Genomic DNA, 72089 nt, shown 5'->3' with positions numbered 1-72089 from the left:
ATTTTCAAGGCACTAGACGCAAACGTTGAAAACCGTGTGCTTCTTATCGTTATCTTGATAAAAACAAAGTTGTTTCCAATAACCAAATTTTTGGCTAAGAGTTCAAAATCTGTTTTTAAAATATTTAAAGGAACAGCATGATTCATTATTTCATCAAAAAATTACAAACTACCAAGTCCTGGTGCTGATATGCACCCTCACACTAGAACACCTCCACCGTCCTGATTAACTGATCCAAATAAGTTCCTAAGATTAAGTTCCTAAATTTTTCTTCTACTCATAGTTCTACAACAATTTAACCAAAAATGTTGAATTAATTTTTATCTGTAAGTAAGACGTGATTCTAAAACGTTTTTAGCTTATTTATCATTGAATTTGCGACGAAAAGCGTAAGTTTTCTGTTTTTCGCACGACTAAGAACATTTCTGCGGGAAGAAGTCCCATTTAATCCAGCTAATCAGAGAACTTGGCGAACAATTTTAGGTGAAAATTAAGTGTAAAATGTTTCATTTACCTCTTTAGAAACTTTTACAGCACTCAAATGTTTTTTTTTTTTCATAAACTTTTTAACTTTAAATCTCCGATCACATTTTGTCAACTTTGCCGGTTGACCTTTTCTTACCTTGTTTTCGGTCCGATTCCTTTTTTTAAAGCATTTTATCAAGCACTTTACTATAGAAACAAATAAATTAACTAATTTAGGGACATTTCAAACCAATTTACCACTACTGTGGGAAAAATTTTAAATTTTGAATGGTGTTTGCGGTTTTTTACGAATACCAGCAATTTTACAGTAATAAGCACAATATTAAGGAATAAATAAACAAAACATTAAAGCCAAATGACTTATAAGGGTTAACACAATGCAAAAATATTAATAAAACGGCATATGATAATTTTAATCATGAATTTATTCGAAAATATTTGAGTGTACGATGACTTTTGATGGCGTGTTATTTCTCTGTCTTTTCGTTTTCTAACCCATTTCAAAAAAAAAAAAAAAGATCCTTCAATATTTTGAAAAACCAATTGGTTGTATTTAAAATGACATAGGAATGATGTGAAAAAATATTGGACTTCATATTCGGATTCAGTTTTGAGTAATTTTGATTTTACTAAAAAATTTCAAAGTGTACGAACACTTTTGGGAGCCACTGTATAATGTTCAAAAACTAGTCTCCTGTACATGCCCGAAAACTCGGTGTTCTTCGAAGAGATGTAGTACATGCAAGACGTAAAATTGTTCATGCACATAATTTTCCTCTAGTGACTGTAAGCTGTATAAACTCTCAGGAGGAAAATAACTCCATACGCAAAAACAGGATAAATGAATTCAGTGATTCTGACGATGATACTTCAGAATGAAGAGTTTGCTTCTTGAAAAAAACTATTTTCTGATGTACATACATATTGTTTTTAACGTACATGCATAATATTTTAAATGTACATGTATAATATTTTTTATGTATTTAAAATTTGTCTGCCTCTTGCTTGACAGTTTCACTCCTTTTCATGTATCTTTAATGGTTTGTAAAAAAATTATGAGACACTATTTTTTTGTGAACATTAGGTTTTTTTCATCTGTAAACACTAAGGATTCAGAAAAATATCACTTTTCGTTGTTCCCGAAGTTGGCAAACGAAACCATGTTTTTAAGCATCTTTTATGCCTTCGTCCCACAGCCTAGTATTAGGAAGCAACCATGTTACTGTATTCAGCCAAGGATCAATTAAAGTGTAAAATAATTCGCCAGATAAATGTATTAATTAATTAAAAAACAATAAAAGTTCCATCAAAGTATCAAAAGAACAAACATTGGCTACAGCAATTTTAGCAATAGAAAAAGTTTTCGCCAATTTCGCATGTTCCGCGACTCAATAATTCCCCCATGATTTTAATGTGAATATTAAATGGCAAGAAATATAATGCTGTTAAATTTTGTGACGCCAAAGAATTACATATATGTGCGTCACGATGCATTTCAACTCTTGGCGATTATTTTTCATTTTATTTGTTGTCCCCGTATTCGGTTTTTTGGTTTCAATAAAATGAAGTTTTTATTGTTGTGAAATATAGTTTGTTCAGCGGATTTTTTTAATATTTTACTGAAACTTTTAGTGTCGTTACGTGAGTGGTTTCACTTACTGAGAGGATTATTGAAACTTTTAATAAATATATAGGTAATAAAATTATATGTAATAAAAGTTTAAATGCTTTCGATTATCGAATTTATTTATTTTTCGAAGTAGTATGTTATTTTGTTTTGTTTTTTTTCGCGGATTTTTAATCAAAACAAAGTAAAATAATTCGCCAAATAAAAAACGAGATGTTAAAATAATATGAGAAATCTCGTTAAAATATTTCGCTAAATCAATTTCAATTCTCCATTATTATGTGACATAATCAGCAGAATAAATTAACCTTGTCATAAGTAAAAATTGAAATTGTGTAAATTTTGTAAAATTAGAAAGAGAAGCAAACATACGACAATGTAAGCCTTATTTTTTAATTTTCGACGACGATGATGTAAGTGCAATTTTTCAGTTTTCGCCAAATAAAGGTAGAGAAAATTCATCAAACTGAGCCACGTACCTGTAACTAAATAATATCAAAAGAGCAAATATGTATTACAGTCTTACCGATATTTTGAAAATAAAACAATTATTGTTGAAATCTTGACGATTGTGCCATTAAATACCACCTTTAAATATGCAGTAAAATACTATATAATTTATAAACAACAAGGTTTCCTTCTCAGAGGGTTTTTTTTTTTAATTTAGAGGAAGAGTAATGTTCGAACCCTTCTCAATATCAACTCACATTAAATGTCACAAAAAATTTATACGTAATCCCTGGGGCCGACTTATTAAAAGTGAGACCAAGGCTCAAAATGCTTTGGAGTTCCCTGTGCTTCAGGGATGCATTTTACCAGAAGTGAACGCCAATGAGAAATAGTTGAATACTGAGTTGGGACCAGCTTTACCTGAAAAGGGAATTTATTTTCCTTGAAAAACAGACCGGGTACGCCGTTCCGGCATCAATTTACCTGTACTACACATCGGTTAACCATATCAATGAAATTTTACGTTAAAGATTGAAAAAACATCACTTTTTGCAGCAGAAATAATACGTTAACTAATGTAAACAAATGATTTCCCCCGGTTATACTACAGCGTCATCTTACGGGCAAGGCGGAGCCTTTGATCTTTTGACAAACGACTGAGCCTGATAAGACACGCATCGAGTGAAGCCTTGAGTAAGTTCGTCTCACCAGCGAGTGTCCGCAGCATATGGTGCGGTTCAATTCGTGAATTGAAGGCAAAGCTGGAGTATAGACTGAGGCATACTCAATTGTTGTCACAATTCTATTTGTACTAATAGTGGACGGTAACTTACTAATTCTGAGCTGTGAATGATTCTTAAAGCAGAATTCCATTTTCAAAAGTCTCTAATGTCTTTAAAACGAAAATCGTTGATAAGTGTAATCACTAAGGAAACACAAGAAAACTGGTGTGGTTCTTCTTCTGGTGTTTTGAAAGATTTTACGGGGAAAAGTGCCTCAATCCAGTAAATGAACACCCCTAACCGGATTTACCATGGATACTTTTGCGATAGGGCCCCACGAGCATAAGACACAAAAATGGGTATGATGAATGTTAATCATAATTCTGTGATAAACAAAGCGGGAGGGGGGGTTATTTATTTATTTATAAATAAATAAATAAATAAACTTTTTTCTGTTACACGAAGAAAAATACCCGATCTTAGCGTAAAATGATGCGCTGAATTCAATTATGTAAATAGTTTTTCTCCATTAGGTGGCTTGCCAGACGTCCCGGTTTGACCGGGACAGTCCTGGATTTCGTGCAAAATTCCGGAGTCACGGCCGGTTTACTTCATGTCCCGGAAAACGATAAATTTGATTGGGTGACCAAAAAAGTCAAAAAATACTTAACTGTGAAGGATTATTTTGGATAATTACTATGTCATTTGAAAATAAATAAATAAACTTTTTTCTGTTACACGAAGAAAAATACCCGATCTTGGCAAAAAATGATGCGCTGAATTCAATTATGTAAATAGTTTTTCTCCATCACTTAGGCTTGCCAGACGTCCCGGTTTGACCGGGACAGTCCCGGATTTCGTGCAAAATCCCGGAGTCCCGGCCGGTTTACTTCATATCCCGGAAAACGACAAATTTGATTGGGTGACCAAAAAAGTCAAAGAATACTTAACTGTGAAGGATTATTTTGGATAGTTACTATGTCATTTGAAACATTGACTTGTAAAATTAACATCAAGTCAGCTTGTGAGGATTTTTTCATTAAAACAAAAAAAGAGTTTCTAAAAAAAGCTCTAGCGAATGAAAAATGCATGTAAATATTGTTCAAGTTTTTATTCCTCATTCAAAGTTTTTCTTCTAACTCAAGTAACTAACCAGTATTAACATGTAAGAAATAAAATGTTTGAATTTATCTGCTTGTGTCATTCATTTTTTCCCCTAGTTAAGGCTCATAATTACTATTTATTCATAGCATTGAGAATGAACTACTCTCTAAAACACGCTGAAATCCAGCAAGGGGTGTGTTCACTTCAGGGGTGTTTGTGATCCGAAGTTTCCAAAACATTTGGGCTGACAACACATTCTAAAGTTGAAAAATTAAAAAAAAAAAAAACTTTTAAAATGTTTATTTTTAATAATTTTGTTAGCATATTTCAAAAGTTTTTGCAAGGGGGGGGGGAGGGGAACCAAACTTCCTCAAAGTTTCTAAAAAGTTCACACGTCCCGGTTGAACATTTCAGAAATCTGGCAAGCCTATCTATCACCCACAGATTTTTTTGTAACTCTGGACCGAGTTTGAAAGAAATGCGCATATTCACATGCGTGATTAATACCAACATAATGATGAAAAACTTGTTCAACTGCAACTGTTCAATTCTTTATATTTGGGATCAGGAACATCGTTATTAAGTGTCTAGCATTAATCAACAAGAATTTATTCACTTGGACAATGGGGGGGGGGCTACAAAAATGCATATTTTAGCTTTATATGTATCAATTATGCTAAGAAATTCTGGTTTTAAGCATTCAAATTCAGCACCAAGTTTTAGAAAAGACCTAATTTAATATGAAAGGCCAGTAGAATAACATGTCCAGTCTTTTTGCTTTAATTTTTCTTGCCATTTCTATTCGCAGAGGGGAAAACAGTATTGTGTGAAACCCAAGCAGTTAATGAAATTTGTTTAATTTTGGTCCAGAAATAATTGTTCCATGATATGTGTTTTACTAAATTTTATCTTAAAAAAAAACTTACAAATCTAAATGTTTCCTTCATTTTTGACTGAATATACTAGCGATACCAAATATACGGAAGACAACGTGTTTCAATCATGCAATAGTAGGAGAAACTAGGGAGACTTGACCCAATTTTTTATTTTTTATTTCTATTTTTTAGTAGAATAGTTAAAACGAAATAAAAATATACATAAATAACTACTTAACTATTTTGCGCATTATTATGGCTAAAAATAATAGCATAATTAAGTAGAAATGGAACAAAAAATTATATTCATTAAGTCTGCAAATGGGTCAAGTGTCCCCAGAGCTAGGGAGACTTGACCCAACACCTAGGAAGACATAATTCCCTTCATGGATATAAGAAGACTCGTAGATATTTAAATCAAAAACGCAAGTTTGCTGGTGTTTTTTGTTTAAATAAATGATACTTGAAGTGAATATCAGTGAATAACTCTTAAGGTGCAGTGCTACATCATTTTTTTTTTTAAATATATTACTTATCTTACTCCATATCAGCAGGAGAGCTGAAGTCGAATTCAAAACTTTATCAGATCAGACCTAAGCAATATTTCAGTTATTTTACTTAATGACAACTCATTAGGCTCAAAGATTATTAGTATTTCAGTTATTTGTCAAATAAAAACAATTTTTTAGACCAAAATATTATGTAATATTTATTCATAAAAAGAAAAAGTAAAAAAAAAGGGCCTTCATATTTACAATATTAGAGTTTTTGCTTGAATGAAATTAAATCATTAGGCCTAAATCACAATATTTTATCTGTTCATAAATAAAAATTCATTGAAAAAACAACAAATTAGTCTTTTGGTAAAGTCTCCCTAGTTAGCATTCTTTTATGTACCTTAAAATGTTTAACGACTTAGATTAAAGTTATATAAAACTGCTGTATAATCAAAGATAGCTAGAAAAGTGACTAAAACATGCAGACTTTTCAAATTCATTGGAAGTTAAAATCTAAAAAATTCCAAAATCTTCAAACTTTACTTTTTAGGTGCAGTATCATTTAACACTGAATTTCTTGAAAACCACTGATAATTCTGAAATGGCTTGTCCCTGAAAAATACCGTTGTGTGACGGGTCAAGTAATAATATGACTAAAATTTTCCCTAAATATTCTTTTCTTGTAAAATATCCTCATGGGCCAAGTCTTCCTATGGATGAAATCTCCCTAGTTTCCCCTACAGCTTTTAAACTAGTTTCGAAAGAGTTAATACCAAGGCTCATCTGTTTGACATTAAAATACGAACACATTCATTACAAACACAATACTATTACAGTGTACAAAAGCATTTTCCTTAGAGTAAAAATCAATAAATTCTTTTTTTTTTTTTTTTGCATTCAACTATAAAAACACATAAAATGATTCAATTCAGGTAGCGTATATCACGAAAATAGGTTCAATTGAGATTGAGCACAATGTTACCACTGCAGTACCAGCAAACCTGACTATCTGTCTCCACTTTTCTTGTCTTTATGACAGGATTTTAATCGTTAATTATGAGTTTTTATCATTACGTGATATAAGAAAACACGGGAAAAATAAATCACTTAAAAGCTATGATTACACAAAAACTGTTGTTGATGGAAAAACTCTGATTGGATATTTGAAGTCAGCGCCAAAAATAACCCTAGAAACACTATAAATGTTCCATGTCACAAAATCTTAGTTTATCAAGTGTTATTGTACAAAAGTTTTGCGTTTCTTAATTAATTCTTTGGAGGCTATTGAAAATGAAAGAAGAGCGAAAAAAGGCAAAGTGATTCTAAATGCAAGAAACTTTTGAAATCAAAAACCGAGAACAATAAAAAGTCTTTTAAAAAATGTGATATATATTTTAAAAGTGGGCAGTTTTCAAAAGCAGAAACTTTTGTCTCTTTGGAATGTAATTCAGTTACAAATAAAATTCTTCATAGAAAAAATTCAGATAGAAGTTTAAAAATGAATAAATACAATCCAGGATATACTGTCATAAAACAAAAGCTATGATGAAATTTTTAATGCACAAAGCATTGAAGTTCAGCGATCAATACATAACGAAACTAGGGACTCGATTTCAAAACGTGGTTTTGGTGACAAATACATTAATAAAGGAACAACAGATTTTATTTATAGTGTAACTTGCTAAAGGGGTTATTTGTAAGCCCGAAACATGTGCATGCAGTTTTTCTGCAAATTTGGGTCTGATAACGTTGTTTTAAATTCTTTTACTTTTCAACACAAAGGTATTTATGCAATCTTAATCAAGTTTGTAAACTTATTCCGAAAGTAAAGGTGCTGTCTTTCGTGGAACATGTTTAGCATTAGCAAAAATCTCGGTTGCTGCTCATTTTCCCGTTTTTTATCATCATATTTGTCCCATAGGCTGCAGGACGTAATTTGCATGAATACTCACTGGAACTCAGCTCCAGTATTGCTTTTGGATTTTATGTGAATTTTTCCATGTTTGACGGAAATTATTCAGACCTTTTGAATTATGTTATGAAGTGCTTAAGCAATTCATAACCTCAGAAAAATTCAAAAATTCTGTACCTCTGAGCCAGACTAGCGTAAGTCTAAAAATTGGATTTTCCGTCTCTTACTGCATCGTATGTAGAATTTATTGAATCTTAATTTGCATCGAGCGATATGAACGTAGTTCTGAAAAAAAAATCCATTTGTAAGGATTTATCTGTGTTAAAAGAGTGCACGTTCCATCATGTGTACGCACCAGGCAAACGCATTTCGTCTCTCCTGTAAAGTAGTGATTATGTGACATAGTACAGAGATACAGAAATCAAGCCCTTCACACGAAGTCCACTTCATGTTTTTCTGCATATCGCAGAAATGGTAGTGGACTCAAGTACAGTTTTTTGAACACAGTGTGAACTCCACGCCTGCCCCCCCCCCGGTAAAAACCCTTTAAATATGCATACAAAAATCGTTTTAAATCATTGAAAAAAAAAAGCATTTTAAAAATTTTCTATTTTTTAAAATATTTTTCAGTTTTAGAATGTATTGCTAGCCCAAAATTTTCGGAAACAGCAACCCAAAATTTTCGGATCACAAACACCTTTGGCATATTGTTTCACAATAATTCCTCTCCGTTGTCATAAATGAAATGTTTTAGGACTTTAGAAAATGAAAAAAAAAAAAAAAAAAAAAAACACGTTTCAGAAAACGGCGTTAATACTAGAAAATAACATCCACAACTTCTTAATTTACAGTAGACTTGGGCTACAACGCAATTCGACCGTTTCATGAAAAACAAATTTTAGAGCTAACGTGAATTCCGCTCCCATAACACGAAAATTTTCAGAAAGGAATAGCGGGGATAAAATTTCGACTTCGTTATTGGCTACTAAATATTGAATGAACTTTCATTTTATCATCACTGAAGGTGGACTTGATCCACACCGTACTTGTCTAAACATCCCATTTTATTAGTGTAAATAAATAACCACTTCGCATCTTTTTCATTTATTTTTTCATTTGGATGAAAAATTCATTTAAGCACGCTACTGATATTAAAGTTTGAGAAAATAGAAAGAAACAGAATATTTCTGACAATTAAAAAAAAAATGTAAAGAGTTTTGGATATGTTCGAACAATTAAAAAGTACCACGAATTACTTTATCTACTGCATAGTACTGCAGTAGTGCTGCATTGTATTGTTGCTGCACGTTCCGTACTGTTTCGTTTTATTCCTCTCACTCCCGCTGGTTTTTTGCATCGAGCAATAATTTATGTTGAATAACAATTTTTTTTTTTTTTAAATAAAAATTCAGTTATTTACATAAAAAAGGGAAATATAAAGTTATAGAATGGGTTTAAAACATTTTGAGGAGTGTTTAAAATTATCGTAAATAATTGGGCATGTTTTTGTTAAGAAAAATCATGTACATACCCTTTTCCCACAACGCGAAATTTCGACTTATGCGAGGAGTCTTGAAACGCATCCTTCGCGCAGTTTGAGAGTCGACTGTATGTGTAAATATGTACAGCAGGCATTCCCGGATCCAAATTGGCATAGTGGTCATGATGTTTCGCTAAGTACGAAAGTTCATAATTACATTTGTGATGAAACGTATCCCCATTTGATTTCTTTTAATATATTTTAATTTATGCAGTGAATACATGAAATATGGCAATAAAGTTCGTATCTTAATGCTTAATGATTCGCACTTTTGCTATAAATATCGTGGGAACGAAATCAGTTAGAATAATCCCAAGGACAAGTCCATCTTTATTTAAAAGGTGATTGATTAATCGCTCGCTCGAATTCCATAAATACCGGAAATAAATTGTAAAATCTGGGGCGTGATGCTCCTCCCATCAATTACCGAGAGCATCAATAACGGAATGATACGGATCACAGAAAGTTTTCCCCAGAAACGGATCAAAAAGATGTAGATCTTCACATTAAGTCACAGAGCCGAAAATTAACATTTTAAAAATTAGAATACAGGATACTTTACAAAATACAAGTTATGGAATTTGCAATCACGAGTGTGTGTGTGGATTTTTTTTAAAATCAATATATTTATTTACTTGAAATTTACTTTGAGATAAACTAAACACTTTCGTTGTGAATACTATAACACCGTTGAAGTTGCAGACACAAGTCTCGGCGTTACAAGGAATTCTTTTTCACTGCAAAAAAAAAAAAAGAGCTTATAATAAAAGGCTCAAGTCTTTGCGTTGAAAAGAGGTTCCTTGTGGATTTTTAACGTTTTCAAAATATTCTCTACATACTTTTCATATAAACGTAAATTTAATACATTTAGATGTATAAACGTATTGATTTCGTTCAAGTACGTAACCAGGATTTTGTTTCGGAGGCGGGGGGGGGGGACATAAATTTTCGACAAAAAGTCGCCTGTTGCTATTGTTTTTTGAAGCATATCGCGCATCGCAATGGAAGGGGGAGGGGGCAAAACAGGAAAAGGAAAAAAAATGGGAAGCAGACGAGAGGGAGTAGGGCAGGCGATACTATTGGTTGTTTTATTTATTTATTTATTTATTTTTTGAACAATAATTTTACTGAATTAACAAAAGTTAAAGTTATTTTATCAAAATGTGAGCAAATGTTTTCTCAGATAATTTTAATATATTATTATAATATCATTTAATCAACGTTCAATAATGTACTACAAGTTTTGTTGGTTCAGAAAACGATGTGTGGTCTCGTAAATGTCGCAATTGCCAAAGAACCAATGCCATAAAGACCTTTGATTGGCCCTCAAGTTGGACATGAAATAGTAATATTTACCACCAATCACTTTTCATGAGCTCTTAGAACAGAAGCGCCCAAATAATTGTTTGTAAGGGAGAAACAGAACTTTTTAATATTTTGAAATACATGCCAAACTGACACTGATGAGTTTGGTATCTCATTTTTAGATGCAATTTCAAAAAACATTTCTTTATAAAACGCAATTTCAGGCTATATTTGGTTGTAAGACTTGGGAAAGGGTTTGGTTTAGCGCTCACTCCCCTGGAAATTTTTCAAACCTTAAAAACGCATTTGGGACTGTCCCCGGATAATTTTGTTGTTGAAGTTTTAAAAACGCAATTTCGGGATACATGTAGACATGTTAGTGGAGTAAGTGGGTAGCTTTAACTCGGATATTTTTTGAAGTTATAAGGTCTACGCTTGATGACGCTGGGGGAGAAGAGGAGGTTCGGGGGGGGTTCTCAAATTTCTGACAATAAGAGTTTAAAAACGCCATTACAAATTTTCCTTCGGTTAGTTTATAGGAAGGAGATGGAGATTTTGGAGGTTTCCCTTCGTGAAACACATTCTAAAGTTCTCTTCGACAACGTTAGACAAGGGAAAGAGGTACCCTAGAGAAAATTGTTTGGAATCGAAGTCCAAGATGATTTTTGATTATGTTTGGTACTACGACATAAGGAGGCGGATAATCGATAGCTGTCCTCCCATAAATTTTCGAAATCAAAGTTCTGAAAATGAAATGCAATTTTAAGTTACCTTTAGTGATATTAAGGAGGATAGAAGGGATCGGGGGACTCTGACCCAAAAGTCTCCCAAAATTAAGGACCCAAAAACGCAATTTTGGACTTTCTTTGGTCTTGTCAAAGGGGTTAAAACCTTCTTTGGGATCAGCGGTGTTTTTTTATCACACATGGAAATTTCGAGGTGAAAAAAGTAAAATGGTGAGTGAGAAATGTGTATTAAATCAAACACTTCTTTTTTTCCCCCATCACATGTGTCTTAAATACGGTTATCCCTCAGAAAGTTTAAGGATTTGTGGTTTTAAAAATGCGTTTTTGACGATATTTGATAATGTTGGGGGAAGAAGAGGGTTGAGGGAGCTCCCACGAACATTTATCGAAATTGCAATTGTTTAAAACCGCAATTGTTACATCCTCTAATTATGTTAATAGAAGGACGGTTCGGAAGATCACCAACGAAATTTTTTTTTGAAGTTCTAACACTAAAAATGCAGTTTTAGATGATTTTTGGTGATGAGAAGGAGAGAATCAAAAGCCTAACCCCATAAATGTTCATAATTTGTAGTTTTAAAAATGCATTTTAGACAATTTTTAGTAATGAAAAGTGAGGGGGCGTTCAGGGACGTTCCCCTGGTGTTTTTATGAAATTGAATCTTTTAAAATACAATTGTTGATTATCACCTTTTACGCTATGAAGAGGGGAGTTCGGGGGCACTCCCGGAATCTATTCGAAATTATAGTTTCAATAAGGCAGTTTTAGACGATCTTTAGAAATGTTAGAGAGATTAGGGGCTGATCCTCGGGAATTTTTTGAAGTTGAAATCTCCAAAACACGATTGCAAACCACAGCGGTGTCCACACCCCTTAAGGGCAAGGGCGTACCCCCTCAATATCGCGGAGGACCCTCCCCCCAAAATGCAAGAGCCCCTCCTTTAAAAATAAGAAAAATACCCCTCAAAACACCTCCTCCCCTAAAAATCTCAGTGGCGCAGTCTGCACCATGACCCTCCCTAGGTGGGGTCATCTGCAGACCATCTTTGATAACGTTAAATATACCGGCAATCTTTCCCTATTGAAGCTCCAAAAACGTAATTTTGACTAACTTTCAATGATGTAAGGGGAAGGAGTTTTCAGGACATTCCTCCGAAAACTTTTTGAAATTCAAGTCTTGAAAACTGAATTTAAGAGAATATTTAATGATGTTGGCTAGAAGGAAAAGGGGGGTCGGGTGGAGAGACACCCTCCTGAAAAATTCTTGAAGTTAGCTTTTAAAACACAAGTTTTAGAAGATATTCGGTAATGTTAGTGGGAAAAGGGGCTTGGGGGCCACACTTCGGTAATTTTTGGGGAAATCCCAAGAAATTTTTTCAGAATTGAAGCCCTGAAAACGAAATTTTAGACGATATTTGGTGATATGGGGGGGGGGATTGTGAACAACTTGAATTTTGCAGAGTTGAAGTCCGCAAAACGAAATTTTTGGTGATTTTTTTTCTAGCAAGTAAAATTTTCGGGGGGGGGGGGCCTGGCTACGGCCTTGGCTTTGCTTTGAAGTAAAATTGCTTGTGAGCTTGTGTAATATTTGAAAAAAAAAAAAGTTAAACATTCTGCTCCATTAATGATAAAACTAAACGAATTGTGCCTCCTCTTAAGAAACTTAATGTCCCGTTTTCGTAACAACACCGAATTCTATTCTGTGGTACCATCAGGACTGGATAAAATGAAATGGGGGCATTTGCTCCCCCCCCCCCAAGTCGTGTCTTAATAAAGATAGAATCAATAACGAATCGAAACCATGCAAATTTCACACTTGGATCTAATTTTCTGGGAGATTGACGAAGAAACTACTCCTATTTCAGCTAACTCCTGTAACCGCCTCTCCTTACGACCAATATCACCGAAATACGAGGCAAATTAGAAAAATATCCGACCTTCTCTCACTCTCTTTTTCTTTTTTGTGAAAAGCTAATGGATATGAATCAAGCGTGGTTGCAAGAACTGACTTGAAACCTTTGGGCGTATGCATGAACTTTTCCCCGTCTGTCAATAGCATACGTAACTGGCAAACAAAATTCGACTGAGTTAGTGCGTCGGGCTCTCGTCGGATTTTTTTGATTTCAAGAAAACTAACAGAACAACTAGAGCAGTGTTACTGCATCAAATTTTGCTAGAAACTGGAAGACACCCAAGTGGAAACTACACTCCATTCGTAAGGCGCAGGACAATTCGGTGAAGATTTTTCAACACATATCTGGCAAATTGATTTCTATGTTTTTGCTGGAAAACTAGACTCCTGTGTGTAAATAAGTTTCTTCTCCTGATATGGCCCCTTGTGACTTCTATGTCTTTCCTAAACTCAAGAGGTACGAGAGAAAGTTTCGATTTTTCTGGCAAAAAAAGATATTATGGCTTCAATGACAGCCGAGCTACATGCTCCATTCCGAAACGGGTCATCTCGGAATGATTTCAATGATGGCAGTACCACTGGGGAAAGTGTGGAGTGTCCCTGAAGAGACTACTTTTGATTGTGATTAGGTTTCTAACGCTCCAAGTTTTCCAGCTTTTTTTTCCCTTTTCAGCAATAGGTTGGACACTTTCCTAACAGCCCTCCAAGATGTTGGCGATCGAGCGATGATCAGGAATCGGTATTCGCCAACCGCGCCAATACTTCCAAATGGTTGCTTTAGAACTAATTTATATAGTCCAAGTTTGCCATGATTTGTGGTTTTGTTTTCGAAGTTGCTGTGCTCTTAAACATATGAAGGGCTCGGGGCAAGAACGTAATAAGCCACACCTTTGAAAAATTAGTTTTTTGTTCTAAATGTTGCTTTGATAGTTGAAATGAAAATGACAATGGATTATGTCATTGTCAGAAAAACGTATCTGGTTTTAGTATTGCAGAATGTAGAATGCATAATGTCTATAATAAATATTTGTAGAATTTTTCAAAAGTTGGAAATTGGCCTACCGAAAAAAAAAAATGAAGTGGCATATCACATTTTTGCCCCGAGCACTTCATATAGTAGTGGGTATATCCTCAATTTGTTGTCTATAACTAATTCTTGCAATAAATATGTTTTGTAGCTCTTTTTTAGAAAGTCACCATCTCCTTTGCCTTACCATCACACTCCAGGGTTCCCATATCTACCACTATTTGTGGTTTAACCGGTTGGATGGGGCCCTGAAGACAGCTTTTGTTTTTTGATCCAGACCAGAAACCGAGTAGTCTCTGGTCCAGCACCCCCAGAGGTATCGGTTCACTTCCCTAAGCCAAAACAAGTTATTACTATGTTTTTCTTGCAAGCTTAGGGAACTAGCTTAGAACAAAATTTATTCCAGTTTGCAATGGGTATAAAAGACATCCTATGCCAACCGGAATTATTTTACGCTTTAAGTTTCAGTGAAAAATGCAATGCACGAACCCTACAATGGCAGAGGAATGCAAAACGTGTTTACCTTTCGCCTGAACTTTTCAAACTTGCATAAACTGCATAAAGGGGCCCATCCTAACATCAAAGTGAATCTTTTATTCTTCTACAGGATTTTTGTACATCATTTCAATATTGGCTTTTCGCCCCCAGTCACAGACGCTTCTGTAACATGTCCTCGATTGAAAAGTAAACTACAGCGTGGAAAAGAAGAAGATAAACTCAACTAATTATGTAATCAGCTACGAAGTCACAAGTTGAAAGCCAACGCTTTTTATGAGCCAATGAGGGGGCCGTGGTAGCCCGATCGGTAGAGTGTCGGATTCGGGGCCGGAGGGTCCTGAGTTCGAACCTCGATGGTCGAAGACCCACCGTCGTCATTAAAGGGGACTAGGCGACGTTGAATATGCTCGTGGTCTCAATGCCCCTCCGAGTGAAACGATACCTCTGGGGGTGCTAGCACAAGGTAGCTATTAGCTCTTGGACTAGTTCTAAATTCTCATTAACTGTTCTATCCGGTGATGGTGCTGCCATCTATCGGTATAGAAAATAATGGAGGCAAGGCACTTAGTATGCAGTCCTCGACATAAATATAGTTGTAGTCAGTTGTGACTCTGAATAGGAATAGGATGAGCCAATGAAAGAAGCTGCAAAGTCAAGATTTCAGCAGCGTTGATGAGCTTTTTCTCGTCTCGACTGATTTGGGGTGTCTAAACAAAACCTTCCACCATTCACGTTCTCTCCTATTGGCTAAAGAAATTTTCTCCACCCAAAATCAAATCTCTCATAATTATGTTCCTGTTAGAGGCCGCAGGTTTTTGCCAACTGATCGTATGGGTGGAAATTTTTTTGAAGCAACACCTAGAAATCAAAATCCGTTAAGAATACGAGGCTTCATGTAACCGGAATGGAGTGGTAAATAGCGTTGGTGATTAATTAAATGCATATCCCATGGAGCAGTTGGGTTGGCTTTAAAATAAAATATCCGAGACAAGACAATTAAAACGGGCTGATGTGTGCATCACGTGACTTCCTTTTACTCCAATTTAATGTCATTTTCTCATTATTGGCAGTTTTAATGTGATTCAATAGTTTACTCTCTAAATATCCCCAACAGTGGCTAAATTGAAACCAGATTTTAAAATAAAAAAAAAAAAGGAAAAAAATTTTTTTTTTAAAAAATCGCCAAATTGGTCGCCAAGTTGGCGGCAAAACATGGCGACCAAAAGACTGGCGATGTATCGTCAAGTGTCCGCCAAATTATAACACCACCTGAGTTCACATCGAAATTAATAATGATTTCCTCCCAAAAAGGTGTAAAAGATCCCCTCAGGAACATCCGAATGAAACCAAAAGAGAAGGTGCACAACTAGATCCCACTAGGAGTCTACGTACCAACTTTCTAGGACATTCCATTCTTGAGTTATGCGACATACATACACACATACGCACATACATACGTACATACAGACGTCACGGAAAACTCGTTGTAATTAACTCGGGGATCGTCAAAATGGATATTTCGGGTGTCTGTACGTTCCTAGGCATATATCCACGTGTCGTTGGGTTGAAAAAAAAAACTCAACATTCATTCGGGGGTGAGCAAAATGGAAATTAAGGCCGATTTTTTAGTGAAAATTATTTCGCGAATACAATACTTCCTTTTTTGTAAAAGGAAGTAAAAAATGGAATCAAAAACCTTTCCAACCCAACCTAATTTGAGGAACTTTGACCAGAATCAAATGCATGTCCAATGATTGCTTTGAATCTGACTTTTGAAGTATCCCGTTAAATATCAAAAACAGGACAGAATGAGGATGACCTGCAAGAGTTTCCACTGCCACGATTGAGGATTCAGGATTAACCTGGTTCAAACCCATGCTCTTCGGTAGCGGTGAAACTATGGATTCTATTGATGGCTGAGAGGACCGTGAAGTCGATGGAGAATGTGACTGTCTTGATGAAGAAGTTATTGACATTGATATCTAGTCTCACCATCAACCGGTTTTTTACCATTTGGACTCAATTTTATTTCCTAACAAAGTTAGTCTACCTTTATTACTTTGCAGTTTTCAAGAAACAAAATTCCTTCTACTTTGAGAGTTTCGTCACTAAAAAAGAAGTTTTTTCACATTTTTTCTGCACGAATTTCCTAAAATAAAATATTTTAATCAGTCTCAAGGGAAATCGCCTTGCTTTTATTATCTTTTACCTTCGTTCCATTTTACTTTCCCACATTTTATGAAAACGTACAATTATAGGAAACACCTACAAAGTAAAAGGTAGGGACAATTCTTATTTTCTGATCCTTATAAGTGAGTTAAGTTGTGATGATCAAAACTTCAATTATGTTCGGTTGGACTCATGGACACTTGATTCACTAATTTTGAGTTCAAGTATATTTGAAAGAAAGACATGAGTTGTTTATATATTAGGCCGGGTTTTGGTGAAATTAGAGCTGTCAACACGTTTTTGTGAAAAAGGTTCCATTATCTCGTTTTTCCACTCTGAAAGACACAGATCCAAAATTAAAATGGCGACATTGATTCTCTCCTTGATTCTTTATATGAAATTTCTTACTGTGGGACATAAAATGTCACACCTTTGCTCTCAATTATGGACTCAGAAAATATGATGAAGCTACAAGGTTAACATAAGAGAATAACCCGGTTTTAAAAATTTATATTTCATAAACTATTACACTTATCACTATAAATCTTTACTAATAATAAAGCTGAAAGTCTCTCTGTCCGGATCTCTGTCTGTCAAGATCTCTGTGACGCGCATAGCGCCTAGACCGTTCGGCCGATTTTCATGAAATTCGGCACAAAGTTAGTTTGAAGCATGGAGGTGTGCACCTCGAAGCGATTTTTCGAAAATTCGATGTAGTTCTTTTTCTATTCCAATTTTAAGAACAAAATTATCATAAGATGGATGAGTAAATTACGAAATTATCATAACGTGGAACTGTAATATGGGTACAAGCCAATTGGCGAGAAAATTCACCATACATTACTTGTAAATATACAGGCGAACCAAAAGACCTTTTAATTTTTCTATTACGGGCAAAGCCGTGCGGGTACCAGTAGTGATCCGCACGGCTTTGCCCGTAATAGAAAAATTAAAAGGTCTTTTGGTTCGCCTGTATATTTACAAGTAATGAATGGTGAGTTTTCTCGCCAATTGGCTTGTACCCATGTTACAGTTCCACGTTATGATAATTTCTAATTTACTCGTCCATCTTATGATAATTTTGTTAAAAAATTATCATAAGATGATAAATTTGTAAAAAATATCATCTTATAATAATAATAGAAAAAAATAAATGTAAACTGGGAATGTTTTTTTTTTTTTTCCACTCACAAATATTCGATGTGTTCGTCTTTCGTAACGTCCTGAAGACAGCTCTATAACATACATATTGGAGTGTTTCAATGTCAATTTTTCGTAATGCTACTCATATGCCATCTTTTAGTCACAGCAATGTTGCAGGCAATGGTGGTGTATAAACATTGTCTTTGACGAAACCTCATTAAAAAAAATCGCATGAGGTTAGGTTTGGGGATCTGGCTGGCTAACGTATAAAGTGTAAATCATCATCACCTGCACGGAGAATGCAGCGTTGCGGAATGTCAGTGGCGTAGCGAAGTGGGAGCCCCCCCCCCCGCCACCCCCCAGAGATATTGGTTTTTAACATTGTTGCCAATCCTAACGCAGTAGTTAATACAAGTGTAAGGACTGTTGTGAACAAAAAACCCCTCCCGGAAAGAATTTCTGGCGGGAAACGTGCTGTTGTAAGTAGTTACTTACGCTCAAAAAAACTTGGACAGTTTAAGTAGTTACTTACGTTCAAAAAAACTTGAACAGTTTAAGTAGTTACTTACATTCAAAAAAACTTGGGACAGTTTATTTTTATGCATCATTTATATGGTAAGTGTAATAGTTTATGAAATATAAATTTTTAAAACTGGGACATATTTTTTTTCATGTTAACCCTCTGTTTCTCTGATAGTTCGTTTTTTTTTCGCCTCTTATACATTTTTTGAAAACCGCACGTTCCTTTTTGACATGCTCAGTCAGTGCAAAAAAAATCTCAGTCTGTTTGCTCTAGTACTATTTTCAATCAATTACAAAAATAATTTCCTTTTATCAGCCCTTTTACTGCTCGAAATTGTTTAGTCTTTCCATTCTGGTACATCCCATTAAATGGTATTCTTATTTGGCGATTTTTATTTACTTATTATAATTAAATAAATATAGTTTGTTAAAGTTTCTATGTTTTTCAGATTTTTTAAATGTTTTATTATGAAATAAATAAAAACATTTCAATTCGGACAACCAAGCAATATCATCACAGAATAAACAGACTTTTAAAAAAGTTTTATTAAATACAATTTGTGTTTGAACTGAACTTTAAAGCTTTCCTAGCGGCTCATCACATTCATAAAACTCACAGTGAAGATTTTGAAATGTCAGTCATACAAATTATAACTGAACGGAAGAAATGATAAAAGTCTGATACCACAAAAAGAAAAGTTAAGTTTTCAACCTAATCGTCATTTATTAATGCGCTTTCCAATAAATCAGTCTGCAAAGAGGGATTATCCTTTCCAAAATCTCTCCAGGTCTCAGACTCAATTATCGTCTTTGGGTCCTCCTTGAAAACACGTCTTGAAGCCTTAGCAAGTTCCTCATCAGAGTGCAGATCTGCAATCACCGCTACCCTGCATACGTCATCTGACGATATGTGTTCCAGAATAAATTCTTTGCACCATCCCTTCAACTCTTGCAAGTCATATCTATCTGATCCCACGTAAAGGTCGATTGCCGCATCCATAGACAAGTTCCCAATGGTTCCAGCATAGATATACTGCAACATTTCCCTGATGATGGGTGGCTTCATTTCGGCAATTTCCACCACGGTTTCCTGGCTTTCTTTCATGCTACTTTTGAACATCCCATCGAACACTTTGGAACGGCTCGCAAGAATTGCTTTGTGGGCCTGAAATGTTTCTTCTTCAACTTTCAAAGTCACGTCGGAAAAATGTAAATCCTCCAAAATATTTCCTAAATTTTCAGCCAGTGTTTTATGCCCTTGCTTTGAAAATGTTATTTCGTTCCCTGAAAAAAGAGAAGGTACAATGAGTGAAGAAATTACTTTACAGTATCATTACTCTATATACACTGCTCGACATTGAAAATGCAACACCAAGAAGGAGTGTTCAGAAATTTATGCAAATTTTAGAGTAGTTGTACATCACTGAGTTATGTAAATAATGCGAAATGCGCAGCTCTCCGACGCACGTGAAGCAAGTAAAAACTTGCAGAATGGGCAATATTCGTGTCGTTATTTCTGACTGGAGAATTATCGAAGAAATTTTGTTTGTGTCTTGGAGGATACGTGTAATACAAGAGAATGCCAGGCCGCCGTCAACGAAGGCACTTCCAGCAGATAGACGATTTTACGAGGGGTATGGTGATCGGACTGAGAAGGGGAGGTTAGTCCGTACGTCAAATCGCAGCTGATACCCACATTGATGCGAGCACTGTGCTTCGGCTGTGCCGAAGATGGTTGGAACAACGAAATGTGGCAAAATTGAGGGGTGCAGGGGCAGCCAGAATGACATCAGAACGGGTGGATCGACGCATCCACCGACAAGCTGTAGCAGACTCACAAGTCAGTTGTCCCTCGATTCTGCAGCAGGTGCAACATACTCTGAATGTTCCCATGTCAACCAGAACCCTTTCCCGTCGTTTGGTCGCACGTGGTCTGCAATCACGGCTTCCGCTAAGAAGACTGCCATTGACCCCACAACATAGATAGCAACGTTCAGTTTGGTGCCGGACTAGAGCGACGTGGGTGACAGAATGGCGAAATGTCGTGTTCTCAGAAGAATCCTGCATCTGTTTATAAAGTGATAGTCGCCGCATACGTGTGTGGCGTCGACGTGGAGACAGCTCTAATCCGGCAGTAACTGTGGAATGTCCCACCGCACGACAACGTGGCATAATGGTTTGGGTCACAATTGTGTACAATTCCATATCACCTCTAGTTCGTATTCAGGGCACTATGACGGCTCAACGATACTTGGATAATGTGATGCGGCCGGTGGCAATCCCTTACCTTCAAGGGCTACCTAATGCAATTTTTCAGCAGGATAACGCCCGACCACACAGTGCTCTCATCTGCCAACATTCTCTCCAAGGCACACAGATGCTTCCCTGGCCACCATACTCTCCTGACCTGTCACCAATCGAACATGTGTGGGATGTGATTGGACGCGGTTTGAAGACTCTGTCCCTGCCTCGTTCAGAAGACGAACTGTGGCAAATGGTTGGAAAGGAATGGAGAGCCATCCCTCTGGACACCATCCGCACTCTTATTGACTCTATGCCTAGACGTGTCTCTTCGTGTATCGCTGTCCGCGGTGGTCTTTTTTATATCTTATTGAGCCGACGCCGTTCTCGCTCTGTATTGCTCCTATCATTTTAAAATTAAGATCATTTATTATTCTTTGCTGTCTCTGTCCTTTTTCCAAATTTCATCACTTTCTGACCACTCATTCTTGGTGTTGCATTTTCAATGTCGAGCAGTGTATATCCATACTATTAAAATCTGTTCGCGTCTGTCTGAAAGTCTGAAGCTCGAGCTTCTCGAGAACCGCTGCGAATCAAGAGCCGAAACGGGGTACCGATCGATTCGAAAATTTTCAGAGAAAATGATAGGACCAATCTCGTAATCAGGGCCATATTTGGAAGTGTGGAGGCCCCGGGGCAACGAAGGAGTGGAGGCCCCTAATCAGGGTTTGAAAAGATCATCATATTTTCGAAAATATCCGATACTTTGATGCATATCAGAATATTTACATATATATATATATATATATATATATATATATATATATATATATATATATATATATCCGATATTTTCGACCCGTGAAAGTTAGAATATTTTGTAAAACTTTTACTGTGGGGGCCCCTTTGTTGTGGAGGCTCCGGGGCAGTAGCCCCGCCTGTCCTCCCTTAAATCCGGCCCTGCTCGTAATTGTACGATTTTAATTAGCGGATACATTAATTAAAAAGTTAATTAACATTACGTAATTCAGGAATTTTTATTTCTTTCCTGTTGCGATTTTGCATATGGGTGAGCAAATAAAATTCTGATAATTGTTTTCAAAGGGATTTTTTTGGCTGCTGTCCAAATCTTAAAACAACGTTTCCATCTAGAATTTTATTTTAAATTAGTTTAGTTTCTCTTTTATTCCCACACGTAAATCCTAAAACTACTCTTTAAAGCATTTTTTTCGTTTGGAAATTTATTGCAAATTAGCTTCGTTTCTCTTTTATTCAAAGTAATGATTTATATTTCTTTCTGTTGCCATTTTACATTTCTGTTAACAAATATTTTAACAATGGGGTTGTTTCCTTCAGTCAAAAGTAGTAGTTTTTGTCACTAAAATTGATAGAATAAGCAAAAAAATAAAAAATAAATAAAAATAAATAAATAAATAAATAACATGAACTCAGAAAATACTTTCATTTTCTCAACAGTTATTTTTTAATTAATTTTCGCCAATTGAAACTTTAATGTAGAAAATGCAATGTCCAGTTAACTATAATATAACAGGTAACACAGAATCACAATTTTTTCTCATCATTATGTACTTTACTTGAGGTAAAACATCAATAAGATGAGACAGATTACTTATGTGCATCTCACTCGGCAATTCATCATAAAAATAATTATTCACAATGCTACAAAACTCATATGGAGCCATAAGACTCATTTACAGTCTGCTGCAATCACATTTATGAATCGGATTCAAAATTATCTTATGTTAATATGATCCAACTAATTCGCAATATTTCCCAAGTTTAGCATGAAATGGATCATAGGCAAAAATTACGTTTTTTGCTCTCCTTTGGTAACGAAAAAGTGATTTCCTTTGCGAAGTTAGACAACACATTTATGGAACAAAAAGATTTTCGTTGGACTAAAGAAAAATTTCAAAGGTAAACTGGTCGATCTGCGCTTACATCATCAAATATATCGATTATGACGTCGACAATCATTTGTGGCGTCGCTACGATTTTGGATTTTCAAAAGTTGGCAACTCTGATTGTAGGGTAAGTTTATCGTTACCAGCCTCATTGTTCGGTCAAGGCTTCACTTGATACGCGTCTTATCAGGCTCAGTCATTTCAATAAAAGTTGTAGTATGAAACCAATCAATCAAACAAAAAACCTGGTCAGACTCCAGTGACATCTGGTGGATTTTGTGGCAACTTTTAACTATATAAACAACAGATAAGATTATTCTTAAAGAGAATAGTTATTCAAAATTGAGTTCAAAAGTATTTGAGTTAATTTAAAAGCGGTTTTTTTCTTCCTGAGGAAAAGTGTTTAAAAAGATATTTTAGGCAAAAAGTGAAAAAATATGAAACTTTGTTTTCAAGAAAAATTAAGTTTGGAAACAAAATCAGATGAATATAAGCGGAGGAAGACAAATCAATGTAAATTCCGTGTATGAAAAAATGTTGTGATTAATTATTCCAACTTTTCGCAATAAGCATTTTCAAAATTATTTGAGTAATGTAACTGCAAACCTTCAATAAATATATATAGGAGTGAGCATTTATTGCAATTTATACATTGAATAACAATTTGAAACGAGCTTAAAAAGAAGTTTTCTGTTCGAAAACGTATGTGAATAAATGTTTTGGAAATACTGTTATTTTTTCTTTTTTGGGGGGGGGGGAGCGGGGGTAATTTCTGCTTCCGATTAATAAAAAACAAACATTGGAAATTTGGCTCTGAATGAAATAATACGTAATATTATATAATTAAACATTACATCTTATGGACGAAACCATACTGTCTATTAAACGTATGAACAATCTTTAATAATTTGTATCAAGAAAAGTATATTTTTGGTTTTATTATGCAAAAATTAATTACATATGCTTCATCAAGCACAGCTGATAAATATATTTATCAGTTAAAACAGAAAACAAATGAAAGTAGCGATTATTACTCATAATTATTACTAACCCAGGCAACGCCGGATATTTTTATTAGTTGATAAATATATTTATGGAAACATTCAAAGAGCTTTTAGTATTTTTTTTCTTATACTTTAAAGTTTAATTCAAAATTAGTTATTTTTTAAAAACATATTCTGAAAATGGTGAATAGCGCAATTTGATATCTTTAGTTTTTTTACAATAAGAACTATTAAAATGCACAAAAAATGCATAGAGATACAATTTTTCTAAAGAAAAGTAAGTAGAAAACATATCAAATACAAATTTTGCCATAAAACTGATCGTTAGTATTGATCATTATAAATTACAATTTATATCACAAAGGGGTACGTTGTATGTTAAAAAACAAGAAATTTAAATCATTTAAAAGTACATTGAAAAGTACATGAATTCACCCGGAAAAACATGCCAATAAAAATTTCAAAAAAGGAAAACATGGCAGCTTTTCATTCAAAGATTTTAAAAACCTATACATTCCAGCATTTAAAAAAATATTAAAAATTCTTTTTTTTTTCTTGAACAAAACTTTTGCTTGTTGAAAAAATAAAAAAATAAAAATAATAATAACAGTTAAAAAAATAAAAACAAGCCTGTTAAAAAGGTAAACGGTATTCCAATGTTTACGCATTGTGAGGAAATTTAAAGGGGAGAAACTTCGCCACATAAATACATTATTGCACAAAAAAACATAAAAAGTTCCACAAATTTTTAAATTATTTTTTAAAAATCAAATTAAAAAAAAGCCATTAAGTAGCATAAAAAGTTACATTAAAATGAACAAAAAAAATTAAATAAATTGAAAATTAAGTTATTTCGTAATTCGCCAAATCAAAACTAAACAGTATTAGGAAGCAACCATGTTACTGTTTTCAGCCAAGGATCAATTAAAGTGTAAAATAATTCGCCAGATAAATGGATTAATTAATTAAAAAACAATAAAAGTTCCATCAAAGTATCAAAAGAACAAACATTGGCGACAGCAATTTTAGCAATAGAAAAATTTTTCGCCAATTTCACATGTTCCGCGAGTCGATAATTCCCCCATGATTTTAATGTGAATATTAAATGGCAAGAAATATAATGCTGTCAAATTTTGTGACGCCAAAGAATTACATATATATGTGCGTCACGATGCATTTCAACTCTTGGAGATTATTTTTCATTTTATTTGTTGTCCCCGTATTCGGTTTTTTGGTTTCAATAAAATGAAGCTTTTATTGTTGTCAAATATAGTTGGTTCAGCGGATTTTTTTTTATATTTTACTGAAACTTTTAGTGTCGTTTCGTGGGTTGTTTCAGTTACTGAGAGTATTATTGAAACTTTTAATAAATATATGAGTAATAAAATTATATGTAATAAAACTTTAAATGCTTTCGATTATCAAATTTATTTATTTTTCGAAGTGGTATGTAATTTTGTTTTTTTCGCGGACTTTTAATCAAAACTAAGTAAAATAATTCGCCAAATAAAAAACGAGATGTTAAAATAATATGAGAAATCTCGTTAAAATATTTCGCTAAATCAATTTCAATTCTCCATTATTATTTGACATAATCAGCAGAATAAATTAACCTTGTCATAAGTAAAAATTGAAAGTGTAAATTTTGTAAAATTAGAAAAAGAAGCAAACGACAATGTAAGCCTTATTTTTTAATTTTCGCCGACGATGATGTAAGTGTAATTTTTCAGTTTTCGCCAAATAAAGGTAAAGGGAAAATTCAGCAAGCTGAGCGACGTACCTGTAACTAAATATCAAAAGATCAAATATGTATTACAGTCTTACCGATATTGTGAAAATAAAACAAATATTGTCGAAATCTTGACGATTGTGCCATTAAATACCACCTTTAAATATGCAGTAAAATACTATATAATTTATAAACAACAAGGTTCCCTTCTCAGACATTTTTTTTTATTTAAAGGAAGAGTAATGTTCGAACCCTTCTCGATATCAAATCACATTAAATGTCTCAAAAAATTTATACGTAATCCCTGGAGCCGACTTACTAAAAGTGAGACCAAGGCTCAAAATGCTTTGGAGTTCCCTGTGCTTCAGGGATGCATTTTACCAGAAGTGAACCAAAATGAGAAATAGTTGAATACTGAGTTGGGACCAGCTTTACCTGAAAAGGGGAATTTATTTTCCTTGAAAAACAGACCTGGTACGCCGTTCCTGCATCAATTCACCTGAATCAATGAAATTTTACGTTAAAGATCGAAAAAACATTACTTTTACAGCAAAAAATAATGCGTTAACTGATGTAAACAAATGATTTCCCCCGGTTATACTACAGCGACATCTTACGGGCAAGGCGGTGCCTTTGATCTTTTGAGAAATGACTGAGCCTGATAAGACACGCATCGAGTGAAGCCTTGGTTCGGTAATTTTAAGATGTGTGACTAGTCCTATTCCTATTCAAGAGTCACAACTGACTACAACTGTATTTATGTCGAGGACTGCATACTAGTGCCTTGCCTCCATTATTTTATATACCGATAGATGGCAGCACCATCACCGGATCGAACAGTTAATGAGAATTTAGAACTAGTCCAAGAGCTAATAGCTACCTGGTACTAGCACCCCCAGAGGTATCGTTTCACTTGGAGGACATTGAGACCACGAGCATATTTAACGTCGCCCAGTCCCCTTTAATGACGACGGTGGGTCTTCGACCAGCGGGGATCGAACCCGAGCCCCTCCGGCCCCGAGTCCAATGCCCTACCGATCAGGCTACCACGGCCCCATGTGTGACTAATTATGTATATTTTGTTGGACTTTTCTCTTCACATAAGTTTTTGAATTACAATAACTCTCTTTTTCCTTCCTGTTTAGTTAAAAGAACACGTTAAAATAAAATTGTTTGGATTTCTTAATTGGAAAGTTGAGCAAAAATATTGCTTTTAATGATTTTAACTAAGTTTAATTGGAATCTGATGACTTGGTATTAAATTAATGCTTAATTGTATTTATTAAGTCTTAATGCTTTACTTTCGTAATCAATCTTAACGCGTTTGAAGCTGATGTCAGAGTCTTACAAAAACATCAACTACTGGACATCTCTTTCATTTTTTAGGTAGCCCGTGCTACGCCGGGCACGCAGCTAGTATTCTATAAAAACCTGTGAGAATTTGTTTGTGTGTCTGTAACACTATCTCCTCCAGACTGATAAGGTCTGCGGGGTCAATACTGGTACTGTTAGATACAGAACGCGTGCAGAAGCAGCTATTCCGCATTATCTCACCCCTCTAAACCTTAAGGTGTTGTAGATCAGCGGTCGGCAAACAGTCGATCGCGATCGACCTCGAGCTCATTTTCAGTCGATGGCAATATTTTGGAGTTTGCTCTGAGTCAGAGTAGCATTAATTACCATTGTTTTCTGGGACAAAAATTAAAATCAGGCCGTCGGAGTCGGAGTTGAATGATCTAACATTTCCGGAGAGACTCGTTTTTCTGACTCTGCAGTCTTGGGATTAACGTCAAAATCTATAGTTATTTGAAAATTTTCCTAACTTTTTATACTCGCTGGAATTTTTAGTCTTTATTTTGTAAATTCTAAAACAAATAATAAAGCTGCTTAAAAAATTTTGGTGTGAGTTAACAGTGTTCACATAGAATCATTTTAGCAATTTATAGCAACTCTTTAACATCAAAGTCTGTTTTGATAAAAGTTTACCAACAAATTGTAATCAGCAGTCTCTACTTAACCGTGCGTGCAACACAGCCTTTTAAGTCTAGTGTATGCCCCCCCCCCCCTCCCAACCAGTCGATCTTTGTGTTAACCAAACTCAGAAAGTCGATCTTCTGTCAATTTAGATTGCCGACCGCTGGTGTAGATGCGCTTCTAATCTTGAGAATTACCTGTGTACATCCAGGGGAAAAGCATTAAAAATTATCGATTCTCACACTCCGCAGGCGAATTGAGCAGCCGCAGGAGGCGAACTGGGGTTTCCGAGTTAAACGAGCAAGGGATGGAGCGCCCAAGTAATGTAATTAAAATATAGAAAAAGCCGCGATTAATGAAGAGTTAAAAAACAAAACAAATATTGAAGTCCCTGAAAATATTGAAAACCTGACAAGCCTGATTAAGGATACCGAAAATGGTAAACAAGTTACTTTAGCGTTTTATTTACATTTTTTACTCTTCGTTTATAACAACAATTCTTGGAAACTCGATGAGGGTAAATTCCTCATTTTTATACATCTCTTAGCCCCCTGACAATCCTGATTAGGGACCCGAAAAGGATGAAGATTCTTACTTTTGCGTTTTGTTTACAACTTTTACTTCTTATTTTTGGGAACAATTTTTGGAAGCTCGATGAGGATAGGTCAAGCCAAGTGGGATCTTAAACTATGACTTGAATCAAAGAAATCTTCGGAAACCATTACTTGAAATTTATTGAAAAGTTTAAAATGCTCAAAATCCACAAATATACGCTTGCTTAAGTTCAGACTTGAAATCAATTTGTTAAATTTACTAACAAACGTTAATCATATATCACTATTAATTTTCATAGTTTCCGGCAACAAATAAAATGCAGAAGTGTTATAACTTCACAATTACTATTATTACTTTCTTCTATATCTAATATATAGAAGAAAGTATTGGATTCGTGCAAATTTTCGAATTTCGAATTTTGACGGATTCGAACGTTTTGAGGTGTGCTGAGTCCATTTCGACCATTTTTGGAAAATGTCTGTCTGTCTGTGTGTGTGTGTGTGTGTGTGTGTGTATGTATGTGTGTGTGTGTGTATGTATGTGTGTCACGTCTGTGTGTGACCAGTTTTTTGTGGCCGCTCTACAACAAAAACTACCGCATGAAATCGAACGAAATTTAGTACACATATGTGCCCTTATGTGAACTTGTGCCCATTAGTTTTTGGCGCGAATTCCTCCAAGGGGGGTGGAGCAATGGGACGTTTTTCGAGTTACGCGTGCTTGCTACTCCTCGGGAAGTAACTGGCGGAATCAAACAAAATTTGGTCCATATGTTGGTATTAATAGGAACAGGTGCTGATTCAATTTGGGTGTCAATAACTCAAACGGGGGTTGAGTTATAGAACGTTTTTTGTCGTCAATTGTGACTGCTGTATCTCAAGAAATAATGAACGGAATGAAAGAAAAATTTATCAGCAAGTAGCCCTTAGTGGGTATAAGAACTGATTTTATTTTTGTGTCAACAGCTAAAAAGGGGGTAGCGCAATCACCCGTTCTTTTTTTCCATTTTGAGTGCCCTATCTCAAGAAGTAATGCTACGTTCTGGTTGAAATTTGGAATATATGTGAATCCATATGTAAACAGGCTTTGGTTCTATTTTGACGCCGATCGCTCCATGAGGTGTTGATTTTTTTTTTTTTTTTTTTTTTTTTTTTTTTTTTTTTGCGAATAAAAATATTTTTATTAATGCAACAATAAGAAAGATAAATCGTAATAGATTGTCGTCTGCGTATTTCTCGTGATTTTAATTGTATGGAAATGATAGGAAATATTATCTCAATGATTTAAAATTTTTAACTGTTGCCATCTTATGTTTGTTAACAAATAAAATATTTGTAATTCATTCAAGCAAGGCTTTTAAAATAACTTTCAATTTTCGCTCTTTGCTTTGCTTTTGCAATAATTCAGACATTGGGTCAAGTTTTTGCATGTGTAATTTTGTTTTTGTTGGGAATATTGCTTCCTCGTCAAGCATGGGGAGGGATCAGAAAAAAAAGAAGAAAAAGAAAAATATAGAAGAAAGTTTCGTGATGGCCACAACATACTAGTTTTTCTTTGATTTTGGTAACAATTAAAAAATTTATGTCATACAAAAAGGTTGCGGATCGGAAGACCTCCCATAAAAAGTTTCGCTTCAAAACATAAGAAAAACTCTTTTAGAATCATGGTTTAGTAACTTAGGTATCCAATAGCTGAGCTTGAACCAATGCTTCGACAGTTCACTGATATGTTTTGACTTTTCTTTAAAAATGCAGAGATACATTCATAGAAATAAAAAATGTGAAAGGGCGTACGGAAAAAGTCGAAATACTTACCAGCAGTTGGCGCCACAGGATTAGTTGCCAGAATGTGCTTCAACTTGGTGATCGTGAGATAGCAGCCAACCCTCAATACTTCGTCAGCAAGACATTCTTTCTTCAATGTTTCGACAGAGAGGGTAAAAGAAATGTCGGCCAGTTTAATTGGTACGTTGAATGTTTTACTGTTCCACCTTATCGAAGGAGGCGCCAAATAGAACCCAATACTGCACTCGGAAATCAAAGGAGGATTATCAGAATAACTATGATTCAGTCGCAGGTGGATCTCCCTTGAATTGCGAGATACCTGCAGATGAAAGTCTCGGCCGAAACTTTTGAATCCGGGGCTTTTCAAGACTCCTTCTAGCAGGTTCTCAACAGAAAAATGGCTGATGGTCCATTTGAAGGTCACACTATCCGAATCCATTTTAGAAATTCTTGCAATGTGCCTCTTCATGTCCTATATACAAACGAAAAGGATTAGAGAATTTGAGTCTTACTAAATATCTTCAAAAATTGCTATATTTGTAGCATAAAAGAAAACCTCAAAATCGTGCCTATGTATATATTGTTACGAGTTCCGTGCAGCTTCAAACTTTCTTTAAATGACGACACAGTTCTTGAGAAAAGCACTGGAGATTTATTTACAACTATGTACAAAAAATATCGTTAACAGCTGCTAAATTAAACATAGCAATTAGGCAAATATCAATTAACACCGTTTCCTCAATGCTCTCACACGTATTTACATAAAAATACGCAAAAACACAGCGCAAAGGCTAATACACACTTTCCAAAGCAAGAACTAAAACGAGACTAAATTTGAACTCGCCGCATGGCAATTTATAAAACCCGAAAGAGAGCTCTGAAATATTCCGGAAAATCCTAGACCATTCTACCACTTTCTCATATTTTCTTTTTATTCCATTCACAAATCTTATCATTCAGAAATGGGGGGAGGGGGCATATATTTCAGCTGAATGTTAGGGGGTTTTATGAACATTACAAGAAGCTATTTACAGGTTACGTTACTAAGATAATTTTAGATGAAAAATAATGGAATAAACACCTAATTTAGCCAGATTACAACAAATTAATCACAAAAAAAACATTACTATTTACAGAATTTGTAATATATATATATATATATATATATATATATATATATATATATATATATATATATATATATATATATATATATATATATACACACAGGGGCGGACTGGTCAGGTCGGCTAGTCGGGGATCCCCGACTGGGCGAACCGCCGAATGGGTCACTTCAAGCAATTTTTTTTATTAAACTTTATTTTTTTATTAAACTTTTTTTTATTAAACATTTAAATTCAAACCTAACATTTTTTAAAATGTCATATAAACAAAACATGTAATTCGTTTACTCTATGGAAAAAAAAACCGTTTGAAAACAAGTCCCTCCTCCCCCCCCCCCATTTTTAAGCCAAGGATCGAAGTAAATAGCTGAAGTTCACACGTACGAATGCTTTCCTCTCTTACCAACTTTCTCTCCTGTTTTTAGAGCTCTGGGGCCCATAGCTCCCACATTGAGGAAACGGGAAGGGGTTAGAGAATTCGGGGTCCAACGCGGCCTGAAAAAGATCCGGGACGAAAAAAGAGCGTTAAAAACTAAAATTTGTACTTCTATTAACGCAAATTGAAGGGGCCAACACCATCAGAGAAAGCTGCCCCGGGTCTGACACAGTGGCGGATCATGCGATTTTAAGGCCCCAGGCGCAACCAGATCCGGAGGCCCTCAAATTGACACAACAAAAATGATATTGTTTACTAATATTTACAATGCAGAAAACCATAACTTTTTTTTTTATTTTTTTGAATCAAAAAGCTTAAGAGGGGGGGGGGAGTCGTGAAGGGGGGTAGTTACATTCTTATTTAAAAGGGAAAAAAACGACATTTCTGATTAAAAAACTTTACAGTGAAATTTTTTGTCTTCTCTGTTTTTTTCATAATTTATGTATACAGGGGGTGAGATCCGAGCCCCGAATTTGATTCATCTAGAAAAATCCCAGCTTTTCCCTGTTTTTCCGATGCGCGTAGTTCAGTGGCGCAACCAGAAAAAAAAAACAAAAAAAAATGAGGGGAATGGCTTTTTCATTTGGCAAAGAAAAAAAAAGAGAGAGAGAACCTCTGATCGGATAGGAAAAGTAAGGAGGGGGGTTCCGGGGGTTCACCCCCGGGAAATTTTTTAAACTTGTAGCTCTAAAAACCAATTTTAGACTTTCTTTGCTGATGTTAGGGGGGAAAAGGTGCAGCTGCAGGCAGGCTTGGATCTGCGCACCCGTAGTGCGGGGATGCACCAGGCCCTTTGGGGGCCCCAACTACAGTCCAAGAAATTGAAGAAAAAACTGAAAAAAAATTAGCACTAAGACTTATTAACGTTAAAAATATACATTGCTGGCCTTTGAGGCCCTAAAGATTTAGTTGCAGGGGGTCCAAAATTTATAGATCCGGTTCTGGGTGTAGGGGTTTTAGCGGAAAATTGTTGAAATTGAAGCCTTAAAAACGCGATTATAGGCCATATTTATTGACGTTAGGGTAAGGGATGGAGCTCAGGGACTGCCTCCAATCTTTTTTTTTTAAACAATAGATCGAAATCAAATCCCCCCCCCCTTCCCAATTTTAGAAACTGTAGTTTCAAAAACGCAACTGTAGATAAACTTTACGGGATATTTAAAATCTAATGAAAAACTTCGTGAAATATTTGCTTTCGTTTCTTGCTTGAAAATTGTACAATACAATGAAATTCATATTTAAAGGATAACTAATAACAGGTTAGACCGGTTGCTATAGTTTACACACATTTTACATTTTGATTTTTGTTACATTTGTTAGTTTATGTTTTTTTGTTACTGATGTTACGTACCAAAACAAAATTTCATCGGATGCAAGTACTATTCTCCTATTAAATAATGATTTCAAACCTTTGTTGACATAATGTGTTCGCCAGGGTTCGAAAATATCACAGTATTTTCAAAAATATCGAAAATATCGGATATTGATATATATCCGATATTTTCCATTCGCACAAATTCAAGTCTTCAAAATAGTAAATGCATCCTCAAATCACTCCTTATTATCTCACATTGTTTTTAACCCCTGACACACAAAGGAAGGGGGTTATAAGTTTGACGTCTCTGTGCATCTGTGTGTCTGTTTGTGGCACTCTAGCGTCTAAACGGATGGACTGATTTCGAAAAACTTTTTTTCTCGAAAGAGTTGATCGAGAGTGTTCTTAGCTAGGTTGAGTCTTTGGATGACATTAATTAACAAAGATATTAATCAAAAACCTCTAAAAAGGTTTTTAACGATTTTTGCAGTGAAAACATAGTTAAAAATTTAAAAATTTAATACCAAAATAAAGATAATTTTTTTCCGCATCTAATAGAATGTTTTGAAACTTCCATGTTTCATAGAATTCGAATTATAACGTTTTTTTATCGCATATTTTAATAACAACTAAGCTTTTACTCACGCGATTGATAACCGAATTCATTGTTGGCCGACAAGGAAATCAAACGCAATGATTTAAATTTTTATCTGCTGCAAGTTTCTATTTAATAGCAAATAAAATACTTGACATTGATTTTTAATAATATAAGGCTTTTAAAAAGATTTTCAATTTTCCCTCTTGATTCGACAGTTGCGACTCAGTCGGAGGTTTTTAAAATTTTTAATTTCTGCAATAAACTTCTGGACTTTAAATTAAACTTTTTTCATTATTTTCATCCAATATTTCATTTAGCATTTTCATCAATTTTACTCACGGTTCGAAAATACATGATATTATCGAAAATATCCGATATTTTTATATTTTTTTTTTGGGAGCAATCAGCTTGCGCCTAAAATCTATGACTTAACTGTTCATTTCCATGAATTTTGAGCATTTTCCACTCAAAATTACGACTTTTCATGGCAAATCCTCAAAAGAAAGTTTTTTCTCCTGGAAAAATCCATACGACGACACCTGAAGCCTGGGACCCTCTTAGACGAAGGGGCCCTATTGGAAGCATTCAGCCCGCGCCTAAAATCCGTGACTATAACTCTCAATTCCATGAGTTTTGAGCATTTTCTACTCAAAATTATGACTTTCCATGGCAAATCCTCAAAAGAAAGATTTTTCTCCTGGAAAAACTGCAAAAGATGACATCTGAAGCCTGGGGCCCCTTTAGTCGCAGGGGGCCCTATTGAGAGCAATCAGCCCGCGTATAAAATCTCTGACTAACTGTCAATTTCCATAAGTTTTGAGTATTTTCCACTCTAAATTATGATTTTTCCATGGCAAATCCTCAAAAAAAAAAAAAAAAAAAAAGGTTTTGAGTATGAGACATTTTGCGACTCCGAGGCCCCCTGCTTGGAAGGAGGCCCCAGCTAGCGCCTCATGTGCCTATGCGGTGATCCGCCACTGGTCTGACATAAATATGCGGGCCAAGCTTTGGGGTGTTTATGCATCAGGAATGGAATGCCCAGGAGGACACCTGTTGGCACGGTTCCGAGCCTGAAGAAGGCCAGAGTTTTTTAAATGAGGGGTGAATTATATGTAGGGACGTAGGGGTAAACAAGATAGAGGGACCCCGTAAAAGTCATTTGCGACAGCACCCAAAATTTCTGTGCACGCCTCTTGTATTCACTGATTGTAACAGATTCAACTAAATTCTGTAAGTTGTCAAGAGATTTCTTTGGTTTTGTGAATTATCGCTATACTATGTAGTATTTTCACCTCGGAATCGCATGTGGGAAAGCAAGTCTGCACTACGATAAACTGAATCTGAAAGAAGACATTTCGACTTAGAAGAGAGAGTTCCTGAACATAGTCGGATTTAGGACTAAGTTCCAAGGGGGGGGGGCTTTTTTTTAACAACATTAGTTATAATCAGGGCCAGATTTAGACTGAACGAGGTCCGTAAGGCATTTCAGGTATGAGATCTTATTGTAGTCCTAATGTCACCAACGACAGTCTTAAGTCTACAATTCAGGACTTTGATGCAAAAACCAGTTTAGTCCAAACTTTTTTTTTAATTCATTTTTGCGTGAGGAGAATATAGAAGTTCCGACTGGTGCAACAACGGGACACCAGTGTAAGGTCAGACATCTGCTTTCTAGTAACTAATGTGGGAAATATATTAGCCTTTCTACCGGACACTGATGTTATTTAATGGTCTTGCCAAAAATGATTGAGTCTGGACTTACCTGGTTCTTGGTTCTTGCATCAAGGCCCTCAATAGTGTTTTTAAGATTTAAATATCGAAAAATTGACAAAGTCTTCGAACCTTCGCCATTCTTTTAAAGTCACTGAAGATAGCTTAAAATTTTCCTTATAGAAATTTTCGTGGGAGAACTCCGTAACCCTTTTATCTGCGCTATGGCCTAAAATTGATTTCGGTTTCAAAAAAAAAAAAAAAAAATGCCCAGAGGAAACTAGTGTTTACCCCAGACCAAAAAAGGGGCAGCGCGCTTTCAGATAAAAGGGTACTTTTTAAGAGAAGTTTTGTAAAATACAAAAGGTGCTTTTTTTACTTTTTGGGTTTCTAGGTACATACAAATTCAAGTGTTTTCGATAGTAATTGTTTTTAAAATATTGAAAAGTTTTTTGATGTTTAGTTTTAAAAATGAATCTAAAAAAAATCAAATATATTCTAATCATATTCTTGTGGATAAGTGATTGAAACGAGAAAGTGACGTTTCAAGGACAGGCTTGTGTGAATCTTTTCCTCTTGAAAAAAATTTCGCTTTTGTGAAGTTTTGTTTTAATTTTAAGGGGCAAAGAGAGTTGATTAAGTTAAGGGTTAAAGGTTAGCTTAAAAACGGAAATCCACGCCGCTCTCCTAAACAATCTTGTGAGAAACACTCGGGGAAACCTGTTTCCTTTCCTTTAATGTTTCTAAACAGATTATAAGATTATGTTTTTAAAATTTCAATATCGAAAAATTCCAAAGGAGAGTCGCCGGATTCCCTGTAGTAACTAAATGTAGTTTAAAATTGGATATGTACTTCAGTTTTCAAATGCTTCCAAATGAGATCACTGAGCCTCCCCCTCTCTCAAACTAAAGCCCTCGATCCGGATCGAGGGCTTTATTTCAAACGTGACCAATGATAGTTGTGCGTTTTTTAATAGTTCAAAGTCGAAACGTTTTCGTAGAGAGCTCTAGATGCTTCCCCGTTCCATTAATTTTATCAAGGGTAGCCCAAAATTGCATTTTTAAAATTTCCCATTTCGGAGACATTCCCATTTCGGATTTCTGGGAACAAACCTCGACATTCTATTGTAATCAAAGATAGACTAAAGTACACTTCAATTTTGAAAAAAGAAAGTTAAGAAAGAAAACAAAATCGTGAGGGAATCCCTTCTTTTCCCTCTCCTCTACGTAACCGAAAATTGTGAAATTGCGGTTTTTGACATCAACTTGGAAAATATCGCTTGGATAGGAACTAGAACCCCTTCTCCCCATTCTTTTCTCCTTATGCCTACATAGATCAACTATAATTTCGAAAATTTTCCAGGGAAATTTTCCTGATTCCTCCCTTTCTTCGTGTCTTTCCTATTTTGTCAGTATAGAAGTCTAAAGATGTGCCTTTTCAGACTTATAACCATTAGTATCCTCTTTGAAAGTTTTAGGTACATAAAAAATGTGTCAGAGTTAGTTTATTTTACGTTTCACAATTTCCTTTTTTTAGAACTTTAAAATTTGATTTAGGAACTTAAAGGAAAATAGGAACTAGCGGTAGTTTAATGTAATTGCTCGAAATCGGAGGAATCGAGACCCCGTACTGATTAATTTAACTTTTTTAATTTACAGAGGTGGGCCGAAATATCCTTTTGCCAACTGGACCAAAGTCAGCCGGTCCGCCCCTGTATATATATATATATATATACAGTGGCGGCTCGTGTCTTGAAAAAGTGCGCGGGACAGATCATGGGTGCACTAGTACCCACTCCCCCCCCCCCTTTCCCCGGTAAAAAAAATATATATTTTTAAATATTTAAGTTTTCTTAAAATAATTATTTGGGTTACATAAATAAATTAAATTTATTTTAAACACAGGACAAGCTACAAAATACTTAAAATACTAAGTAAATCACGAAATATATGAATCTCATGTTTATGTCCATGATTGGTCCCCACCGGTAAGGGGCTGCAAGGGAGGCACTTTAACCCCTTGCCGTTCAAAATAAACAAATACAATTTTAAAAACAATATTAATCTAATATTTTTAATAGTAAAATAATTTTTAATCTTTTAATAACTAACTAGCTGCGTGCCCGGCGTTGCACGGGCTACTTAAAAAATTAAAGAGATGTCCAATTGATGTTTTTGTATCACTCTGACATCAGTTTCTAAAGCGCTAAGGAGTAAATAAATACGCGTAATGCAAGGTTTGCAAACACCAGTAGAGCATATTTTTGGCAAAAATCTCTTTAAAGTTAATCATAGTTATCAATAATGCAAGTTATGAGTATTTTCAGTTAGCACAAAAGATGAAAATATATGCATTATCAATTATAATCTGTGCTCACTTTAAACTGAATGAAATCTGATAGACTATACCTGAAACATTTGTATGCTACAATTAAAATCAGCTTTTTACATAAAATGACACATACTTTTTGGTTGCTTACGTGAAACTAAAGCACCAAAACTTTATAAATACTAATCAGCAATAATTTAATACCAAGTCATCAGATTCGAATTAAGCTTTAGTTAAAATCCTTAAAAACAATATTTTTGTTCAACTCTGTTTCACTTAAAGAAATCCAAACAATCTTAATTTAACATGTTCTTTTAACGATACAAACTGTATTTCAAAAATAGAAACAGGAAGGAAAAAGAGAGTCATTACAATTCGAAAACTCACCCATGTGACGGGAAAAGGTCCAACAAAATAAACATAATTAGTCACATCTCCTAAATGTACCAAAATATGAAGCCGGCGAATGATAAACTTACACTACAATCAATAAAGATAGCTAAAGAAACAACTTTCCTATGCTGAGAAAAGTTAAGAACGTTGAATGTAAAAATTAAAAAAAAGACAGACGATTAACTAAAGGCTATGTCCGAATAGTGCAGCCAATTTTAAACTAATTTAAAATAAAAATTCTAGATGGAAACGTTGTTTTAAGATTTGGACAGCAGCCAAAAAATCTCTTTTAACAGAATTATTAGAATTTTACTTGCTCACCAATATGCAAAATGGCAACAGGAAAGAAATAAAAATTCCTGAATAACGTTATGTTAATTAACGTTTTAATTAATATCTCCGCTAATTAAAGTCGCACAATTACGAGATTGGTCCTATTGTTTTCTTTGGAAAATTTCGAATTGATCGGTATCTCGTTTGACTCTCGATTCGCAGCGGTTCTCGAGAAGATAGATCTTCAGACAGACAGACAGACGCGAACAGATTTTAATATTTGGATGGATGGATGGATGGATGGATTATTTTGAATGAGTAAAATTAATTTTATTTCAAGCAAGACCAAATTACAAAAGTGCAAAAATATTATGATCAGAGAAATGTGTAAAAATTATAAATTAATTAGCTTTAACAAAGATAAAAATACATCTCAGTATCCGCTTCAAAATAAATAAAATAAAAATAGATAAACTGAATTTTAAAGAACCAAAAATAAATAAATTTAAAAAAAACAAGCAAAAAAAAAAAAAAAATCTTGGCGATTTACATGCAGGTGTACCTTTCTGCATATGAATCTGCCAGCACATAGACGGGTATTTGAACCAAAAAACTGGCCAAAAATCGATACTGTCAACTTTACAGGTTATTGCCGGTCATAAGTATCAAAACAGGTGTAGTGTCGTGAGGTGTTAAAATGTTGAGCATTTCGTTACAAAACTTTTATTAGGTTCACAATATTAAACAACACATTCTACACACTACACAAACATAAACTTTTAGAAACAAAAGCCGAGTCGTGGACATTTTCTAGATCGCCAAACATAAAGTTTCATCAAGACCTTCTCCGTGGATCATGACGATCCTTCTCTCTCCACTCCGTTCTCTCATCTCTCTTCTCAGAAAAGTTCTCCTCGCCACGTTGGCGACAGTTCTTGGCGAAGATGCCACAAAATTCCTCCATCCCCCAGAGTTTGTTTTCCCCGGACACAGGGGAAACAAAGGACAGCAAGTCATCGTTCTAGAATAGTCACGTATACAACAGAGTCTGCACACGAAAATGAAATGATACCGACAATTTGTGTTCTCCACCCTTTACCAGGCCATGCAAAACAATTTTTAAAAGCACCAAATTTCAAACACATATACAAAAAAGAAAAACTATGTACGAAATAGAAATAACATGTTCATTATTTAGAGTGTAACACATTTTGTTTTAAAATTTGGACAGAACAATAGATTATTTCACCACAGTCAACATTAAGACTTTTTTTTTCTCTCTGCAACTTCATAGTTGTAGGAAGCCAAGGTTTTGCGCCCAGTGAAAAAAAATTTGCGTTGTTGCCAGCATTAGTTTTGATCGGCGTACATACAAGATAAATAAAACAAACATTAAATGTAATATTAAAATATCAATCTTTCACGCGAAAGAAACGTATTCTGAAACACGAAACTTCTGACCTTGAGATACAAGAAAGCAAAATAAAACAAAGCAACCAAACCATTCTCTTTGCAGGCAGGCACTCCGGCGTCACCCAGAATAATTTAGCAAAGACAGCTTGCTATCTTTCTCTTTCGATTTACATACACTTTAAAGCAAAATAAGTTCTTAATGAAGAACCAATTATTTGTTCTTAACAGTAAATATAATTTGAACGAAGTACACACAAATATATATTAAAATTAAATCAATCGACGCAGGAAATAATAAATAATATAAACTATCATTCAACTTTTGCTGCACTGACATACATATTTCAAACAATTCATAACTCCTACTAAAATCAGTACACGGATGTGTTAGTATGTTTTAGGGAACAAATGATTTTTCCCGCACTTCAAAACAAAACTAGGGTGTAGTTTCAGCACTGATGTGCTACTAAGAATACTTATATACCTTATTATAGGAAAAGGATTTTCCTAAACAAAAACTTAACAGCTAATAATACTCTGGTAATGATGTTCACCTTGCATTACGGAAAAGATTTCCGAAACAAAATCACTTTTTTTTTCTTCTTTGGTTTGCACTGGCGTGCTTTACTATTAATAGGGAAAGGGTATCCCAAACCAATTTTTTTTTTCACACTGATGTGCTTTTCGCTTTTTACAGGGAAAGGTTTTCCCAAACTGGTACAACACTGATGTGTTCACAATCACTTTTGCACTGATGTGCTCATTATTATCGGGAAAGGTTTTCCCAAACTGATACAACACTGGTGTGTTGTTCACAATTACTTTTGCACGGATGTGCTCATTATTACAGGGAACTGATATCCCAAATCATTTACCACACACATGACAAAAACACTTCGTTTGATATTCAAAAAACATTACTATATATCTACACAATATATAATTACGGCCTGTAATTGATGTTTGGTGGAGAACACCTACCTTGGATCTCTTGTCCACTGTATCTCGGTGGAACCTCCATTTATATCACTGTAGTGTCGTGAGGTGTTAACCCATTCCATAATCAGCCCGAAACCCCTTAACGCGCATGCCGCAGATAACGAACGGAGTTGCTTTTTGCTACGTTGTAATAGCGCTTTTCTCCCCATTTTGCTCTCGGGATTTTAATGTTGTTTTTGCTGTTCAGCTTGCATTCGAAAAATCGCTTCGCTTTATTAGTTTTTTGGCACTGAATTAAATAGTGCAATAAAATACAAGGTTGCTAATATGAGCTGAAATATTCATTAAATTTACACAGTACATAACGGGAAAATATAAACAATAGAGGATAGGACGAAAAGCAATTATTTTTACAACACTAATTATTTTATTGATTTATTTTTCTTTTTGCTTTTATCTCAGTATATCATTTTTTTTTTCTTTTTATACACTTAAGAAATCAAAACTGTTAAATGTAAGATGATCTACCTTTCAAAAGGGCTCAACAAAACATTCTTCAAACAATTGATTGATCGATCCAACCTGTGAGGAAGGAAATTGAATAGACAAAAACGCTTTAACTGTGGGAATGATTTTCTAAGCGGATAACAAGTATTCTTCGGTGCCTTTTGATACATTGTGACCCTTCAAAACGACCAATAAACACAGAGACATGTCTTTACTTTTCGGTTCTTTTATCGTAATTGCGATGACTTTTAAATCCCTTCTGAGTGTCCAGATATCAGTTGCTCAAGCGTGGGAAGTATTTTAAAGATAAATGATTACAAAAGATCAAAACTTGCGGCTAATCCCCTATTTCCCTAAAGGATACTTTTGTGCATGCAACTAAAAGCCCCCAGCTGAGAGAGGAATAAAAGAGACTGCCTGGACGGATTCCCTAAGGAGATGTCCCCCTTGGTGTCTTGCGGTCAACCCTTCCACATTATTTTCTTACAACAAAACAGTTTCAATCAGAAAGGAATTTCAAAGCAAGCTTTACTGCTTGTATTTGTCTTCAGAAGAAAAAAAAAGAAAATCTTGCTTGAAATCGAGTCGGATTGTTTTTCTTATTTTAAAACATATTAGGATAAATTTTAGTTTTATAGGATTATTTACTAATTAAGGCAACTTGATTATTGAAAAGAAACCAAATATTTTATTTCTATTTTTAAAATCTCATAAAAGAAGGTGCAATTAAAACATTGGAGCTATTTTCAAACAATAAATAAAATCTGAAAAAGAAAGGGAGAAAAGGAATGTTTCGTTTCGTATGAGTAAAGCGAAAAGAACTCAAGATATTATAATTTCATTTGTACTGTAGTATATATTTTATGTTTTGCATGGTCAACTATTACGTATAATCAATGCGGTCGTCATAATTTTTGTTTGTGAAATTAAAAATATTCAAAACTGTATGACTAAAAATCCATTAAAGGATGCCGCGAACATAAAAATTTAAAATTTAAGTTTGAAAGTATCACGATTTAAAAATAAATAAATAATAAAAAATAATAATAGTATACAAATAAATAAAAAGCGTAGTAAACACATTATAATTAAAAAAAAACATACTCGTACAAAATTAAGATGTGTAAGATAATTAAAAATATATATTGTGTAAAATAAATTATAAAATTTGAGGATTATGAACAATTTAGTAAAGGATGCTTGTGTAAGAAGGTGAATTTTTGACAACAAGAAAAAAGTATTTATTTATTTGCTTTATTTAGGCATAGAAATATTGTTAAATGTGTAAGGAAATATTTTCACACTTGTTCATCAGGAGTTCAAATGCCAGAATGTTAAGAAACAAAGCTTCCACGAAAAGATAAAAATATAATGCCTGATTATTTAAAGCATTATACGTGTCCCATCCAGAAGTACTTGAAAGGTTAATATCTTAGTAAAATAAAATAAATTACAACAATTTTCGGAAAATACTGTAAGTTACATCCCTTTTGTCTAAGGAAAATAGCTTGATTACCGCTCCCCTAAAAGCACCAGAACCCAACTGAGAAGCGCAATAACAGGGTTCTGCCCCTGGAAGGATCGCCGACACATATTCGGCCGAGGCAAAAACTGCTAGAAACGCCGTGACGACACAGGTTCGTCGAAGGCAGTTAGGAACCATTTTCTTGCGACGAGCCTGAATCGGCCGGGGCAGTATTAACACAAACTGCGCGGCCGATCCTGTATCGGCCGGGGCAAAGAATGGGTTAAAATGTTGAGCATTTCATTACAAAACTTTTATTAGGTTCACAATATTAAACAACACATTCTACACACTACACAAACATAAACTTTTAGAAACAAAAGCCGAGCCGTGGACATTTTCTAGATCGCCAAACATAAAGTTTCATCAAGACCTTCTCCGTGAATCATGACGATCCTTCTCTCTCCACTCCGTTCTCTCATCTCTCTTCTCAGAAAAGTTCTCCTCGCCACGTTGGCGACAGTTCTTGGCGAAGATGCCACACAGGTAAATAAACATGGCAGTATGTGAAAGCGTTCTTTTTTCATTGAAACTAACCATAAACATTTACTTGCAGTCGGAACTAGTTGTCTCTGTTCGGGAGATTCAAGTTTTTCAACAAACCTTCATTGTTTTATTTTTCATGTTAAAAGTGATATTAGACGAAACATTTATCGTGGAAGGGTTCGAGCAAGGTTTGTACTCTATTATTCATCAATTTATATGCATATATTTTTCTTTTTTCTTTTAATGCCTTTCTTCAAGCCTCACAAAAACACATCCCCCTCTTTTTCTTTTCTTGTAAGACAATGTTTTTAAATATTCTGCTCTCATTTGTAGTACTTCCAAATTTTCCTATAATATTGTCTATTTTGACAATCTGCAGCAAAAGTTTGCACACAAAAATAATAAAGCTATAAATAGAGTAGACTATTAATTTCATAATTTGTTTCTTTTTTCGTTTTTTTTTTTTTTTTTTTTTTTTTTTTTTTTTTTTTTTTTTTTTGGGTTTACAAGTTTCAGTCTGGTGCATAACTTGAAAACAAGTACAGGATATTATAAATTAGACTAGAAAGACAATTTGATGCTGACTGGCTTCAAAGTTAGACCCAGATATGAAACAGGCCAATATTTTTCAATTTCGATATTTTCAAGAGAATTCCCTAAGTTCTGCTAGTTCCATTTCTGTTTGCTTGAACTTTTCATCAAATAGCCTTTATGTACTGTCTTTTAATATATTATGTAGTTGCTTTTGAGTCGTACTCATGACTGAAACCATATAACATAAAAGTAATCGAAAAAGCTCAAAATTATGAAAATAATAATGTGTTCTATTTATAGCTTTATTATTTTTTCGGACAAACTCGGGCAAACTTTTGCTGCAGATTATCAAAGTAAACATTCTAAAGTAACATAGGGTATAACTTAGAAGTAGTACAAATGAGTACACAGTGTTTAAAAACATTCATTTAAATAAAACATTTCGAAAAAATTAATATTTTTGTGAGGCTTCAAGAATTGCATGTAAAAAAATACAGTCTTAAAAAGTTAAAATCGATAAATAATAGAACACGAATCTTCCCTTAGCCCATCCATAATAAATTTTTCTTCTCATATAATTTTAACGCGAAAAATAAGACGAAGGTTTATTGAAAAACTGGATGTCGTAAACAAAGACAACCGAATCATCAAAGTGCTAAGTTCCGACTGCTGGCAAATTTTTATGGATAGTTTCAATGAAAAAAGAACACTTCCACATAATGGTATATTTATCCGCCTGTTGTGAGACTTAAGGCCGATAGCGATCAGCAAAGTTGACATTTCGACTTTTGGCCAGCTCTTTGGCTCAAATACCCCTATGTACAGCCGTCCATGGACCAGATTCAGAATTTTTATGCCAGACAAAGGAAAAAAAATATCGAACTCTTTTTGTTTTCATCAAATTGTTTATGACTTATCACATTTTCTTTAAAACTACATGAGCTATAATTCAAAACAAGTAATAATATCTGTAACAATGGGAGGACATTTTTTGAATTAAAAAAAAAATCTTGTAACAATATACAGTAAACTCCCGATTATCCGCGAGCGGATAATCCGCGAGTCAATCATAAATCAGAAACATGCATTTTCGCAGAAAAAGCAAGTACCGATGGTTGTTTTTTTGTCGAAAAATTGCAAATTTAAACTCAGTTGTTTTTGTTTCATTTATTTATTTATTTATTGTGCTTTCTTGCTCTTCTTACACACTTGCTCTATATTGATGCTTGCTCTGTTGTGCAAAAATACAAACCATTTTTACTGTACTGTTTATATTTTCATTGCTTGTAGAAAGTATTTTGCATTAATACCGCTAAGTGTTTCAGGAAAGACAACATTTACCTTATTTGTCCCTCATTTTAATCTTTTTGCATTTTATCCGCGATTTTTATTATCCGCGGCACTAATGCCACCCAATTCGGCGGATAATCGAGAGTTTACTGTATGCACACACGTACATACAACACACAACAGTAACGCAACTAGAAAATCATTTTTAAGGGGTGGGGGGGGGGGGCACAATAGGAAAAAAAAAATCTCATAATTTTTATTCATTTGATTTGCTCATCAAATCTCTCAAATTTGAAACTTGTAGTTTTAAGAACGCAATTTTTGACGGTCTTAGTGATATTAGGGGAAAGAACGGTACAGGAGACTATACACAGAAATTTGTAGAAATTGAAGCCTTAAAATTCGATTATAGGACATATTTGTTGACGTTAGAGTAAGAAATGGTATGTTTCATGTATTTAATAAAATCAATGAACGAGTTATTTTCGTTTTCATCATATTTTTAATAATATGTTATAGAAAAGTTTCAAGAGTTTTAAATTATTACTATTAAGCAATTTTTTAAATTTCAGCAAATTATTGTTAAACTGAAAAATTTAATTTGAACTTGTTTGTAGCGTTTCATAAAAGATTTTAAACAATCAAATTGTTCAATATTATGTGTCCAAACATCAGATCAAGTAGTAAATGTATTCAGTAAATATCGAGTTTGTTTATTGTAGCTGCGTTTTAAGAACCTCACTCTTTTCATGGCTATTTCCTCTTCCAGAAAAATTTATGTCACTGTTATAGCTTTTATGAAAAATGCAAATTTTTATATTCATTTATTTTTAAATAAGTATAAAAATATTCCTATTATGATTTAATATTGTAATTTATCTGTTACCTTTTTTGTTTAATTTCATGACTAAAAAATGTCTACGTGCATTCTTTCCACTTCAATTGCGTAATTTGTTGACGGTTTCATATTTTTATTCTTAATTTTTTTTGAATGATTAAACAAAATAATTTAAAGTGTTTTAACTATGTATTGTATAGTGTACATAATCCATGCATTATTACAATATTGCTGAAATCTTAGTTATATGTTCAATTTCAAAAAAAAAAAAAAGCAAATCAGTTGGTTATTAAACAGTGATACTAAAATAGAAATTAGGTCGAAATTTGATTTTTTTTTGATTACAAGTCCTTATTCGTAGAAAGGAAGTAAAGTGAAATAAATAAATGATCCTTTAAATGAATGACAACCTTATAAATTTATTTCCGTTAGATTTTATTATTATTTTTTTAACCATCGGCCAACGGCATCGGCCATCGGCCATTGAAGGAAAACAATCGGCATCGGCCCATCGGCCAAAAAATGCCATCGGTCGAGCTCTAATAAGTAAAGGGGTTGACTTTCAATGACGTAAGAGATAGGAGTTTTCAAGCTCTCACCGAAAACTTTTCGAAAATCAAGCCCTGAAAACTGAATTGAAGACAATCTTCAATAATGTTGGGAAAAAAGAAGGGGACGGGAGACACCCCCTGAAAAATTCTTGAAATTAGCTTTTAAAACACAAGTTTTAGAAGATCTTCGGTATGATAGAGGGAAAAGGGGTTTGGGGGACACTCTTCGCTAATTTTCGGGTGCACTCCCCCGGAAATTTTTTTGGAATTGAAGCCTTGAAAACGAAAGTTTAGACGATCTTTGGTGATATTGGGGGCGGGGGGGGGGACAACTTGTATCTTTTAGAGTTAAAGTCCGAAAAAACGAAATTTTTGGCGATTTTTTTTCTAGCATGTGAAACTTTGAAAATTTCGGGAGAGGGGGGCGGTTGACCCCCTGAACCCCTCCCCCCAACTGGCTACGGTCTTACCCTAAACTACTTACAGAATTATGCACAACATTACAACTACACGAGAAATACATGTATGTTTATGAATATCTTCAAAAAATAATGACTTGTTCATTGCAAAAAAAAATTCTTAAAGGAGGATATTTATTTATTCCGCTAGTGACGAACACAATTACACATTCACAATTACATTCTATAGACTCAAAAATGTATATGAAACGATTTACAAAGTTCTGTGATTGACACATTATATGCCTCCTAAAGTGCATTACGGCCCCAAACCTGTAAATCGATCACTGGCATTCCGCTATCGAGTCTTCTGGGGACCCACAAGTGTGAGCGTAGGGCCTCACTTTCAGTTTGTCGGGCCCAGCGATCAAAGCAAATTTTTACGGAAAAACAACCAAAACCACGTCTCCTAAAACTAGGCTTACTAGATTTCTGAAATGCTCAGCCCGGACACCGGAATCCCCCCCCCCCCCCCTTAACGTCGCGAGTATTCAAAAGAGTACGCATCCCTGACTGGATTTTAGAGTACTTTAAAGGACTGTACATTCTCAATGCTATGAGTCAATGGATACTAATTATGAACCTAAAACAAGGGTAATAAAAAATGACACAAGCAGATAATTTTTAAATTTTTACGTTTTACATGTTTTTCTTATAAGATATTTTGGAAGAAGAAACATTTTGAATGAGGAATAAAAAATCGAACAATATTTACATATACTTTTCATTGGCAGGGACTTTTTTTAGAAAGTCTTTTTTTTTTAAAATCTTGTAAAAATCCTCATAAGATTTTCCGCGATATTAGGTTTTCAAGTCAATGTTGCAAATGATAAAGTAATAACCCAAGATAATCCTTACCAGTTAATTATTTTTAGACATTTTTTTGGTCATTGTAACCAAATTTATCTTTTTCCGGGACATGAAGTAAATCGGCCGGGACACCGGGATTTTCTCTGAAAACCGGGACTGTCCCGGTCAAACCGGGACGTCTGGAAAGCCTATCTAAAACCATTAGTTTTTCGAAGTATACTTAAAATGAAGTCAGAAAAACATGCTCAATGCATACCGGAAGAGCATTTCAGATTGCTCAATTCATAGCAAAAAAAAAAAAAAAAATCATAATTAAAACAGAGTAAAATACAGATCAAAGTGAGTATACTTGCAGCGTTTTTCTTTCAAAACTAAGATGAATAAACTATGAAGTCGAATAAGAAATGGACGCACGAGAAAATCGTTACTTCCTCAAGCACAATTCAATTTGATATCACAGGAACTTTTGCCTACTTATTGTTTTGGTGTTTTATTTCAAGAAATCGCGGCGCAATGTGACAAAAAAAGTTATTGTGTCGCCATCTATCTTACAATAGTTAAACTAAAAAAAAAACAAAAGCAATTACATGTTCTGAAATGCGTTCCCAAGATCGTGTGCTGAGCCGTCCGGCTGAGCCTAATAAAAGTTTTGAAAAGTGTTCTCAGAAATGTTTTGAAAGCAGTTCCAAAATGTACGCTTCGCCGTGTTCTAAAAAGGGGATAAGTGTCCGAGTTCAAAAAGTGCTGAAAAAGTATCAGATTACTCTGTAAAACTAGATATCGAAGCTGTCTAGATTCTGAATCTGATACTTGACTCCAGCAGTAAAAAATGAAACCCAATGTATGTAGTAAAGTTGGGTCAACTAAACCAACTTCACTCTTCCCATTAATTCGATATTCAATTTTGAATTTTCATCGTTTTGTTATCAATTCATTTCTGTTTGATTCATTTGACCAGTGGTTGGAGAAACTACATTTTTTTTGTAGCGAACTACAACTACTTTGTCACAAATGTAGTTAACTACAACTACAACTATTTTTTTTTTAAATGTTGCAACTACAAACTACTTTTGAAATGTAGTCGCTACTTCGCTAATTTTCAAAAAATAAGTAAATAAAAAGCATGCACACTTAACTAGGGTGTCCAACAAAAAATTAAAGTCGATTTGTCAAGTCGCATACCTCTTATATTTTTCCTCTTATGTCAAAACAATTGTGAAAACAGTTTCATATAATTTGAACAACTGCAACCCGTGCCGACTTGCATCGGAAAGTTTAAACCAGCACTTTGTATCATAGGCCAAATGGAAAAAAAAAAAAAAACTTTTTTAGAAACTCGAAACTTCTGTTGTTAAATGGTTCCGCTTATACCCCACACCCTACATGTACCACAAAAACATTTATTCAAATTAAAAAAAACATTTAGATATCCACGCTTGGCCTAGAATTTATAACTATCTTCATTAAAAAAAATGATTTTTTTTTCTATTTATCTTTTAAAAAATTACATATAAATTTAAATAAAGTAACAAATTCAAAACTTATTAGCGAACACATTTTCAAATCAACATTTGCAAATGAATAATAAAATAATAATATAACTAAAAGGAAAAACTTAACTTATCACCTTAAAAAAATCCATATATTTGAGCACTATGTGGGAGACTTAAATATTGCAGGAGAGCAAAAATTTATATTTAACGCTAATGGGGTCGTTTCCAAAATTTTAAGTCTTTTTTTTCTGAAAGAGCATGCTTAAAAGCATAGGATATAACCCATTTTTTAAATAATGTGTTCAAGTTTAATATTTAAAAAAAAAAATACTTAAATCGTTGCGCTTTCATTGTTTGCATTTCTTGTCGATGACATCACGAATAATGAAATGCCATTCTGTGTTGCCATTCACAGAGCAAAATATTTAATTCGCATCTTTACTCACGTGTATTGGCAACGATACGGTTGATAGCAAGCGTAAATTGCGATGTTTAATTCGCTTCTTGATTATCATAACGTGGAAACGCGGTACAAAATGCGTCAAAGAGCATCATTTGTGACGTCATCAAGACCACGTCTTGTTTGCAAAATCGGACGTTTTGAAAAATTAATTAAAAATTAACTGTTGGGAAAATGAAAGAATTTTCTGGGTCCATGTTTTATTTATTTATTTTTTTGCTTATTTTATCAATTTCAGTGACTAGAAGTACTATTTTTGGTTGAAGGAAACAACACCAATACTTACTTTACTGCTAATATTTTTCAGCTTGATAACTTCGTAAAATTTACTTACATTTTTAAAAATATGTATCGAAAAAAATCAATTTTTTGAAGAAAATTATAAATTTTAGGCCAAGTGTGGGATAACAAAATGTTTTTTTAATTTGAAAAAATGGTTTTGTGTTGCATGTGGGGTATAGGGGCAACGTTTTATCAACAGAAATTTCGAGTTTCTAAAAAAAAGTTTGAAAAATCAACTTCCAACTTTTTTACTTTTTGGGACACCCTAATACTCACGAACTCACATCGTAAGAGAATTGAACGAAAAAAGGTTTAGATTGATAATTTATCTCATCTGAACATGGAATGTTACGAAGAATTATCTATTATTTATTTTTTCCTTTTTTTCCCACAAATGTTCGTTATCATACTCTTATATAACAATGTAATGCTCGTATTTATTTATTTATTTATTTATTTATGTATTGTAAGCCGGCCAGGGCACTTCAATATCATCCTCTTCTATAACATTTACAGTAGCTTCTTTATTTAGTGAATACTGTAAAAGCATTTACTTTCGCGGGACTTTTAATTTTTGCGATTTTCGCATGCCCATCGTAATCACGAAAATTTAAGCCTTGCGAAATATTTCTTGTTTTCAACTTTCGGTCTGTTTATATAATATTCACGAAATTTTCAACTCGTGAAATCACCGATCTCCATTTTCGCCAAAAAAAGTGCTTTTACTGTTGAAACCATAATCTCATTGCAATCTAAAACGTTCATCCACGGGACATTCTCGGCAGCCAGAAAACACAAAAAAATTACTAAATTTGCGGTTATCTCTTATTTTTTTTTAATTTCTTTCTAAGCTAAGCTCCATCTAACACGAATATTGGCGAAATATGAAAACTACGATTGCAAACAAACAAATGGCGGCAAACAAATAGAACGAATGGCGCCAAAATGATATGCATGAGGTCAGCTCATATTTTTATGAGTCTTATTTATCATTGCATCCGCTGATGAACTTGTGTAAAATTTGCGCCAGTCAAATTCGTTTGAACTTTGATTATTTTTTTTAAAGTTTAATTAAAAGTAGTTTCCAGAAATCGCTACAAACTACTATTTTTTTGTATCGAACTATTCACTACACTACGTTTTTAAAAATGTAGTGCGCTACACTACAAACTATTAAAAAATATAGCTACTACAGTAGCGTCGCTACTTGTAGCGCGCTACTTCCAACCACTGCATTTGACTTTTGTACTTCAGAGTTTGTAAATAAAGTTATGTATTGCAAACTACCAACCAAAGGTCCATCCACAAATGATGTCATGCTTTGAAGGGGGGGGGGAAGGGGGGCACTAGGGAAATTGTTTCAGTTTGCGAAAAGGAAAGGGAGAGGGTAACAAAATAAGAGGGACGTCATAAGGGCGCCCATATATGCAAAATTTTAAGGGGGAGGGCTCAGATATTTTTCCCACGGTTTAGAAGGATATTTTCAGGGAGTACAGATTAGAGTTATTAAAATTTGACATTTTCAATGACTTATTCATTAATTGCCGGAGAAGAAATGTTCTTACATTTTTGAAAAGAAAAAAAAACCAAAAAACTACTAAAAGCAAGGAAGTTCTTATTTCTAAGGGTGAGGGGGGCTTGAGCCCCCATTTGCCCCCGTATATAGACGCCCATGGTCATATATTTTTATAAATATGTGCTTATGAAAAATAGCGTGGCATGTGACAAGGGGAAGATCAGGGGTAAAGTGATGCATGGCACTTTGTGATAATGAGGAAGTTTTCGATTTTTCAATTTTATTTTTACATGATAGAGTAACATGTATGATCATCATAGGTGAAAAAAATTTTGCGATACAATGAGTAGTTTTTTTTTAATTAATTTTTAAAGTTCAAGCGATTGTGACGTCAAATGGCACAGGAAGTGACGTCATGCGCTCTTCCGCCGCGGGAGAAGCCGAAGGACGTGCAGTTGGCTTCGAAGACGAAACGTAAGGCTTACCTCCTCGCATTTAACTCCTCGCGTTTCTGGAACATTAAACCTCTCATCCTCTCGGAAATATTCGAATACCATCATTGATGTTACTTGAGGAAGATTATTAGATTGTGCTTTAACGAATCCGGCCTCCATAGTGTGTTCGAAAGAATTATTGAATTTCTAAAAAATAAAAATATCAGCACGCTCAAAATGTCCGTAGTGAAAACAAGGGATCTTCGGCGGAAGGCTGCCCATTAGTGCCCTGTGACGTAAGCTCGTGACGTTTCAGAAGAGCGCACTTTTGCGCGTGGATTTTTAAAAATTCATTAAAAATCAATCACGGTGTTTGAAAATTCGGCGATGGTGAATTTTTTAGTTTTGAGAGTCAATTAACAATACCCAATAGCCAAAATATGAACATTTAATAGGTTGCAACTTCTCTATTGAGGGAGGGGGTCAAGCATGTTGAAAAAAAAGTGTGACATCATATGGACAGCCTCCAAGAACTTTTTTTTAAGGGCTCCGCGCTAAATATTAGTCAACGAAAGGAGTCCGGCTTTAAAGTTTGGTTAACCCTCTTCTAAGAGCATGTATTCGGCGTAGACTCGGTAAATAATTGGCAGCGTCGGGCTGCGAACCTCTTTTGGTCTTTTAAAGTTTATCGCATATTTTTTTCTGTTTCTTTTTCTTCTCGTAGGTTTTGGAGTTCCACTTGCGGTAATCTCAAAAATATTCTATTTTCAAGACTTCCGTTCATCGTGTTATTAATATATGTTTTCGCCGGAACTTCTTAATGCTAAACTTATCTAAGAAAAAAGTTTTGATACGAATCTGTCTGTGCACTTTAATCTATCCCATCTCTAAAAAGTTTCTCAAAATAATATTCTTGACAAGAACACGACATAGAATTTCGTTGGTTCAGCGTTTTTCCCATCGATAAGCAGGTTTTTAAATTCTCAAACGTTACCAATTTCCAAACGGTCCTTCAATACAAAAACTTTTTTTTTTTTCAAGTCTTAAAAAATCTGTTTATGCTCTTAATTACTGCGGAAGTTATAAAAGTACATAGAATTTTTGTGTTTTTTACGTTGGACAAACTAAACGTGGCTTGAAATTAAAATGAAGGAGCATAAAATATTTTGCGAAAAGGCAGCAGTTCAGCGTTGTTCGACAATGCTGGACTCTAATCACTATTAAATCTAAAAGTGTCTCAAGATGATTTATTTTACCATACCTAGATTTTTGCGATGCTTTTCATATTCTAAAGAGTTGTTTTAATTTAGCCATTCCGCATATATACTTTAAGCAATTCCGTATTTATTAGCAGTTTGTGACTTAGGAGGAAAAATAAGGAATAACTCTTTGTCAGAATATGCTGTACTTTGACGGTCGAAGAAACAATACTTTGATTCAGATTAAGGAATAAAAACAAAGAAAGCTATAGATAATCGGAAAGCTTTAACTTTTCGAGTGTTTTCGATCCACCCTATTCTACATACAATGCAGTAATAACCTGAAACTCACTATTTCTTTACTTCCATTAGTCTGGCACTGAGGTATAGAAATCATCCATTACCATTAAAATTATAATAATGATTTTATTATTTTGACTTTTCAGAACTAACTATAAGAGTAATTATATCTGACACTTGAGCTTAATACGAGTAACTACGACTACCTACTAGAAGAAAGAACGCATCTGGTATCAGTGAATGCAGAGAAAAGACTGGTCAGAGTCAGCAGATTGCTCGAAAATTGCATAGGTCATACAACTAACTATATACTTGGTATTTATTTCGCTAGAGCTTAATTTCAACTATTCGTAGTTTCAAATGAAGATATTACATTTTATCATTCCGTTTTCGCCTGTTTTCTGAAAAATCAGGCTAAATACTTAAAGTTGAAAGTCATTTGAGCAGCTAAAGATATTATTTGATTTAGCTGAAATTTTGTATGATAAATAAGTTTGGTAGGAGGTAACTTTCCCACGTATAGGCGTTAGATATTTCTTAAATTGATTTTTTTCACTTTTATTTTCGAAGTAGATCATGCGACGCCGGGCAATCAGCTAGTAGTTTTACTAGATCAAGAAGTGATAAACAATGGAGGCGGTACATCCCTAGAAATATTAATACACTTTATGCTAAACATTAGCTGTCATTAAAAGACGGCTATGCATAACACAAAGTAAAAGACAAGTAATGAACATGTTTCTAATATTTGTGAAACATAAATGCCCCAAAAACTTTTCGAAAAATGGAAATGTTAAAAATCCACACTGTAAAAAGAATCCGTAAAATTTACAGAAAAAAACTGTCAGCCAGGACGCCAGTTTTCTTCCGTTTATTTTACAGAAATCTTCTGTATTTTTATTATTTATTCAAGCTGATTTATTATTTTATAAAGATTAAAAAATGATACTATACTTTCATAAATCCATTTCAATATTTACTATACTACTACGAAATACATGTATACAAAGGTACATTTCCGAATATGCCTATGTAACAGATGACAAAAAAACATAATAATGAAATATTGATTAGGATGCAATGAAATGGAAGTTGCAAACGATTTAAGACTTACTCGCTTTAAATAAATATAAGATCAAAAACTCGAGCACGAGAACCAAAATCCAAACACGCGCTCGAAATTTCGAAGATTCGAAGAAAAACAAAGTATAACCGGTTACAGATTCAAAAAAACAGAGAAATCCTCTATTTTATTACGAACAGTTTTTTTCTGTAAAAAATACGGATAACTTCTTCAAAATTTACAGTTTTTTTTTACAGTGCAAATACTTATCTAGTAAAATGTTGTCGCACTTGAGATAAAAACTAACAATTAAAACTGAATTGGTTATTCATATTGATCTAACTAAGAACACAAATAAATAAGTTACTGATTATAAATAGAAAATGTATCTATCGAAGTAAATTACATCAAAATTAGATTTCAATCTGGACTCATCCAATAATTCTTTTCAAGAGTTTTTTGTGGTTTTACTTGTACCAACTTAATACCAACTTTCATATGTGTTATAAACAAGGATGTTATTCTTTTGCATCAAATATTTGTAAGTTTTAGGGAGAAGCCCACAAATACTCAATAACATCGAAAATCGCTCAGAATTGCGATTTGGAGCTCTAATTTCAAAAAATCACTGGCATAATATTACAAAATATGGCCTTACAAATTGCGTTTTAAGACTTAAGTTTAAGAAAATATTCGTGCCGCCTTTCCTTAATATCACAAAAAATGGGTTTTTTAAACAACACTTACAAAAATTTAAGTGGAATTGCCCCTGAATGTAAAACATGACTTAAAGTTTTTGAACCATAATTTTAAACAATTTTCTTGGGAAATACTCCAGATTCTCCCGTTCATAAAATCTTCAAAGCTCGTCAGATTCTCCCGTCCATAAAATCTTCAAAGTTCGTCTAAAGTTGCGTTTTTTGAAACTTTAATTTCGAAAACTTGCAGGGAGAGAAGGAATTGATTTCAATCTATTTAAAAAAATAATCGATCGGAAACTGTTTCTGAGCTCCTTCCCTAACGTCAATAAACATGGCCTATAGTCTTGTTTTTAAGGCTAAAATTGCGTTTTAAAAACTAGAAGTTTCAAGCTTTTGACTGGACACCTTTTGACCTTTTTTCCTACCAGATCAAAAAAAAAAAAAAAAAAAAAAAAATCTGTTTTTTGTTTTTTTAATGTGCCCCCTTAAAACTTTTTCTGGTTACGTCACTGCACGCAGGGGCAGAATTCAAGCAAATTTGGTGAGAACTAGACAAAGGAGAAGTTCCTTTTGTTTGATTCTAAACAGTTATATTCTCAGAAATTGTATCTGCTTCAATGATCAAAGGAAACTAATGGTTTGGAGACAGAGAGAGGAATATTTTTAAGCCCTAAGAAAACAAATAGAGAATCATTGCAATGACTCTGTATTTTGTGTTTCTGACTGTGTATCTATAATACATAAAATGAGGGGGCGCCGCAAGGCGCCAATAATTTTATGCAATCGGGGTATTTTATACGATGAGGGGCGCCTTGCTCTTGCTGCGTCCCTCATTTCATGTGAATGTCGTCGTGTTCCGTTGAAACGAGGGGCACCTTGCGGCGCCCTCTCATTTCGTGGCGCCCGAGACGATTGCCCCGCTCGCTCCCCTCTTGGGACGGATATTTCAAAAGAAAAAATGCGATCGGTTAAAAATAACCATAGGAGAGATAATATATTATAATATATTCAAAAACAAAGCACACAGAACACAGAATGATTTCGATAAAAACGTAATAGCTGGTTTGAGATATGCCTAAGCCTAATTTAGTTGCACTAAAAGCGCATTATCATACTGCTTGTATGTCGACATTTTATAACTATTTTCGCGTGTTTTTTGCAATCCCTATGTTCCATGATTTTTCATTTTTTTAAATTTAAGATTTAACATGGAAACCTACATTTTTTGAGTAACTAAAGTGTAAATTTTAATAAATAGCTTAAAGGTTTAAGTAATGATGATTTTTGTATTTTTCAAATTCGAACTTTTTCGTTTTTTATTTTTATTTTCTGCGGAATTTTCCCTTACTACTGTATATATTTCTTTATAACATCAGAAAGTAGATTACAACGAAAATCATACGCATCGATTTTTTTAAAAAATCGGATATTTTGACGTGAGATTTTTTGATTTAAAATTATGATGCTTTTTTATTATTAAATAAAAAAAGAAGGAAAAATAAATATTTTAAGTTTAAAAAAAAGCAGTGTATTTGAGACATAAAAAGGTAACTTTTCACCAAGTTTCGTGAAAAAAAAAACCATCGTTTTTTCGTTGGAAATAAAAATAAAAAACCAAAAAGTCGATTTTTTGAATTTTTCACATTGATTTTGAGATTATGTAAAAAAAAAAAATACAAAAGTTGTAGATCTTTTTATTACTAACAACTTTGTTATTTACTGTTTTTCAACAGGACTCGTAGTTTTGCCGGAAATCGTGATAAACCGTTCCCCCCCCCCCTTAAAACCCCCTACTCCCCCCCTTCCCGAACTCAGCTCGCCCGTGAATTATTTTCCCTATTAAATTTTATTATATTTTCTTACTTTTTCGATGGGTTTCATCCTACTCTAACTTTTTTTAAAAACTTTTTACCATTTTCAAAGGTATTGGCAACTGGCCTACTGGGGACAGATTCCATTAAGGGACGATAGGTTGAAGATGGGCACTTTCGTCTCACACTTTACTAGATCTCTTTTTCGACGTTACTTCGGAAGAACTGCAGATTACGTTATTTCACATTTGCATCCTCTTACTTCCGGGTTTCCACTCCTATTTTGATGAAATCAAAGCAGAACTGACGCATGCGCAAATTCGATCAAGATTTCGGCTAAGGAAAACAGACAGAACAACGATTCTATGGTCTTTTTGCAGAGTTGAGTTACCGAATGGTTGCAATGGCGTAGCGTAGGGGGGGGGGGAGCAAAGGGGGCACTCGCCCCGGATGGCACTTTGCTAGGGGCGGCAAATTCTGTAACACTACTACATTAACATCGAAAAGGCTTTTTTGTTTATTAAAACTGCGCTTTGGATGTATCACTAAATCAACATCAAAATGTTTTTTTTTTTACTCTTCAGTTCTATCTTGTCTCAGGAAATTTTTTTTGTTGACGCACGAACACAAAATACTGGATACTGACAGGCATGCGGACCATTATCACTAACGCTGACATAGAAAGACGAGAAAAGACGAGAAGACAATCTCATGGGAGAGGATTATAAATCACAAAGATCGACAGGCAGGTAGGGGCGGACTGGGCCCCCCAAGAGGGCGTCAACCTTAATTATCAAAGGGCACGTGAGAACTGAGGTTCAAGGGCACAAAGGTTTTAAAGGTGCAAAAATAAATAAAAGCGCACCGGTTTGAGGCGTGAAAAAGCGACGGCGCACAAGTTCAAGGGTGCCACCAATGAATAAATGAAGTATACAAAGTCGCACAGGTTAGAGGGAGCAAAAAAAAAAAAAAAAAAAAAAAAACCAACACGAAGGCACATAAAGGACGTTCGAGGGCGCATCGGCCAGCAGGTAAGTCCGCCCCTGCAAACAATCACTACCTTAACTAACGTGATCGCGCCTCCACGTGTTTCCCTTGACGGGACTAAAAAATCTTACACGCCCTCGTTTTTTTTTTCTCCCCCGCCCTCGAACTTTTTTTTTCAATTTTATTTTATGTGCGCCTTCGTCTCTTTAATTTTTATTTTATTTATTTATTTATTTATTTATGTATTTATTTTTTTTTTTTTTGCGTTCTCAAACCTTTGCGTCCTTTTTTTTTCTGCGCCCTGGAACCTTTTTTTTTTCTAAATTTTATTTCATTTGTGCCTTCGAAAGTGTGCGTTTTCGTTTTCTTTTCTTTGTGCCTCCCCTAGAACCTGTGCGCATATTTCTTTTTGCTTCCTCAAACCTGTGCGACTTTTTTATATTTTTATTTGGTCCTTTGAACTTGTGCGCCACTGTTTTTTTTTTTTTTTTTTCTTTCCTCCCTTTGAGAGTCAAGATTGGCCCCCTTTTAGGGGACCTACTAGTCCGGCTTTGATAGAAAGATCCATTTTTATATGCAAAACGTAAATTTCGAATATTTTTTTTTTTTTTTTTTTTTTTCAACCTGAACTTTTTTTTGTACATGAGGCTTATAGAAGTGAAGACGATACTTGAATTTTACACCAAAAAGTAAATTATTCTACATCAAAAAGTACAATGGAAAACAAACTGTGGAAAAAAAAAGAAAAAACAGTTCGTTTTGATGTTTTTTTAAATATTTTAGGGGGAAGGAATAACACTCTGAAAGGTCCTTCCTTGCTACAAATGCTCATCTTTTTAAACTTTTCTTTATTCTAGTCCCCTAGAAGAATGTTAACGATTAATATATAATGCTTTCTCCCACTTCAAACAAAAATTATTGGCTTAGAAAAAATTGGGAGGGGGGGGGGGGTTGATCTCCAAAACGGGGTGGGTAATAGGGGGAAACATTGGTCTTATTTGCAGGTCCGGATCTATAAATTTAGGAACCCCTGCAACTAAGCCCCTCCCCAGAGGCTAGCAGTGTATATTTGCATTGTTAATAAGTCTTAGTGCTAGTTGTTTTCATTTTTTTCCTGTTTCTTGGACCGTCGGGCCCCTTAAGGCCGTGCCGTAGCCCCCCCCTCCCCGCACTGCGGGGTCTGCATATTTGGATTCAGGGGGTCATTTTAAAAAAACGACATTTTATACAACATTTTACAGAAACGACTGATACAAACGATATTGATAGTGTTGTTAAAGAATTTCCGTTGATGAAAAGTAGAAAATTAAAATTTTAGCTTAAGACAAAAAATTCTTTTTAAGTATAAAAAAAAATGTATCGATCACAGTTCTAGATCATGTTTTAAATGTTTTTATCCAGAGAAAATATTATCTCTCATAATGCAATAATTTTTGATAAATATTTACTGAAATTTTTCTATTAACAGTATTTCCTGTTGAAGTAAAATTATATTAAAATGTAAAATTTGTTTCAGATAATAAAAATTTTTTTTTTCCTGTAAAATATTAAGCATGTAGGTTTTTTTTGCGGGGGGGGGGGGGGGCAATTACAGGACACAGTAAGAGGGGCGGAAAAATTGGGGCCTGCCCCGGGCGGCAGAAACCTACGCTACGTCGCTGAATGGTTGGGAAAATTCGAGGAAATTTTCATCAGTGAACTACGCGGCGTTCCAGTTCCCGGGGGTGAAGACTGTGGCATTGAAATTTTCAGGCAGGGGGCTCCCGTTCTTGGAGGAGAGGTCCTCATGGCATTGGGAGGGGGGGGGGGGGAGCGCTATCGCTCACGGGGGGGAGGGCATCCCTGGGTGTACTCCAATTTCTTCCACATTTCCGGTAGACCCGAGGGACTAGGGGGAGCAAACAATAGCGCTTATCGCAGCAGAAGAGCTCCAGTCATACCTCCTGTTGAGTTTGAGGGGCGAAAGGAGTTTGAAAATACCAAGCTGTTTTTCCTGTTCTTTTCCCATTAAGTCTTCACTCTTTTAAAAGTTTCTACTATTGAAAATGAAGTTGGCGAATTCTTGGCGTCTTAAAGAGTTGCCCACTCTTAAGCAGGGGTGTGTGAAAAGAAAAGAGAAAAAAAAAAGCACGTGTGTCCAGTTTCTACGATTTCAAAATGACGGACGTATGATTCATTCAGTCTAACCTATTTAAGACGAAACTGTTTGAAATTTAAAACATATTTACTTGCTACCTAACCTATTTTTGTTTGAATAAAAAAATTTCGCTTAAAGAGAGGATTGTGTACCATTATCTGCTCTAAAAGTTTTTATGTTCGAATTTCAAATAATAGTGAAAAAGAAAAAAGCTTGCAAAAGTGCTTATAAACTAAATCACAGAATGCTCGAAAACCTGCATTATTTAAAAATTTTAAAATGGCTTATTAGTCATGATATGTTTTTGACAAAACTTTAACTTTATAACATTTAGGAGCTTTAGGGTGGGGCACAGGGTTCCTCCCCCTCCCGGGAATAATTTAACAATACCATTAACTATTTTTCAATATACTAGGGAGCTCTGCCCCCCGCTCGCTAACGCTGACCAAGCCCCGAAAGTTGCTTAGCAATCTTATTTGATTCTCAACGATTTAAAACGTCAATTATAAAGAAACAGGTTAAAAATGCTCTCTTTGGAACAAAAAGCATCCCTTCCCCGGGTTTCAAAATAATTTGTATTAATTTGCAGAGCGATAAAGATTAGGAGTAGTGATGTTCCGGATATCCGTTATCCGCGGATATCCAAGGGAAAGTAAAGATCCGTATCCGCTACTTTTTGACGGATCTTAAACGGAACTTTTCTATTCTAAAAATTCCTAAATATTTGAATAAAAAACTTTCCGTTTAAATTAGGTTTTATTCCCTTTTTAAATTATAAGGTATCATTTCAGAAGCAAATTTGTACCACCCGTTGCAAAACCGGAGATATTAATAAAAACCGACTTCACGTTTTTCAGAATTATATTAATAAAAACTTACCCATACGTTAAAAATATTGGCCTCAAATTGAAAGAACTAAGTTTTTCTTCATTTGATATTTGTTTGGAACTTTCAAGTTATATGCAGTAAAAGCTATAATCTTGTCAAGGAAAATTTTAAATGCATTTCAAAGCCTTTATACGCGTGATAGGTAGTTATTTCATAGTCGGTAAGGAGAAAAAGTTCAATGATTTAAAATTTCTATCCGCTGTCAGTTCATATTTGTTAACAATGCGTGTTTTGAGCCGCAAAATGCATCTCAATATCGGGTCAGCCCTCTAGGACATGTTTTTTTTTTTTTTAATTTAACATTAGTTTCTGTTATTGATTTGGGGTTTCTGTTGTTCTTCATTTTGGTTTTTCTCGGCATTCTTCAAAAAAAAGTGAAACTAAATTCTCTATTAACTGTTTGTAAAGGTTTTCTCGGCTCTGTTAATCTGTCCGGTCGGAGTAAGTTGGGTGGAATAGGTCAGTGCTGCATTTATGCTGAAATAAAATGCGAAAAAATTATTTCTAGCCTGCCCAGTAGCAGCTTTACACTCTTGCTCCTGTATCCTACATTTACCAAGGAAGCTAGAAATAATTCTTCACATTCTATTTAGGTATTAATGCAGCGTTGACCCGTTCCTTCCAACTCTCCCTCACTTTTAATGGAGATTTCTTTAAAGAGTAAATCATAGTCTTGATTATATTTTCGCCGTAGATGACATTTTTTGAAGAAGCAGTGGTATTATTCTGACGGGAATACCTTCCGTAAACAAATTAAACACTTGGATAGTTTAATTGGGTAAAACAAATTGAGATCCGTATCCGTGGATCTTGACACTAATGATCCGGATCCGTGGATCTACTTTTTTGACGATCCGGCACTTCACTTGTTACGAGGCTCCTGCGCATTGCAAAATTGCAGTTGTATACGTTTGAAAATTCGCGTTAATAATCATGATCTCTAGTAATATATTTTGCTCCTTAGCTTGGGGCTTGAATTGAGTTGAGCCTAAGATTTTCCGTTAAAATCACAACCTTAAAATTTGGGATTAAGAAAGAAGAAACAAACGAATCGAAAAGACGCAACTATGGCAACGCCAAATAAAGCATCAATAATTTTAATGGAAATGAGATTTTTCGAACTTGATAAAAACTGCTTGTAACTTTTTCTTCTTTGGAGCTAGAAGCTAAGTTTTTCGACCATAGGTCGAGTTACATCTGGAGTAAAAAAAAGGCCACTAATTCCAATGGTGTCCAAAAAAAAAACTGTGCGACAATTCCTTCACTTTTTACTGATAAATTTAATGAAGAAAGTAGTGCCTAAATTTTAGCTTAGCCTAAACAAATTCGAGCTAAAAACAATAACTAGCGCCGTAATTACGTTAGAGCATTGAAACAAATTGCGTAGCACGCGAAAAATTCTACCCTTTCCAACGATATATAATATTTACATATACAAGTAATTTTTTCACCCTTTTAATAGGCAATAATAGGCGATTTACGCAAAATTTGAGCTAAAAAATTTAATTACAGAAAAACTAATTAGAATTTTAAAAAACAAAACCGTAGGAGCAAACCACCGGAGCGGGACTAAAAGTAATTTCGTACAAAATTTCAAGGCTGTAGGTGTGTAGGTGCTATAGGGTCTCCTTGACGCTGTCCCGCCACAGACTTCCTTTCAAAATTTTCTTTGACCTTACTTTTTTTTTAAATATAAAAAGATTTCTTCATAACATTACTCACAATTTTAAATTATTTCTTTTAAAATACACACACCTACACCTACGCAAGAAACAAATTTCAATAAAATTACGTTGGTTTGCTATGAGAGTAATATTGCAGTCGGCAGTGAATCTAAAAGAATACACAAGACTTACGAATTTCGAAGTCAAGGGTAGAAAATTTCACGATTTGTTTATTAATTCTTCATTAATTCTTAAATTTAAAAAAAGATAATTCTTTTTTATATATATAACCTCTTTTTTAATTATTATGACAATGATTCTATGTATTACTGAGCATTTTATGTCAGTTAATAGTTAATCAGCTTAAATTGTTTTTAAAAATATTTTATCACTACATCCGAAATGAGTTAGTACGTAATTTTATGTACTTAAAAATAGTTTAATTGGCTCTAAGAGATCTTTAAAAACATTTTAAACGGACCTCGCGGGAATAGACCGGGATCCCGCGCCCTTTTTCGTTATTCGTTACTAACAAGCTAATTTTCCGTTTGTAGCTTCATTTTGTCGAGACGCCCAACATTAGCCAGTACAAAAATTTTGTAAGTGGTAGCTAACAGGGGTATTAAGGACATTGTTTGTTCATTTGGCGGTTATCAAATATTTATAACTAACTGTGTTATTTTTTATAATTCTCATATTAATTATCTAAATTAGCCGGAAAAAAATTGTCCTACAAAATGCACGATTTGATCAAAGATGTCCCACTTTTGCAACATGTACTATTTACGAAGACATGAAATATAATTACTAACCAGCTAAATTTTATTTTATCAGTTAGTTAATATTTATGTGATTTAACACCCACATTGTCCTACAAATTGCGTGGTACGTTTTGCCGATCCTCCAATGTATAATTTGAAATTCATACAACTGAAAATAGATTCATTCACTACATTTTGCTATTGGAGTTCAGTTATATTAGTACGCATGCGCACATAATTGTTTACTGTGTATTAGGTATTTCACGTTGGAGTCGACTATAACCGTGCTAAGTTATTTTATGTTGACCACGTGTTTATCGCTCTGAAATAATTTCAATTACTTTGTGAATTGCTACAAAATAATGGAGTGTTTTTTTTTATGCAATATATTGTGCGACAACCCTCGCTTTTGAGAGAAACGCGAAGAAATCAAGAAATTTTCTCAAGATATTTTGCTTTCTTGTCGAAATTTTCCATCAGCTCGAAAGAATCATAATCACAAATATTGTAATGTCGTACTACCGGAAAATTGGAATGACGGCATAATCGGGTATCATTTTTCTTGCTATAAAGAATTTCGAGTGAAATCAAAATATTTATATTATAAAAGATAAATCGATTGACTATTTTTTCATTTTATTTTTAAAATAAATGTAAAATAATTTATTAAGTAGAAATTTTCACGTAATTATGTAAAAAAAAAAAAAAAAAAAAAACTGGAGTATTTTCATGATAAAATTATTGCTATTTTTTTTAAACAATCATTTTAGTAAGTACATTATGCTTTACATATTTTTCTAAAAAATTTGGAGTGTAATGCATATAGTACAGTAAAATTAGGCTAAAAAATGGCCAAACCCAAACATCCAAAAAAAAAAAAAGTTTAAACCTGTTGCAAATTACTTCTTACCCTTCCAGCAAAAAGGGGGTAAAAAGTCCCAGCACTTAGCGCGTCGGGTTTTGGGGGAATAAGGGGGGGCGAAAATCCTCTTTTTAAATAAAAATAATTTCTATTATTTAAAAAAAAAAGAAAACTTAAAACTCGCAGAAACCACACTCTATAATAGTAAAATAATAAACTCTCACAGAAAAACATTCTAATTAACTGGAGTGCACAGACAGACGGGGGGGGGGGGGGGGGGGGTCCATGGCGCAAATTTCGTCATTGGAAATTTTAAGGCAGTTTTTTCAAGGGGTATTTCTTTCTTTTTTCACGGCTTTTATTTTGGATGGATTCACATAGGAAAACGAAAATAACAATTACTGTAGGACTAGGGATATATACCTGTTTTCTCGTAGGACATTGTTTTATTTGGGCACGAAACACATTAGTCTATTACGTGATATTTGTGTCCTACGGTTAATAAAAAAAAATGGTCCTGTATTATTGACAACTTTGGAGTGTCGGACCAGAAAAGCATACCACGCAATTTGTAGGACAATGTGTGTTTTAAATTATATAAACATTAACTAACTGACCAAAAAAAAAATTCAGCTGGTTAGTAATTATGTTTCATGTCTTCGTAAATAGTACATGTTGCAAAAGTTTGATCAAATCGTGCGATTTTGATCAAAACGAATTTTGATGAAATCGTGCATTTTGCAGGACAATTTTTTTTCGGTAATTTAGATAATTAATATGATAATTATAAAAAAAACACACACAGTTAGTTATAAATATTTGATAACCGCCAAATGAACAAACTATGTCCTTAATACCCTTGTTAGCTACCACTTACAAAATTTTTGTACTGGCTAATGTTGGGCGTCACGACAAAATGAAGCTACTAACGGAAAATTAGCTTGTTAGTAATGAATAACGAAAAAGGGCGAGGTATCCCGGTCTAGAACTTTTTTTAATAAAAAAAGTTCTTATGAAGGGGGCACTTTTTACTTTTCGCGGCCTCTCCCAAAAACTGTCTGTATCCGCCCCTGCCTTTTAATTACTGTTTTATTTTATTGTTACTGCTAATAATTAAAAAGCGGAAGTGCAGTTTAACCGAAGCGCCAAACATCGAAGCATCGGCCAAATGGTGACCGAAGCTTCGGCTGCTTCTTTTCTTGAATTTTTAGCCATGAATACTTGAATTCATTATAAATGCATGCAATATGATACTGTACTACAGATATTTTAATATGTATAGTGTCACAAAACATTTCCTGCTTACTGTCTTATTTTTAAACTAATTTCACTAAATCTTAACATTATACTTAATTTGAAATTTTTGAAGTCAAATTAAAATTGTTCTAGTTATGTACATGTATTTTTTCTTACTTTACTTATCTTTCAGAAAAAATTCTTTAAGTAAGAGAGTTAACGCATTTATTTTGGATCTAGCCCCGCTTAATTGAATATCGTCGGTTCCAAGAAATATTATTCGATAAAGCGGGTTATTTTAATATGCGGGAAAATTTTATTTAGCTTTCTAATTTGACATTTGTCTTAAAACATTATACTACTAATAAATAGATCGCTGCATTAAGAAATGTTATTGCTAAAATGTTTTTGAAATAAGCTAAATTTAACAGCAAAATAGTTCAACAATTAGTACAATACATTACAAGTACGCATAGAAATTATAAAAAGTAACCTACAGCTTGAGTTATGAAATCTTTGTTTTGGCACCTTTTTTCAGTACGTTATTTTTTGAAAAATTCCATAAATTGCTTGTACTCAAGATCTTTTTGGGAACACTTTTCTGACTTCCTTTTTTCCCTTCTCGTCTACCGTATCTTACATTTAATATTTATTAATTCCTCATCATCGCCTAAAGTGCGTATATTCATTTGCGTTATTTAATTTCATTATCGACTGCTTTTTTACTTTCTTCTATATCTAATATATAGAAGAAAGTATTGGATTCGTGCAAATTTTCGATTTTCGAATTTTGACGGATTCGAACGTTCTGAGGTGTGCTGAGTTCATTTCGTCTATTTTTTCAAAATGTCTGTCTGTCTGTGTGTGTGTGTGTATGTATGTATGTGTGTGTATGTATGTGTGTCACGTCTGTGTGTGACCAGTTTTTTGTGGCCGCTCTACAGCAAAAACTACCGCATGAAATCGAACGAAATTTGGTACACATATGTGCCCGTATGTGAACTTGTGCCCATTGGTTTTTGGCGCGAATTCCTCCAAGGGGGGTGGAGCAATGGGACGTTTTTTGAGTTACGAGTGCTTGCTATTCCTCAGGAAGTAACTGGCGGAATCAAACAAAATTTGGTCCATATGTTGCCATTAACAGGAGCAGGTGCTGATTCAATTTTGGTGTCAATAACTCAAAGGGGGGTTGAGCTATAGAACGTTTTTTCTCGTCAATTGTGACTGCTGTATCTCAAGAAATAACGAACGGAATCAAACAAAAATTTTTTGACAAGTAGCCCTTAGTGGGTATAAGAGCTGATTTTATTTTGGTGTCAACAGCTAAAAAGGGGGTAGCGCAATCGCCCGTTCTTTTTTTCCATTGTGAGTGCCCTATCTCAAGAAGTAATTCTACGTTCTGGTTGAAATTTGGAATATATGTGAATCCATATGTAAACAGACTTTGGTTCAATTTTGACGCCAATCGCTCCAAGAGGTGTTGATTTTTTTTTTTTTTTTTTGCGAATAAAAATAGCTTTATTAATGCAACAATAAGAAAGATAAATCGTAATAGATTGTCGTCTGCGTATTTCTCGTGATTTTAATTGTATAGAAATGATCGGAAATATTATCTCAATGATTTAAAGTTTTTAACTGTTGCCATCTTATGTTTGTTAACAAATAAAATATTTGTAATTAATTCAAGCAAGGCTTTTAAAATAACTTTCAAATTTCGCTCTTTGCTTTGCTTTTGTAATAATTCAGACATTGGGATGGTCGTCAAGTTTTTGCATGTGTAATTTTGTTTTTGTTGGGAATATTGCTTCCTCGTTAAGCATGGGGAGGGATCAGAATTATAAGAAAGATATAGAAGAAAGTTTCGTGATGGCCACAACATACTAGTTTTTGTAATGACAAAGACAAAAGAAACTTTTAAATTTCTTTCACTGTTCTTTTAAAAACATTGAAAACGTTTTCATGGACTATGGATGTTGTTTTTCACGCCTTCAACGACAATCAATGTTCTTGCTTAATTTCTTTCTAATTTATTCAAAAATATTCCCAACAAAATTATTTGCTAAACCTGATTAATATTATTCGATTGTCCGGGGAAATTGTTGCATTAAGCTAGGATACGTCTACATGGAAATATTCAGTTCCAGGAGATTTTGTTCGTAAACGCGGGGTATTTGCATATCCGTTACCCGATTTAGCGGAGCTGACGTATTTATTTCGAAATAAAAAAAAATCACAAATAACTATTTTCTTTAAGGTGATAAAAACGTGGATGTGCAAAGAATAGTCTATTTCTTCATATTTTGCTTTATAAAATATAAATAATAAAATTCATTTTCAATTAACTATTTTTTTGCTTAATTCGTAGGATGTTTTATAATCCAGGACTATTTTTAATAATCTTGAACAATCTCTACGGGAAAATATTTTATGGAAGAAGCCGAAAAAAGTCCCCCCCCCCTCCATTTTTTTACTTAAAAGAAAAAAGTTCTCTTGAGACTCTTTTTAAAAATGTTTTAAAAGATTATCCTTACCTCCCCTTATCCTTACAGCCAAATAATCTATTTTAAAATAAGCAAATGCTACGTACTTATTTACTTCGAATATAGAGGTTAAACTCATTTTTCTCCAAAAACGTTCAAGTTAAAAGAATATGCGATTAATTTCTGGACAATTTCTGATTCCAAGTGTTCAATACTTACAATCAATTTAACTAAATGTACTTATCTACTTTATTTCATTGTATGGCATAATTGCGTAAACTAAAAGGACACTATTTTATATAATTACTATTGTAAAATGAAACTCACAACATAAATCTTTATTTATTTCAACATAAAATATATGCTGAAGCGGCAGAATCACTTCTCATGATTCGGTCAAGACGATGCTGTGGTGAAATAGCCGAAACTTCGTACCATGTCTATTTATAGTAATAATTATTTTTCATTGTTTTTGCCAACCGGAATTAGTATGCGAGCATTATGACGTAGAAAGTACACTAAGAAACCGTCTTAAAGTTCTGTATCGGAAAATAATTTTAGCGAGAAAGACTATTGAAATTTGGGAAAAACGATCACATGAAAGCACCCTATTATTTACGGCTAGCTGCACACTTACAATGCACCTTCCAAGAATTTTCCGGAGAACCGGACGCTCTTTCGAAAGGAGTGCAACAATTTGGCGTGTTATCATTCCCTTGGCGAATGCTTTCCGCGGGGATTTACAATTGTTTTCGTGACCAGTAATGGCGGACATACGGATTTGTATTGAACTTGCTTTTTAAGTTTCTTTCCTTGCACAAAGGAAGTTCCAGACAATAGTTACTCTGACAGGTCACCTGTCATCCTTATCAGCACGGGGAAGAATTTGGATGTAGCCGCATCCCTGCATCTACAGCGATGAGCTAACAACCTCGTGGTTTCAGGTGTGGGGCTAGGTTGACGATGAATATAGCTGGTCGGTGGTGTGACTTTTTTCAATAGTGTTCATCTTATTTTAAACCTAACGTTGCTTAAGTTAATGGTGAAAAAAAGCAGTGCTTATCAACCTTCTGGTTTTATAATTTAATTGATTTATAAATAGTGGTACCCGCACGGCTGTGCCCGTAGTAGAAAATTAAAAGGTCATTTGGTTCGCCTGTATATTTACAAATAATGATGGATGATGAATTTTTCGCCAATTTGCTGTGTTCATTTGCTTGCCCACGTTACGGTTCCACGGTTTGATAATTTGGTAATTTACTCGTCCACGATGTGATAATTTGGCCGGTAAAATTTTCTGAAAATTACAATGGAAAAAGAACAAAATCGAGTTTTCAGAAAATCGCTTTTAGGTGCACACCCCCATACTACAAACTAATTTTGTGTCAAATTTCATGAAAATCGGCCGAACGGTCTAGGCGTTATGCGCTTCACAGAGCTCCTGACAGACAGAGATCTAGACATCCAGGATTCCAGACAGGATTTCAGCTTTATTATTAGTAAATATTTATTTCATTGTAATTTTACTGATGTCCCACAGATGGCAGTGCATCCCAATTCCTCAAAAGCTATTGTTTATGAAACTCCTGAAACGAAACTACCGTTTCAAGATAATAGATAATCGCTGCAGTCAGCTATGCCAAAAAATAATTCTTATTTATCGCTGTAGTTGGACTAAAATAGGAGTGATGATTCGACAGTAATTCACTTTCAGGTTTAAAGCATTTTTAGGAAAAGGAAAATTAGTAAGTTATGTTTTAGTTTTTTAAATTTACATTATTTTAAGAACTGTACCTAAATTAAAACTTTAGCGTGAAAAAAAAAAGCAAGTCATATCAACAATAAGTATTTCACAGTTAAAACCGTAGTCGGAGTCGGAGTCAATCTCATTTTGAGATAAAGAAGTCGGAGTCGAATGTCCAAGAATCGGAATCGGTCATTTGTCCTCCGTGTATAAATTTTTCCAAAGCTACGAAATCAGAGTCGAAGTCGGGACTTCGGAGTCGACTAATCGTCAGGCACAGGAGTCGGAGTCAAAGTCAGGTGCCCCTAAATTCTCGGAGTTGGAGTCTCCGAGAATTTAGGGGCACCGTCAAGAGCTATTTCCAACAAAATTTGTTTGAAGTAAATCCGCCTTCAAGTACGGAATCTACATTGATTTTCAGTTTCCCCTAGGCGCTAATGCAGTGTTGCCAGATGGTCAAATCCAGATTTCCCCAATTCCCTTCCAATTTTTCCCCAAAAAGCGATGTTTTCTACCAGAATTCCCCAAATTCAAAAATTATTTTTCCACTAATATTTTCAGAAAATTAATCGATTTCCTCTAATATTTTTGTCTCTTGAAAAAAAAATTTCCCCCAAAAAGCCAAATTTTCTTATAAAATTCCCCAACTTTTTTTTTTCTTCCTATTTTCGCTTTTTTTTTATCTTCTTTATCTTTATCTTTCTTTATCTGTACTAATAATAAAGCTGAAAGTATCTCTGTCTGTCAGGATCTCTGTGACGCGCATAGCGCCTAGACCGTTCGGCTGATTTTAATGAAATTTGGCAAACAATTAGCTTGTAGCATGGGGGTGTGCATCTTCATGCGATTTTTCGAAAATTCGAGTTTGTTCTTTTTCTATTCCAATTTTAAGAACATTTTCCAGAGCAAAATCATCATAAGATGGACGAGTAAATTACCAAGCTATCATAACGTGGGGAAGCCAATTGGCGAGAAATTCATCATGCATTATTTGTAAATATACAGGGGAACCAAAAGACCTTTTAATTTTCTACTACGGGCAAGCCATGCGGGTGCACGAAACTGCAGTCCTCGGCTGGAAATGACTGAGCTGGCGGTGTATTTCACGTATAAAAGAGGGTTTAAAAGTATCAGAAAAATATCGCTTTAAACAAAACTAAATAAAATAATTAAATAAATATTGATATATAAAAAAAAGAAAGTAGGGTTTTGAAATTGGGAAAATGTGTTTCTGTTTATTTTCCCCAAATAACTTTTGGGGGAATAGTCCGATTTGAACAAACAATTTTTTAGACTACTTTCCCAGTAAAAGTCAGAGAAAGAAGAAAAAAGCATGAAAAAAGGCTTAATGCGCTTTCTTCTGAAAAATAAAGACGTAAACTGACGAAATACTTGAAGCATCAGCAAAATAACAGCGAAATAGAGTTTGCCTGAAAAGTAGGAAGAGGTCAGATCCACAACTATAGTAGCAGTTTTTGGGTCCTTCCGCCACCCTCCCCCACCAAGAACCCAAATCTCCCGCCTCTCGGACTCGGATTCAGGCCGCGCTGACGTCATGTTGCAGTTAAAACAAGTTCGAGTTCAGTTCAGTTCCGTCCCTTTGATTGGAAAAGCTGACACCACAGGGTGATCATAATTTGGAAATAAGCAAATAAAATTTTCAGTTTAACAGTTTGCTTTAATGTAACTATTTTCTCTTCCTCACGCTCTATTTTTTTAAACATAATTTTTGGGATCAATAAATCCTGCTAAATTCAATTACTGTATTCGAAAAATATCTTTGATTTCAAAAAGGAACAAAGTCACAACTCTTTTTGAAAATAACAAAACTGTTGAAGGTTCTTAAAAAAATAATAATAAACGTCTGGATTTTTTAACTTATTATTAAATGTAAACTTTATAATGAATAATTAAAACTGGTGAACAATAATTAAACGAATATTTGTGAGGGATAGCTTGCCGATTCTTTTGAAGAAATTGTTCTGGCGGAAAAAGGACTATGTTATTTTCATGTACTATTTCATGATCACATTGTTATAAAGGAAAAAAAAAAAACAAAAAACATTCTCAATTTCGCAAAATAAATTACATTGTTTTGGTGGTGATTCTATTTTAATAATTTAAACGATTTTATAAAATATGAGTAATTTTGACTAAAACTACATCAGAAATCGTAATTATGACATTTAAATACATAATGTTTTTAGAAAAGGTTATTGAAAGTGCCCGGATACCTTAAACATAAAAATAATTTATATTTTATACACTGTAAAAACGCTTCAGAAACGTTTCTGGAAAAGAATGGGCAGCTAATGTGCCCAACTTCTGCCAGTAACATATCTTGCAAAAACCAAGAACGTTTTCCGCTAAAATTCAGTAATCTTTCTGAAATTATCCTGGAAGCCTCCTGAAAAATTCTGAAATCGTCCCGTTTAAAGTCAGTCGTGTCTCTGAAACTTCAGAATAAACTTATGTATGTATAATATAATAGCTCGTCAACTTCTTGATTTCACAAGAAGGTTCCAAGAGCAATATTTCAAACACGGCCAGAGCTACGACAGAATTGCAGGTGAGAATCAAGAATTTTACTCGCCTGCAATTCTTGCAAAGCTGCGTAGTCCATATACTTATTCCCTTTGGGAGTTTAATCAGTCTGGACGGGCCGTAACTGAACTGAAGCCGATACTCTTTATAAATTTGTTCAGTTAATCTTTAAACTGGGAGCTAAAATTTTTTTTCACAACAGAGAGAAGCCCGCGTTCCTGCAAGTTGTAGTAATTTAGGAAACTTTTTGA

At 34.3% G+C, this 72089-nt stretch overlaps 1 protein-coding gene across 2 annotated transcripts; it reads right to left on the bottom strand.

Moving 5' to 3' along the window:
- Positions 1 to 19076: 19076 nt before the first annotated feature.
- LOC129230001 (speckle-type POZ protein-like) lies at positions 19077 to 47732 on the bottom strand. Of its 2 annotated transcripts, none has more exons than XM_054864387.1 (3): positions 47626 to 47732; positions 29778 to 30219; positions 19077 to 19819 (listed from the first exon to the last, which is right to left on the bottom strand). In XM_054864387.1, exons 2-3 carry the CDS (start codon positions 30214 to 30216, stop codon positions 19248 to 19250), a joined length of 1011 nt encoding a protein of 336 aa, XP_054720362.1. In that variant the 5' UTR covers positions 30217 to 30219; positions 47626 to 47732; the 3' UTR covers positions 19077 to 19247. The 2 variants fall into 2 exon arrangements, with proteins under 2 accessions (XP_054720362.1, XP_054720361.1); XM_054864386.1 differs by lacking the exon at positions 47626 to 47732 and adding an exon at positions 46685 to 46772.
- Between the last annotated feature and the right edge of the window lie 24357 nt (positions 47733 to 72089).

This window comes from Uloborus diversus, chromosome 9, assembly GCF_026930045.1.
Source record: "Uloborus diversus isolate 005 chromosome 9, Udiv.v.3.1, whole genome shotgun sequence".
NCBI lineage: Eukaryota > Metazoa > Arthropoda > Arachnida > Araneae > Uloboridae > Uloborus > Uloborus diversus.
Note: the sequence above shows the minus strand (reverse complement) of the source record. Positions and strands in the feature narration are given on the sequence as shown.

Coding starts and splice junctions, on each gene's coding strand:
- LOC129230001 (XM_054864386.1), bottom strand. CDS start 46,726: ATGCACTTTAGGAGGCATATAATGTGTCAATCACAGAACTTT. Junction 30,220..46,684: donor TGTGTCAATCACAGAACTTT/GTAAATCGTTTC, acceptor GTTTGTATATAG/GACATGAAGAGGCACATTGC. Junction 19,820..29,777: donor TCCTGTGGCGCCAACTGCTG/GTAAGTATTTCG, acceptor CTCTTTTTTCAG/GGAACGAAATAACATTTTCA.